The sequence below is a fragment of the Heterocephalus glaber genome, unplaced genomic scaffold, assembly GCF_053883595.1.
Source record: "Heterocephalus glaber isolate CG9 unplaced genomic scaffold, H.glaber_assembly_v1.0 deba00001461, whole genome shotgun sequence".
NCBI classification, from domain to species: Eukaryota; Metazoa; Chordata; class Mammalia; order Rodentia; family Bathyergidae; genus Heterocephalus; species Heterocephalus glaber.
The window spans coordinates 46,596,631-46,668,719 of record NW_028258308.1 but is presented as its reverse complement, the minus strand read 5'-3'; the positions used below and the strand labels follow the sequence as shown (position 1 = coordinate 46,668,719).

Below are 72,089 nucleotides of genomic sequence, written 5' to 3'. Positions count from 1 at the left end.
TTACAGTGACACAAGTTCATACATGCCCTCTCACTTCCACCTCCTACTCATGGCCGGTTAGCTTTACACAGAACATTTTAAAAACCTGGAACATAAATTCTGAGGGTGAGATGATTTTCTTGAGAATCAGGCCCTTGTCCTTTGTGACTATGAGGCTCATCACTCTCCCCTGAGGCTGCTGATGCAGTCAAAGACTAGAACCACCTCCTCTAACACAATCAGCTTGTCCCAGCTCATTTTAAATTGTGGGCTTGACTGGACTAAGAGACTTTGGGCTGGGGATGGTGGTTTATGCCTGTAATTAAAACCCTCTGAAGGCTAAAACAAGAGAATTGCTGCAAGTTCAAGGTCAACCTGAGCCACATAGCAAGACTCTGTCTCAGGGGGGAAGGGAGGGAGAGACTCTGGGGAGACATGGTTGGATAATAGGTCAGTACACTCACTGTGGATTCATCCACTGATGTTTGTAGCTCGGTGTACTTTTGGGAGATGGCCCCAGCTGGATTCGCTGGGTCCCTGGGGATGACCTTTGGAGGGAATTTTTCTCATTGGTGCGTCACTCCCTTGAAGGGAGCTGCTCTGCTCTACCACACCCTCTGCCATGTTCTTGCCTTGGAGCTGCCTAACCATGGACTGAAATCCCTAAAACTGTGACCCAAAACAAACTCCTTCTTTATTTATTGCTATCAAGTATTTTGTCCCAGCAGTGAGAAAGCTGTCCATTACACATCTTCTAAAACTCTTCACTTTTATTCTGCCTCAGAAACTCTCCTTCCGTCTATTAGCCATTTCTCATGAATGAGCTTAAAATATTTACCTGGGATGAATTAAAGCTTCTAAAATTTGCCCAAGTATTTTGTTTTTCAGGTCTTGAGTTTCATCTAAATATAATGCTTGAGTTTGTCACCTGTCAAAAACTAAAATATCCTTCAGATGCTGGAGAGTTAGACAGACAGAGGAGTGGCTTGACTTCACCACGAAGATGTGGATGCTCCAGTCTATCCCAACATCCAACCATGCTGAAATCTGAGGTGAAGTCCCCCAGGAACTAATTCTACTCTGCAGAGCTGTGGGAACACACAGCTGGGTGTCCAGCACCCTAACTCACCCCTCCCGAGCCTTGGTGTGAAAAACGCTGTCCCCCTCAAGCCAATGGCCACCAGCAGAATTACTGCCCCAGCCATGTCAGAAGCCATCATTGTGGCAATTTCACCTGTCCTTTCATGCACTTCCAAAATGACTTTGTTGCTAGACCACAACCTTAGAATGTGAAGGGAACTCATTTCAGCCAAAGCCAAAGAGTCTGTTGGCCTAACTCTGGCTCCACAGCAGATTTCCAAAATGAAGAGTAAGGACAGGGTTCATTCCCATCCTTCAGTAGTTTAATCAGTTCTCAAATGAGAAGTCTCTGGAAGAGGAGACCCCAGCAGGCAGAGCACAGGATGCATAGGGAGTCCTGCCCATGAGCAAGCCTTCCTCTGGGACACTGGGCCAGGTGACTGTGTCAGCCCAGGAATCAGAGCAATCCGTGGTTGTTTCTCAAACTGCAGGTGAGAAGGCTGCACTGATGTCACAGCAGAATGGCCAGAAGCATAAGGACCCCCAGATCTGAGTCCCGAGGCTGTGGAGAGCCTCAATACTAGACAGTGAGTCAGGACCAGAACTTTCTGGAAAGTAGGGCTGCTGTTCTTGGGAAAATCATGTGTAGAATTTTAATCCTGCTGCAAGAAGAGAGCTTTCGTCAGTCCTGGTATCTCCTTCTCAGGAAAGTCCTCTAGGTCAGACCCTGGAAATGCTTGAGGGGCTGGCAGGGCAGTGTGGGACTGCATGATTCCAAAATCAATTATTCCCCTAGCCTCTATTGTACTTGTAAATTAATGGTTAAAATGTGCTTGTTAGTTCTGGGATAATAGATAGAATCTGTAACGAAACAGAGTTCCTAAGTAAAATTACTCAACCCCTTGTTTGTCCAGAGAATGAATGTTCCCGGGCCCACTACCTGTAGAACAATCCATCAATGTGTCTGCTGACCATCAGTACGTGATGGTTGTGACCATTAGTGTGTGTGTCTGCTGACCATCAGTACGTGACGATCAACCACTAGCCTTTGTTCCTTTTTTCGTAAATCTACATGTTATCCTCCCCCTCAACCCCCTGTAAAACAGCCTCGGACTCTGAGCCAGTTGCCTCTCTTAGCTATTTTGCTTTGGGAGTGCCATCTGGCCAGACTAATAAAGGTCTGTTTTATTTTTCAACTTGTCTGGTGTGTTTCTTCCTGGGTGTTCATCACTGCAGTCAGCTCCTCAGAGCATTTGGTAAGGCCCTTGGTGTTACATTTTGGAGGCCCCAGTGAGAGCCTGGGTAAGGAACCCCCGTTCAGCCAAGACTCTGTGGTGGGATCCAGCAGGAGACTCATAGGCACAGACCTCAGGAAAACCTCTGGAGGTAAGTTTTTGGCTGGTTGCAACCGTTTTTTGTTAGGGGTGACGTGGCTGATGAGCCGGTAAGCCTCCCCTAACCCCAAGGTTCCTGACGAGGAACAAGGGAAGATTTAGTTGTGGTTCTATTGTGGTGCCTGTTTGTCTTGTTCATCATATGTTAGTGTCCTGTCCATTTTGTGTTTAATTTTGCACTTCTTTTCCAAACCATCAAGGGCAGAGATGGGAGGATCCAGCTCCAAGAATACTCCATTGGATTGTTTTCTCACTAATTTTAAATTGGCTTTTTCCCCCCGAGCAGGAGGACGAATATGGGGTTAAATTTTCTCATGGAAAGCTTCTCTCCCTGTGTCAGTTGGAGTGGCCGGCCTTTGGAGTTGGATGGCCAACAGAGGGCTCCTTTCATCTGAGCCTCTGGTGGGTGGTATGGACAAAGGTCACTGGACACCCTAGCCATCCTGATCAGTTTCCATATATAAATATCTGAGTTCAGGCTTGTCAGGAGCCTCTGGCTTGGTTGCAGCGTTGTTCCCTACAAACAAGCTCTCACATTTTGGTTATGACCCCAAGTATACCCCGAGAGGCCAAAGCCCGAGCTCCCAAGCTGGTGCTCTCACAAGATCCTGACTCCTTAGATCTTGAAATAAGACCTCCACCACATGTGGAGCCATCCTCCTCCTCTGATAAAATCGGCCCCAGATCTCGAAACCCCTTCTATCCTCCTCTTCCTGAAGAAGAAAAATCTCCAGATTCTGTAACCTCCCCTTCTCACATGCAAACAGGAGCCGCTTATGGTCCCAGCAGGGCTCCCACTGAAGGGACTAATTCAGTTCCTCTTCTGCCTCTTAGGGAAATAGAACAGGGTCATTATGTCTATATCCCTTTCTTTACCAGTGATTTGTATAATTGGAAACATCAAAATCCCCCTTTTTCAGAAAAACTCCAGGCTTTGATCTCCCTCCTAGAATCTGTTTTTCATACCCATGACCCAACCTGGGATGATTGCCAGCAACTTCTCCAAGCCCTTTTTACCTCCGAAGAAAGAGAAAGAATTCAAGGACAGGCCATAAAATCAGTGTTAGGAGGATCAGAGGGCCCACTCGATGAACAACAGTGGGCCTGTATTGAGGCACAACTTCTGTCCACCCATCCCCTGTGGCAAGGTAAATCCTAGGGCGGGAGAGAAGCTCTCCACAACTACCATCAGCATCTCCTAGACAGCTTGAGGGGAGCCACTTGAAAGCCTACCAATTTGAGTAAGTTAAGCGAGGTCCTTCAAGGACCTGAGGAATCCCCTTCTGCCTTTCTGGAGCATCTGTTGGAAGCATACCGTACGTATACTCCAATTGACCCAGATGCCCCTGCTAATCAACAGGCAATTAATTTGGCTTTTGTTACTCAGTCAGCCCCAGATATTAGAAAGAATTTGCAGTGAATGGAGGGGTTTGAGGGAGAAAATAGAGAAAAACTGATGAGTGTGGCAATAAAGGTGTTTAACAGATATCCTTTTGAGGACAGGATGGCCAAAAGATAGGAAAGACAAACATTGCTGCCTTGGCAGATGGAGGTTTTGTCCAGAAGGAAGGAAAAAACAAAAAGGAAGATAAAAATAAAGCATGGCCCTTACTAGAAAAGGACCAATGTGCATATTGTAGGGAGAAGGGCCATTATAAAAAGGATTGTGAAAGTTGAAAAGAAAGAGATAGAAGGAGACCAAAAAGGAAAGAGATGGAATTCTCTTGGTGGAAGAAGAGGATTGACGGGGCCAGGGCTCATGGCTGCTTGACCCCAAGGTAACTTTAGAAATAGGGGAAACAGATGTCCAATTCCTTGTGGACACTGGTGAGCCCCATTCTGTCTTGAAGACCCCCTTTGGCACTCTTTCTTCCCTAAAGTTATCCATCACTGGGGCCACAGGGAAGTTGGTCTCTTATCCTTGGACCACTAAAAGAACTGTAAATCTAGGAAAAGGCACTGTTACTCATTCTTTTTTAGTTATCTTGGAATGCCCATACCTGCTGCTAGGGAGAGATCTGCTATGAAAATTGGGGGCTGTTATTTCCTTTGAGCCTGAGGGAGGGGCTTTCGAATTTAACCCACCCTCTGCCATTATGGTAATGATTCCCCTTGAAGATGAATTCAAATTGTTAAAAGAGGGCTCAGAACCTCCTGAACAAAAATGGGACTATCTTAAGAAAAAGTTTCCCCGAGTATGGGCTGAAACAAATCCACCCAGTCTGGCCAAACACCATGCCCCTGTGGTGGTTCAATTGCTGGCCTCTGCCACCCCAGCCCATGTACGTCAGTACCCCCTCTGACTGGAGGCCAAAGTGGCGATATCCAAACACATCAACTGACTCCAGGAAGCCGGCATCCTTGTCCTTTGCCAGTCAACATGGAATACACCCCTGCTTCCTGTGAAGAAGCCTGGCACCTCAGACTTCAGACCGGTACAGGATTTGAGGGAAGTAAACAGCTGGGTGGAGACCGTTTACCCAATGGTACCAAACCCCTATACTCTGTTGAGTCTCATCCCTCCTGATCATGTGTGGTACTCAGTATTAGACCTCAAGGATGCATTTTTCAGTCTGCCTCTAGCACCTGTGAGCCAGCCCCTCTTTGCCTTTGAATGGACTGACCCAGACACCAGAACTACTGGGCAACTGACATGGACTTGGTTGCTGCAGGGATTCAAAAACTCCCCCACTCTGTTCAGGGAAGCTCTCAGCAAAGATCTACAAGAGGTAAGAAAAATGTTTCCCCAGGCGACTATTCTTCAGTATATCGATGACCTCCTGGTGGCAACTTCAACTGATAAAGAATACATTGCAGCCACTGAGGGCCTCCTGGAAGCCCTCCAGGAACTGGGATATCGGGTGTCCTGGAAGAAAGTTCAGCTCTGCTGGACCAAGGTAACCTACTTGGGCTATATTCTTGAAAAGGGAAAGAGGAGGCTGGCAGAATCAAGAGTATCTGCAATTCTCCAGATTCCAAAGCCAGGCTCAAAGAAACAGGTGCGAGAGTTCCTAGGGGCAGTTGGGTATTGCAGGATTTGGATTCCTGGCTTTGCTGAGATTGCCAAACCCCTACATGAGGCCACGGCGGGAGGAAATACACCCCTCAAATGGACTGAGGTTTGCCAGCAGGCATTTCAAATGCTTAAGACTGCACTTGCATTGGCACCAGCCCTGGCCTTGCCAGACTTGAACAAACCCTTTACCCTGTATGTGGCAGAGAAAAATGGGGTAGCTAAGGGAGTGATTACTCAGCTTTTGGGGCCATGGAAGCAGCCTGTGGCATACCTCTCAAAAAGGCTCAACCCAGTGGCCCAAGGGTGGCCTACTTGTTTGAGGACAGTAGCAGCAGCAGCTGTTTTAACCCAAGAGGTTGACAAACTGACCTTTGGACAGGATTTAACTTTGATCACTCCCCATGCCATTGAACCCTTGTTGAATAGCTCAGCTAACAAATGGCTGTCTAATGCCAGGCTGTTACAATATCAAGGACTCTTATTAGAACGGCCACGCATTAAGTTTGCCACCACCACTAGCCTCAATCCGGCTACTCTACTCCCAGAATCAGATGAACAAATGCCCATCCATGATTGTCTCGAGACTCTTGAAAATTTGAGGGGAGGATGTCAGCAACTAACAGACCAAGCTCTCCCCCACACAGAGATAACTTTCTATACTGATGGGTGCAGTTTCGTTCGGGATGGTGTATAATATGCTGGAGTGGCACTAGTCAACCAGGACCAACAGGTAAAATGGGAACAGGGGCTACCTCAAGGGACTTCAGCTCAGAGAGCTGAACTGATTGCCTTGACCAAGGCTCTGGAATTGGGAAAAGGAAAAGGATAAATATATTCACTGATAGCTGTTATGCTTTTGCCACCACCCATGTACATGGGGAGATTTATCAAAACAGAGGGCAGCTAACCTCTGAAGGGAAGGAAATTAAAAATAAGACTGAGATATTGGCATTGCTACAAGCAATCTGGTTACCTAGAGAGGTTGCCATCATCCATTGCTGTGGGCACCAGAAGGGGCTTAGCCCCGAAACAATTGGTAATAATGCTGCTGACCAGGCAGCCAAACAAGCTGCCCAAAAATCAGTGGGGAGACAAATGGTTCTGCTTCCCATGTCAGTGCTCTCAGAGAAACCAGAATACACAGATAAAGAAATAAAAGAAATGAACAGGAAAAGTTGGACTTGAGGAGAACATGGATGGTGGATGACTAAAGATGGAAAGGTGGTGCTCCCAGCTGATGTAGCAAATAAGTTGCTGCGAGAACTACATGAGTCCACCCACCTCAGTGAGAAAAGTATGATGGCTGCCCTGCAACCTCATTTTGTCAGCGAAGGATTAGCCCAAAAGGCCCAGGACATGGTGAGATGATGTCCCACCTGCCTCAAGGTAAATGCAAATCAGTAACCGGGCCCCCTGGGGTCCGACACAGAGGACTAACTCCAGGAGAACATTGGGAATTGGACTTTACTGAAATGAAGCCTGACATGTATGGGTACAAATACCTGCTAGTTTTTGTGGATACATTTTCAGGATGGGTAGAAGCATACCCCACTAAGAGGGAGACAGCTGAAGTAACAGTTAAAAAGCTCCTGACAGAAATAGTTCCCCATTTTGGTTTGCCCTTAGCTCTGGGGTCCAACAATGGTCCAGCCTTTACGGCTAAGATATCTAAATTAATTAGTAATATTCTTGGAATAAAGTGGAACCTACACTGTTCCTATAGGCCTCAAAGTTCAGGACAGGTAGAAAGAACAAATAGGACTTTAAAGGAAATTCTGACTAAATTATGCTTGGAGACTGAACTAGGTTGGGTAGAACTTCTCCCTTTTGCCCTCCTCCTAATAAGGTGTACTCCCAAGCCTCCCCTCAATCTGTCCGCCTTCCAGATTATCTATGGGCAATCTCCCCCAATCATTCCATTAATAGATGTAGAATTAAAGGAAAAGTTTTCCCACCTTCACCTCCTTTAATCCTTAAAAGCAGTTCATCAGCTTCAGTCAGAGCTACATGAGACATTACAAAAGAGAATGACTAGTCCAAATGAAAAACCTTTACAACCTTTACCCTATAAGCCAGGAGATTTGGTTTTTATTCACAGGTTTGATTCCAAGACCCTGGAACCTCGCTGGAAAGGACCGGTTCCTGTTGTCCTGTCAACTCCTTTGGCAGTGAAGGTGGCTGGACATTCTGCCTGGATACATCGCAACCATCTAAAAGCAGGACCTCCCCGTGGATGTCAAAAAAGGACAAATGGAAGGTTATCAGCCAACCAGGCCACCAAAAGCTAAGATTGGAGCGGGTTGGAGATGTTTCGCCTTCATGATAATATTTTCTGGGACATTGACAGTATTGCCCTCAAGAGGACTAGATCACACAAAAAATGTATAGATTCAATTGGCAAACTCACTATCTATCTGAATTCTGTTTAAATGTTGATGTAAATTTCCATTATGTACTGGGAAGTTGTCTTATCCCGATATGCACCCCTTTAGAGTTAATACGGCCCTATACCCTGTTTAAGGATAGTCCAGGAAAGAAACTTACTTATATGGATAGTTATAATTGGGGATCTGTCACATGCCATAAGCCTAAAAATGCTGTCAAATTATACACGCCTAAAGTGATTATGTCAAATAAGACTGAATGTGCTGTATATGAAGGATGTACAACTAAATGTCTGAAAATGAAACAGTTAAAAGAAATGCCCTGCCATGTAAAACAAAAAATTGTATATAACAATTGCCATATCTCCCTGCCAATAGGATGGTTCTATACCTGTGAAGGAGTAACCTTCAACTATATCCCAGAAAACTTAACCGAGACTCATTGCTGTTTGAGTCATCTAGCTGTAGTATTGCCAGATAGAACTGATTTGATTGTGCCTAATAGAACTAGATGATGGTCACCTTACACTGCGCCAGGGTGCAATGATGATGTAGGTCTGTTAACAGATGCTGAAGTAATAACTATGATAGCATCTTTTGTTGCCTTGCCTTCTATAGGAGTCCATGCTGAAAAGGCAGTACAAAAATTAGCATGCAAGGTGGTCAAAGGATTAAATGCTACTTCATCAGCCTTGGCATTAATTAACCAAGAGCTACAAGAACAGAGACAGGTGATCTTGGATAATAGAGCAGCAATAAACTATTTATTGCTCTTCCATCACCAGGGTTGTGAGAAAATTAAAAATATGTGTTGCTTCAATCTAACCAATAATGGTCCAAAGATTAAGGAGGAGATAAAACAATTAGAAGATCTGGCTCAGAAAGTGCATGATGAGGATGGCGGAGATCTGTTTAAATGGCTAACTAAATGGCTGCCCAATTTACAATGGTTAAGACAACTATTCATTGCCATTATAATCATATGTATATGCTTATTATTATCATGCTGTTGTATACAATGGATGCCTACATTTATGCGTAAAATTACTTAGATTACAGAAAATCAGAGGGGAATGTGGGACTGCATGATTCCAAAATCAATTATTCCCCTAGCCTCTACCGTAAATTAATGGTTAAAATGTGCTTGTTAGTTCTGGGATAATAGATAGAATCTGTAACGAAACAAAGTTCCTAAGTAAAATTACTCAACCCCTTGTTTGTCCAGAGAATGAATGTTTCCAGGCCCACTACCTGTAGAACAATCCATCATTGTGTCTGCTGACCATCAGTACGTGACAGTCAACCACTAACCTTTGTTCCTTTTTTCGTAAATCTACATGTTAACCTCCCCCTCAACCCCCTATAAAACAGCCTCGGACTCTGAGCCAGTTGCCTCTCTTAGCTACTTTGCTTTGGGAGTGCCATCTGGCCAGACTAATAAAGGTCTGTTTTATTTTTCAACTTGTCCAGTGTGTTCCTTCCTGGGTGTTCGTCGCTGCAGTCAGTTCCTCGGAGGGTTTGGTAAGGCCCTCAGTCTTACAGCAGGACTGATAGGCCACCTGCTGCTACAGAAGGTGACAGAGTCAGATTCCAAGTCTGGCCAGACCAGCGTCCTCTTTCACCTGGCAGGGCAATGAGAGGGGCTTCTCAGGCCCGGTTTCTGGGCCAGTGTGAGCACCTACTTGATACTCTCAGTTGAAGAGAGGGCCAGCAGTCAGGAGACAGGAGGTAAGATGGGGACTTTAGCAGAAACTGGGGTCAAGAGAGACTGGGAGGGGAGCCGAGACTGGGCAAGACCCAGAGCAAAAGACTGCAACAGCCAGTGGGAGAGGCAGGGAGAGACAAGGCCAGGCAGACTAGGCCAAGCTTTGGGACCCAGCCAGGGATTGAAGCATAAATCAAGGCTCCAACAGCAGGCAGGGCTGAGTCAGGTCCCGGAGCAGAGAGCATGACTGAGAAGGCAGGGACAAGGACCCAGACCTGGAAACAAGGCTGTGACCGCAAAGACCACAGCCAGAGCCAGGACCACCAGGACCTCTGAAATGGAGCCACTCCTGCTCAGGCCTGGAGGTCAAGGTGCCCAGGTGCTGACAGCAAGGGTCAGCAGGTGGCTAGGTATGAGCCCAACTGGGTGACTGGCACCTGAGCTCAGGGAAACTCTGCCAAAAGACAATGACCTAAGTTCCTGAATTTGGGACTCAAATCCAGAGAAGAGCAACCACGCCCTTCCAAGTTCCCAAACTTCCCATTGTCAAGGCTCTGGACCTGTGATTCATGGCTCAGTGTGCCCAAACGCCATCTGACCTATGTTGCCCCTGCCTGACACTGTTACCCACATTTACATATGTTTATACTGCAGCTTTGAGCCCCACCCACTTGGGCTTTAGCCAGCAGGCTCCTTGAGAGTAGGACCACACAACTTCAAAGCTTCACCACTTGCCACCAGGGTGGAGTCTCACAGTTGATTAGAAGAGGCCACCCCAGTCCCAGTCTCAGACCACTCTAATTCTGGTAAAGCACACCTGCATTAACACTGGGCAGTCACCACCTGTGCCCTTGCCCCTTGGACCTTTCCCTAGCCTGCTACCCTTTCTGGTAGAGCTACTTTGCTCATTATCCAAGAAGTGCTTGCTAAATCATCTACTTCTGACTCTACTTCCCTTGCAGATTTTCTTGGGGAGGATCCAAGAGTGAGGACTATCACACAACTCAGCATCACTCACCCGAGGCTGATCTCAAACTCCAGTACCAACAGGGTGGGTCTGGTTTGTGTGAAGAGTTCATGTTGGCCAGCTTTGTTTAGGTCAGCTCAAGTGGGCAAGGGTTCTATGTTCTTTTACTGCAGAGCTGGGAATTGAGCCTAGCTCCTTCATACTGGGCTCCATCAAGAGCCCTTTCTGTTTTCTCTTTTGGGGCAGGGTCTCACAGTCTCTACATTTCCCAGGGTGGGCTTGACCTTCCAATTCTCCTGCTTCAGTCTCCCAGAGTGCTGGGATGGCAGGCACGCAGAGGCCTCATGCTGGCAAAGGCCCTTTTAAAAAGTGAAGTTAATAAAACCTGCTGATCAAAGAAGAATTTTTGAAATAACTATGATAACTTTATTGAATATTCTGGACTTCAGATTACCACAAGTTTGAATATACTGGCTTCTTACAAAATTTCAGACTCAAATTTTCTGTGATGGGGGCGTGGCCTCCCTGCAATAAGGCAGGGAATTCTGCATATGGGCATGGCCTCCACTGCAGGCGGGATGAGTGGGCGTGTCTAATGGGAGGGGCGTGGCCAAAATCCCATCCTGCAAGGGTGAAGAGCCTCAGTGGAGGCCTGGGCTCCGGTGCTGTCAAGTGATGGCGTGGCGTGGCCCTGTGGTCAGCACAGGCATGCTGGGTGGCACTGGGCGGTTTCTGTGGTGAGATGAGGAGCCCGGTTAAAGCTCTTCATGTCCTTGGTGCCCACCGCTTGGTGTCTGCCCTAGCCTGGCCTGAAGAAAGCGGCAGGCTCCAGGGCCCCAGGGTGCGGGCGCTGGGGCTGCCAGGTGAGGGCTCAGGGCTCACTGGGGCGCAACCCCCACTCGGCCCCGCCCGCCGCCTCCCCACATCCCACAGTGTCGCCTGTGGGCATCTGGGAGAGTTTTGTTTAGTTGTCAGATGCTCGAGATTGCCCGTGTATTTCCCCATTGGACGTGTGACAGTTCTCCTGTGGCACCTGTGTGTTGTTCAAGTCTCCTTAGCCTCCCTGAAACGCAGGTTCTGGCCTGCCTTGAGGGTCGCCCTGAGAAGGGCCCCTGTGCTCTGAGACGCCTGTGTGTCCGAGGTGGGGTGCGGCCCAGAAGGCCACAGAAGTGGGGTGAGGGCTGTTCTCCTGGGAGGCCCTCGCAGGTTCCTGCCTGCTTGTCCTACCGCTGTGGAGCAGGGAAGTCCCACTGCCCTCAGAGGTGTGCGCTTCTCCTCACAGCTCCCCAGGAGTCGCCTCCTCTGTCTCAGACCCTGTACTCTCCTGTATTCCTCGTAATAATACATCTGCCTTTATAAGCGGCCCCTCTGGATTAGGTGACCCTCATTTTAGCCAGAATTATTTGCTCCGGCACCTTTCTTTCACAGTGGCATTAGGGTTATCCTTTCCATCCTTTTCCTCCTTATCTCTAAGCGGAATTTGTGTATTCTGGCTATCTCTGCCTTTTCTTGGGAAACCACTTGCATTTTATGCGATTTTGCCCTTCATCTGGCTACTTATTCTTCACTTGTCCCACATGCTCCATGTTTCACTTTTCTCCCTCCCTCTGCCTCTTTTAGGGCATGATTCTGGATTTCCTCCTCCCTTGACCCTCTAGTGGTTACTTTAGAGATACAAGACACAGCTGTACCTTAGCCCAGTCCCTTGCTTTCCATTTGCAGATCCAGATTTCTCACCAGTGCCCTCTCCCTTTTGTCTGTGGACTACCTTAGCATTTCCTGCTGTTCAGGTCCACAGTAGGTTATTCGGGTTTTTTTCTTTTTCTTGTTTTTTCTTTTTTTCCTTTTTCTTCCGTGCTAGAGATCAAACCCAGGGCCTGATCAATACAGGCCAAGGGTGTAACCCTGAGCTGCACCCCACCTCTATTTAGCTTATGCATGTTAGAAAACATCTTTATTTTGGGATTATTCTCCTAAAACATATTTGTTTTGGGGGGCAGAGAATTATGAGACGATTGTTTTCCTTTTAGCTTCATATTTCACTTCCTTGTTTCTGACTCACATTGTAACTTCTGACTTGTCTCCAGTCAGCCTTAGTCCCTTTGTATTGGAGATCCTTTTTCCTCTGGCTGTTTTTAAGATTTTTCACTGATTTTCAGTGATTTAATTAGGAGACTTGGTGTTGATTTCTTATTACCAAACTTTTCATTATTTAGAATGTTTTTCCTGACCCACTTTGACCCCAGGTCTCCCAACCACACTCTGAGGAGTAGTCCTACAAGCTGCTTATGGTGTTATACACCTGAATTTGGTAGGCTGAGGCAGGATGATCATTTGAACCCACCAGTTGGAGACCAGCCAGGGCAAAGTAGTGGGACCCCATTGTCCAGTAGCACACAGATGCATTGTTTATTCTCTCTCCTCTGTTTTATTTCATATGACTTCTGTTCCTATGTCTCTGGGACCTTACATCCATGCCTTTGTCACTGATGTTTTCATTTCCTTGCCTGATGTTTTATAGGAGTGATGCATTATTTTGATGTACATGTGTGTAATTTTAAGGTTCCCTACTTGACAGGCCATGCGCCCGCCATTGTTGAATCTGTGCACTGAATCAATCTGGTTCTTGCGATCATATGACACTGGCATGACAGTGGTTATCTTGTCATTAATAATGAATGTAATGCTCAGGAGCTAAGGGGCTGGTGTGAGAGTTTGTGTTTCCTTCTCCCATACTGATACAGTTCAGATAGCTCTGCTCCAGATCTGTCTGTTCGTGGCTGGGGATGCATCAGGCTCTGGTCCTGGCCATCTGCAGGATTTCTTCTTGCTTCCTGGCTTCACCCCCGTGTTTGCCGGATGCATTTACCTTGGTTTCAGTTCATTTGGGCTGATTCTTCCTTTGGGGACACAGCACCTTCAGTGAGCCTTCACAGAGATTATAGAGTTTTTCTAAATCAATGCAAGCTTAAAAGGAGAGACCAACATAAAATTCAAGCTGTGTTACTACATTCACTGTTTCTGTGTTCCAGTGACCTTACATTGATTTGTCTCCTCTAAGTGAGTATGGACCCTACTGTCTCACAAGCACAACCTGCTCAGTTAACCACATCTATTTTGTTTCTCAGAACAAATTGCCTCACTGTTGCAAGTGGGAATTCCCGAAAGCTGACTCCTTCCTCCCTGGCACCCTAAAAAGCAGGCTTGCTTGTAGCCAGTGGTGGAATGGTCCAGATCCTTGGTTTCTTTCCTGTAGGACATGGAGTTAGGCATTCTGCCAGTGTGCTTGGGAAGAGTGCATGGTGACAGAAGAGGCGATTCAGGCGTTCACATTTTCCCAATCAGCACACCAACCTGTTCCAACTAATTTTCTTATAAAATCATAGGTTTCAGCAGCTAGTAGGATGTTCTGCTACTCTGAGTAGTGATGGTTTGGATTTAAAATTGTCCCTTAAAAGGCTCGTGTTCTGAGGGGGACATTTGGAAGGTGACTGGGTCACAAGGGCACTGACTTGATCATGGGGTCCCACCTACAGTTAGAATCTGTTTTGTAACAAGAATCCCAGGAGGGTCTGTGCATGTTATGGTCTGTGTTCTTGTCACCTTGACAATCCTCCTACTCAAAGATTTTATCAATATCCAGCTTTATCATTAGTGATTTTAAAACTTTCCTTTTTAAATGTTGTTATTGGCAGTGTTGGGAGGTGATGTGAACAGGAGGTGGATCCTAGGTGAAGGGTGTGCATTATGGGGCATGACCTTGGGGATAACATCTGGTCCCTGGGCCATGAAGATAGGTTTTCTCTCTTCCCTAGTCCCTTCCTCACTCTCTGTCTCTTTCTCTCTTTTTATGTTTCCTATCTGCTGTGAGATAAACCACTTCCCTGTGGCACATCCTTTCCACAATGAAGCTCAGCCTCACCACCACCCAGAAACAACAAAGCCTACAGCTATGGACTGAAACCTCTGAATCTGTGAGCCTCAGTACATCTTTTGTCCTTTACATTGATTTGCTCATGTATTTTATCATAGTGATCACAACCTAACCTAACAACACTATCCAAACCAGTTGAGACCTAAAAATACCTAAGCTACACAGTGACCTAGTACATACACACAGATTTCTCCTACAGCTTCACCTTCTCTTGACTTAATGTTTTTGATTCACACTGATATTTCTTTTTTATATGTAGTTTCGTTGATGCCTATTAATTTTTATATAATACAGCATTTCAATATACTATTTCCCTACATGTACATAACCTATTTTGATCATTTCTATCCTCACTATTACCCTTCTCTTTCTCCCTTTCCCTCCCGTGGTTTTCTTCATCTTGTGTAATTCTCTCCCTTCTTTTCTGCCATTTATTTGTGATTGCATATGTTAGGTAAAACAATGGAATAACTTTCTTTCTGAGGCTAGTATATGTCACTTGACATGTTGATCTACAGTTCCACCACTTTTCCTAAAATTACATAATATTTTTCCTTTATTTCCAAATAATACTACATTGCATATTTACAACACACATTATCCTTTCATCTGTCTGTGGACACCTAGTCTTGTTTTAATTTGTGGCTATTGTGAATTGTGTCACAATAACTATACTATGTATATAATATGGTTATGTTAAAAGTCAATATGCAAGAATCCCTATATCAGGGATGGCAAACCTGTTAGAGCTTTCTATGATACAAACAGCCTGCTGTGGCACGTGTGCTGTAGGTTCACCATCACTGCCCTGCATAATCCCTATGCAGGTATACAGTAGAGTGGCTGATTTAATTCCTGTGGGTCTACACCAGGGACTGGTAGAGCTGGCCCATATGGTAGCTGCATTTTTAGTTTTTTTGAGGAAGTTTTACACTGTTTTCTATAGTGGCTGCACTAACTCACATTCCCTCAGGAGTGTAAGCATTCATTACTTTATATATTATTGATGATAGCCATCCTAAGTAGAGTGCAATTGAATCTCAGTGTAAATTTGCATTTTCCCTACTGTCTAAAGGTGTTGAACATATATGTATTGGCCATTTGTAATTCTTTTGAGAAGTGTCTCTTCCATTCCTTTGCCTATTTGTTGATTGAAACACAAGAGGTTTGTGGTGTTAAGATTTTTTAAGGTTCTTTGTATATTGTGAATATTAATTCTCTGTTGAAAGAGTAGCTGACAAAACCTTTCTTGCAGTCTGTAGGCTATGTCTACATTCTCTTTTCCTTTCTTGTGCAGAAACTTTTAATTTGATGCTTTCCTGAGCTGGTGGAGTTGTATTCAGGAAATCTTTCCCTGTGTCTGTGCTTCTTCTAGTACTTTCAAAGTTCTGGGTCTTATACCTAGATATTTGGTTTATTGTCAATTTGTTTTTGTACAAGGCGAGAGATAGGGATCTAGTTTTATTTTTTTACATATGGATGTTCTGTTTTCCCAACACCTTTTCTTATATAAGCTATTTTTTCTTCAACAAATATTTTTGGCCCCATTGTGCTTCTCCATCAGTTGTGATGTTGCCCATGGCTTTTATGTACAGTGGACCCTTGACTTATGAACTCGATCAGTTCCCAAGGGCTGGTTATAACTCAAGTTGGTTACAAGTGAATACAGCTCAAATATGAATGTTTACCTGGGTACATACTATAGATAACAAGAGGCAGATGAATCTTCCATTAACCTAATTAACCCAAGTTGTTTGTATGTTAGGTTAGTCATAACTTGAGGGTCCACTGTATTTAGTCTTTTTAGTCTTTATGTGGTATGATCGTTCAATACATAGTTTCTTTGGGGCTTTTATCATGAGGCTATTTAAAATTTATAGATTTTTACTAGGTGAATGCAGAGAATCATGTGATTTTTATCCTTGATTCTATTATGTGGTGTGTAAAATTTATTGATTGGTGTAAATTGAACCATTCTTGCATCCATGGAATGAAAACAACTTGACCATAGTGTATGATGTGTTTAATATGTTGTTGAGGGCCCAGGGATTTAGCTCAGTGGTGCCACTGCCTGCCTCCCAAGTGCAAGGTTCCAAGTTCAATGCCCAGTTCCCCCCCCAAAAAAAAAATTATGTTGAATTCAGTTTGCAAGTATTTTATTAAGGAGGTTTACAGCTATGTTCATGAAGAAATTGGTGAATAGTATTCTTTTTTCTTTTGGTATCAGTGATAGTATTGATTCGGACGTTTCCTTCCCTTTCCATTTCATAGAATCATGTGAAAAGCACTGTTGTTAGTTCTTCTTTACTAGTTCAATCACTATTATCCATAAATTCCTGTGTACTTGGGGTTTTAGTTTGTAGAAAACTTTGTATTATTGCTTTAGTCTCAGTGATTGTGATGGGTTTTTTGTGTCTGTTTTGTTTAATGTTGGTATCTTGTACATGTCTAGAAGTTCCTTTTTTCTGGGTGCTACACTTTATTAGAATATAGGTTTTGAAAATGGGCACTAATGATCATCTGGCTTTCTCTGGTATATGTTTTCTCACCTCCTTTTTCTTTTCTAATTGTACTGATTTAGGAATTTTCTCTCTTATTCAGGTTTTTTTGGATAGGAGGCAATTTTTTGTTTTATCGATTCTTTGCAGTGTTCTGGTAGTCTGTATTTTATTAATTTTAGTTCTGATATTTATTATTTCTTTCTTTGTATTGGTTTTGGTTTTCAGTTGTTCTTGTTTTTCTCAGGTCTTGAGATACATCATTAGGCGACTTACTTGAGATCTCTGAGTTTTCTTTTTGTTTTAATATTTTGAGACAGAGTCTCACTAATGTAGTTCAGGGTCACCTTGAACTCAAGGTGATCCTCCTGCCACAGCCTCCCAAGTGCTGGGATTACAGGCATGCCCCACCATGCCCAGCTTCTGATTTTTTGATGTAGGAACTCCTAGCTATACATTTCTAACTTTGATTTGTCTTCGCTGTACCCCACAGGTTCTGGTGCATTCTCTTTTCATTTTCTTCTCATTGTAGGCTGGTTGCTGAACTCTTGAAGTAGGGATTGGGAGCAAGGGATTTTGAGCACACCCACAGGGAGGTCCTGAGGTGACTGTGGTGGCTTCATGTAGACGCTGAGGTCTGCATGGTCCCTGTCCCTTTAAGATGAGATAGAATGTTTGCCCTTTGTCCTGGGTCACTAGGGAACCCACAGGAGAGGAGGAGTCTGTTGGAGCCAGGCAGGGGCAGAGGTAAGAGGTGGCTCTGCTCAGGAGCTTGGGCTGTGGGGCCAGTGGTGGAAAAGAAACATTCTGGAAGTGGCTGGAAAGAGGGGTGTTGAGTGAGTGTTCAGACTAGAGCTGTTGTAGGGGGCCTGGGAGGACAAGTGTCCCTCCATACACGGAGGTGACCAGTACACCATAGGTCAGTTATCATGAACACGGGCTTTCTGAACTCATCAGATCTTCATTGAGTGATGAAATAGCCACAGTATTAAGACTTTTTAAGTCACTCTGAACATCACTTTGTCACCTGTGCTTTCTAAATGTGACCCTGTGTCCAGTGCCCATGTTGGGCTTCACTGAGCTGAGTCCCCTCACAAGCAGACTCATCACCGGGAAGAAACTGCTGCCCATTACTGATCCTTCAGGCCAGCCTATGGGAGCCACCACCTGGACCCCCAGGCTAACGAGCCTGCCGCTGGCCCTGGGCTGACCAGGTCCCCTCTCAAGTGCACCAGGCGTGTCTGCCATTGTCCCGAGTCCTGAAAAGACCCTGTGGGCCATTCCCAGACCTGGATATGTGTATCCATCACTGGAATAATGGAGAACTTGGAAAGTTTGGTGCCTCCCTTTTATTTTTCACTGTTGGTGTTGCCTAAGATCAGTAGCAGGTCTTTCTGTCCCTGCAGGAGCTCTCCACAGGAAAACCTCTGTTCTCTCGCTCATGAGTGGTGACTGACTGTGGAGAGCTGAGGCTTTGCCATTGCAGGCACCAAGTGGCTTCTTCATCTGGTTTGTGTGGTTTTCATGGTTCCAGGACCCGTTATCCATGTTCAGTGCTGGGGCAGGTAAAGTGCAGTCCTGTGAAATAGCAGCAATGTGTCAATGTGATTTATTTGTATTTCCTACCTCCAGAGTCACATTCTTTGTAAAGAAACAGACCCAAGTAGCCTTCCTGGTCATTTGAAATGTCATAAACATTACCCCAAGGTGATTACTTGAATGTCTAATCCTCTCTTCCCAATTCGATTCCCTGGTTTCCCCCACTGGCTGTATTATCAGTGTTCACACTGTATATTGTGCGTTCTCTCGCTGGTGATGGCATGGTGTAGAAGAGGATTCTTCTGCAGAAAGCCATTCCATTGGCAGCTGGTACTCAGTGAGCTTCCTGATGTCGTGGGGGTGTGGGCACTGCGCCTGCCCCGGGCCATCTTGGTGAAGTCTGGTGCGGCCCCTCTAACTGCACTCGAGAAGAAGTTCAGTGCTCTGTGCAGAACAGGACTTGAGCCTCTTCCAGCTTCTATCAGATTTGGCCCCTCTGGGGTGGGGTGTGATTTGGGTAGAACATGTGGTTAGTGTGCTCCAGGCCCTGGGTGCGATTTCCAATTTTTAAAAAGGAAAAAGTGTGCTACAAATTCATTGGTTTCCATGAGTGGAGGAAGTTCTCCTCACAAGACTTTCTGGTGAGGATGAGGTAGTAACTGTGACTGCTGTTCTGTGGGCTGTGCTCTGTATAAGTCCCCAGTCTTGGCTTTTCCCAGAGTGGACATGAACAAGCTCTCCTGGGGGATAGCAGCTCAGTGTCACTGACAGAGCCCGCTGTGCACCCTGCTGAGGGCTGCACATGGGTCCTCAGCCCCAGAGCCTGCACTATGCCTCCTTAGCTGAGCTGTGTCCTTCCAGTGGTGGAGTCCCCTGAAGTGACCCAGTGGTGGCCTCCTGATTCCCATAGCTCCTGACTGGCCCCAGTGTGGGTCGAGGTTACACAGTTTAGAGGTCGCTCTCCTGCTCCATCTCTTACTGAAGGATGGAATGCACTCGGGAGAAAAAAATGGATGCTATTAACTTTTAGCTTTATGTATTTTGCATTTTTAGGGTTTCATTTTCTACAGTCCTTCCCCTAGGATGGAGCATGGAGTAAAATCAGAAACATAATTAGCCTCAATGTGTGATTAATACCTGGGTAGCATACAAAACAATTGTCCAGGTATGTACCATTTTCTTCCAGTTTTGTCATTTTAACTAAGAAGTAAAGTTTGGCATGCACCCTTTAGTGTTGTAGAAAGGAAGTGAAACAGACCAGGAGTAGAGGCTGAAGCCATGGCCACATCTGAGTGCAGTGGACCAAAACAAGGCCCATTTTCATGTCACAGAGCATAGTCAGCATTGGCTGTCCCCTCCCTTGATGGCCTGAGGCGATGTCTACAATGGGCCACCAGTGTCTGTTGTATGGACCCTGAGAGCATGTGTCTGAGCTCGGCTCCACAGCCTGGGGGCCCTGGACAGTCTTTTCACAGCAGGCATAGAGGTGGCACAGCACTGGACACCCTGCTCCACATCAAGTGCCATCTGAAGGCAGGCTTCTAGGCAACACCTGGGCGTCAGCCAGCCTCAAGGTGGCAGTCGTGTCCTCACCCTGCTTGGCTTGCTGCTTCCTTCGTTACTTCTTCCCTTAAGTAGGCCAGGCAGGTCCTAAGCATGTAAGCCGGGACACTGTACATGGCATTGGAGGCTGCAGAGTTTTCTGCTGAACATTTGCTGTATACTGAAGTTCCCGAGTCCCCTAGAGTCATCTCAACCACAGCTTAGGAGAGGAGGTCAGAAGCCTGTAGTTTATGGACAGCTGTACCTTTGTGAGAAGGAGCCTGTTTTATTTCAGTGCCCTTCATATTTCCCTCAAGTGGGTGCCTGCTCCTGTGCTGGAGGAGGCTCTCAGGGGTCTGTGGTCACAGTATGATTGCCTTTTACACAGGGATGGAGGACCCCGGGGACCAGAGCAATGTGGATGCACCTGAGGCCCTCAGTCCCATGAGGAAAGAGTTCAGGAGGACCTGGGGCATCCGAAGGACCATGATCACACAGTGGGAGGGCTCTGGGGACACCGAGGTGGACCTTGACTGGCAGCAGCCACTCAACCCCTCCCTGCAACTTCACAGGAGGTGGCCAAAGCACCCCCAGCAGGTCAGAGAGCCCCAGAGCACAGGCTGGTGGCATGGAGGGAACCATGTGGCTGTGTCCCTGGAGGGTTCCCGAGAGCCAGCATCCTGCCCAGGGTCTCCTGTGCACAGCGCCCTGGAAGGGCACAGTGAGAGCAGCTCTGAGAGGAAGAGTGGACCAGCACCTGGCTCTGAGTGTGTGAAACCTAGAGGCCGGGATGAGCAGGGTGACACTGCCGACAGTGACAGTGATAGCTTCACTGTGGAGGGACTTCAGAATCTCCTCCCAAGGAAGCCAGAGCAAGAACCAGCAGAAAGGGCCCCAAAGGGTGGCTGCAGTAACCCGCGGAAACCAACTTGGGAGGAGGAGCCCACCAAAGGCATGGAACTCCAGGCAGGCAGTGCCAGCTTCAAGGAGCCACCATGCAGGCAGGACCCCGAGGCTGCTCAAGGATCTGACTGAGTGTGTGAATTGGAGGCAGCAATGGTTCAGGGACCTGGAGACAAAGACCCCTGGGCCCTGGGCAAGCCTTGGCCTGAGTGTGAGGTTTCCAACCCTCTTCCGTATCTGCCACCAGCCTCATAGCAACAGGTGGGTCAAAGTCATGAGCGGGGGTTCTGCTCATGTTCACAAAAGCCCAAGCCTGCTAATGGGCAGGCAAGAGGATTTTCCCTTTGTTTGGAGGCTAACTGACTCCCCAGCTGGCCGGACTGGTAAGTAGTTGATTGGGAAAAGCTGCTCAGTCCCTGCATGAAGGGAAGACGCCGGAGTTCAGATGGCTGCCTGCCACCACCCTCTCCACACTGCTGCCACCAACCACATACCCTGCTGGCAGTGCCGGTCGGGTAGCAGACCACAGGGTCAGCTCATCATGCATGCGGGGCTGTGGTGTGGGCAGCAGGAGCGCGTCTGCTGTCCCAGGTCCCTAGGATGGGTGCTGTGGGCCCAGAGGCTCCAGTGTGCAGACCTGACTGCCCTTGGCCCTGCTAGGACTGGGGGCCTGGGCCAGGCTGGGTACCCTGGGGCCTGGTCGGAGATGCTGCTGTTGGTGCTGTTATGTTCAGATGCACATGGAAGCCACTGATCACTGTTAGAATTCTCTGGTGGAGAAAATGATGGCACACATGTGGTTGGGTGTGAATGCACAGGCAGAGGAAAGTGTGGGTCTGTCAGTCCTGTGCGCTCCACTCTGCCTCAGAACAGAGCATTAAAGGCAGCATGGCCTCTGAGCATGTTGGGAAGTGGTGGCCGCTGCTCCCCCATCCCGACTCCATCACTTTGTCCTCTCAGGTTGATGATCTGCCCTGACGGCTGTGAGGAGTGGTTCCATGTTGACTGTGTGGGGATTTTTGAGGCTCGGGGATGGCTCTTGGAGAGGAATGGGGCTGATCATGTTGACCTGAACTGCACCAACCTGCAAGCACAGGAGGAGAGGATGTCAGAAGCCACTGATGACCAGGAGCCTGGATGCAAATCCAGAGGTGCTGGCAACACACAGGACAAGAGCAGAGGGCCAGTGAGCTGAAGTACAGTGCCAACCAGGGGAGCAGGAGTGAAAGTGAGGAAACCTCAAGCCCCAGGGGCAAGGAGGCCATGAAGATGTCCACGCCTGTGAATATTTGTCTGCCCAGTTAGCATGCAGGGTGACCTTGCTGGCTGTGGACAGAAACACCAGACCCTGAGCTGTGCCCCCTTTGTGTAAGACTGGCTTTTGCTGGGTTGGACACTGTGCATGGCACAAGGTGGCCCACAAGGGAAGCAGCCTTCACTCAAATCTGTCTGAGCCTCTCAAGATCCCCACAAGAGTGTGAACTTAGGCAGAGACAGGGCAGCAAACCAACTCAGTGAGATCCTGTCTCAAAACAGAAAAGAGGAGGGGCTGGGGTTGAGGCTGGGGCTCAGTGCGAAGGTCCTGCACCCATATCTGAGCACTGCAGAAAATGAAGCAAATTCAGTCAGATATAGGAGGTTATTCTAACCATGGTGGCCATGCCTTTTACCAGGCTGGCTCAGAGTCTCCCGATGGGAAAGGTCCAGTCCCTCCTTAAGAACTTTCACCCTAAAAAAATAAATAAATAAATAAATAAATAAATAAATAAATAAAATAAAATAAAAAGAACTTTCACCTGATTCGGTCTGAACATTTTTGACTCCGCGTTATCTCACCAGAACCTGCCCGTGTGGTCCCAGGGACCCAGCTGTTGGCCCCTGGATGTCCTCAGCAGTGCTCAAGCTGAAGGGGAGGGAATATGAGAGTGTGTGCACTAGGGGCCACCTTAGGATCCTGCTTGGCACAAGCTGTCAGGGGTGGTTACACGGTGGGAACTCCTACAGCCAGCAGGGATTTGTGCAGTTTGCATGAACAAATTCACATCTAAAATACCATTAGAGTCTCTCAAAGACAGTGACTGTGATACTGTCCACAGCGCCTGGACAAGGTGTGTTTCCTGCAGGCATTAGCGCATCCATCGTGTGATGTCTCCTGTTGGCTTCTGCAGGTCACAGTGGCTCCTGGAACCATGCCCTGTGTGGGCCCTGGGTGCTTCAATGTGGCACAGCCTGACACAGTCTACTGCTGCAATGACTGCATTCTCAAGCACAGAGCAGCTGCTATGAGATTGCTCAGTGCACATAAAGAACACAAACCAAAGCTGAAGAAGAAGGTCAGGATGAAGCCAGAAAAGCTCCATCTCCCAAAACCTAGTGTTTAGGTGAGCTGACCCAGGTGACCCTGGGAACCTTTGCCACAAAAGTGTGTGTGACACTGTGTGTCTGATGTCCCTATGCTTATTTACTGAAGGAGTATAACACGGGCACAGCAGGTGTCCATGCTTTGCAGCTTGTATCTCCTTTACTTCTGTCTTCTGCCCTTGGCTCAGGCCTCAGCCTGAAAGCTGTGCTATGAGTCAGTGCAGGAAACTGGCCACCCCACAGGAACTAAGACACCAGGACACACAGATCCACCAGGGTGATCATAGCCACCCTTGTTTACTGTGTGCAAATTCAAATCCCAGGCATCCAGGGAGGGTAGGTTCTAGTCAGGACTCTGCTTCAAGACAGCTCTCAAAATTGTGTCATTTTTCAACTGTGTGTGATTTGGAAGAATCGGGGATGTTTAGCAATGAGAAGCTCTTGGGTTAGTCATGCATTATCCTGAGGCTCATCTGGAAATGACCATCAGTGGCTCGGTGCATGTGAACCATGCAGATCGTACCTCCCACTGCTCCCATGATCTCTAGTTCATTGTCTGTTGCTTGCTTCCCTTCAGACACCTTGACTTCAACGCTGCTCATTTTGACTCCCACAGCTGCTAAAGAACAGGTCTGGTAGACACAGTAAGGAGACAGCAGAGCTGAGAGTTCAAAGACCTTTCCTTAGCATCCAAAACTCCAGAGTTTCTGTTCAGAAGTAGAAATGGCGTTTGTCTCCTCCTTGCAAGTCCCATGCCTTCCCATTTGGGGCCAAGCACCTCCTGACACCTGCACTCAGTCCTTGCACTATGCCTTGATACTCTGCCTCACTTGTGTGGCTCACACTGTTCTGCTGTCCGCAGACTTGTGTCACTGCAGGTCAAACCTGGTTCCATCTCGGGACCTTCATGAGACCCAGAAACCTGAGGTCCTCCCATGAGGGAGGATGTGTGGGTCCATGAGGATGTGAGGGTCCCCTTAGTGTGCAGACTTAGCCACATGAGCAGCTGTGTACCAGTCAGGGATGGGTAGGAGTCTCAAGGTGACCTGAGGAGAAGAGTCATGACAGTAACTGTGTGCTAGGAGCAGAGGTGACATTTCTGACCTTAATCATTGGGCTCTCACTGACTCTCCAGACCGGGATGAAAATGTCCTCTGTGCACAAGAGGCCAGCTTCAGAGGAAGCTGAACCCCCAGCAAAGAAGGTGACTGTGACTCCTCCTTGGAGTGACTCCATGGGGAAGGCAGTGGCCGAAGAGAGCAGCATACACTCCTGGGCGCGAGACCACAAGTCCAGTGCAGTGATGCCAGAGAAGCCTGGGGCTCTCTTCACACCACACTGGGGCTAATGTAGGTGTCCCTCTGATGTGAGCCTCTGGCACCACCCACACTCTCTGGATAGCCACCAGGGTGACCGGGATGGGCAGTCGAGGCTCTTTCAGTGCAGTGGGCACTGATCACCATCAGCCCAGAGAAGATGCCTGTGCCTGGGGTCCTCCCGAGCCTGGCTGTCCTTCCCTAGGCTGTGGCCCTTCCTCCCAGTGTTTTCCAATGAGCTGCACAAGACTTGCTGCTAACAGCTCCCAGTGGTGCTGTTCTTTAGTGTCCAGCTGCATGCAGGGCTGGACTCTGGTGAGTGTCCAGAAAACTCGGGTTCTCCAGCGCCATAGCCAGACCCAGACTCACCACTGTTCAAACATCATTTTATCATGGCCCTGCATAGAACCTGAGCTTTTCCACGTTACTGCTTTGCCCAAATAATTGTCACTCCTGTGCCATGCTGCAGGCATCTCTGTGCAAATCAGTCTTGCCTCAGATAGCCTCAGTACCTTTTAGAAGTGCACAGAATTTGTGACCTGACACCAGATTCACACACTACACACCGCTTATGTAGACAGGAATATCTTGTAACCCTTGCTGCTACCCCCAGGCACCAGAGTGAGTGACGTGGCACCCTTGACAAGAGCAGTGTCCTCGCCGAGGGGAGAGGTGTGGGCTGGTGTCAGGGCCACTGGGCTGCCGGCTCCTCTGCAGTGTTGAGCCTATGACCCTGCCCAGGTTTCCATTGAGTGAAATGAGGACACTGCAGGTTGGTGTGTGAATCCCCTGCTGAGATCATGCACCTTGGATCTGTCCTTGTTTCTCTCTCAGGGTCCAAAGTCAAATCCTATATATTTGTATTAGGATGCACAGGGCACTTCTTATTCTCTTGTGAATCTGTTTTCAGATCAGGTTTTAATGCTTGCTCCCTCTCTCTAGTGCCATGGTGGCAAACTTAAGTGGGTTGTTTGTATCACGGACAGCTCTAAAAGGTTCGCCATCACTGCTGTAGTATATTTTGTCCCCTTTAAAAAGTGCCAGCAAGTAGTTCAATCCCAGGTACCAAAAAAAAAAAGTGCCAGCAGGTTGAGTAGTCCTGAATTCCAGCACCACATGCCATGTTACATTTGCCTTTTTCTCAGCCTGTTGCACGTTGCCTGGGGGCAGGGACTGATGCAGGTAGGTGCCAGATGTCACATGGTTAACAACTTAAAATCCCCAAAAGCTCAGGACTGGAAATGGAGTCACAAGGACTATAAATTGAATGAGCCAGCTTTGATGGATGTTAATATACCTTAGGTGGGTTACCCAGTGAATCTCATGCTAACAGATGTCATGTCACAAAGGTTCATCAGGATGGAGAAGCTCTCTGATAGCACTTCTGTGCAGGGATGAATACTGAGGAGTGAGTGCTGCTGTGTGAGAGTGCATAGAGGGCAGCTGCTTGCTAATCCAGGGCCAAAAGTTTTCAAGGTGGTGATCAGTGCATAACACTACAAGAAACACCAGGGGTTTTACCACAGCCAAAATACCCAAGTGATGGGCTTCAGGTGGGTTCACCCCCATCGCTGCCTGAGTGTGCAAAACCATAGCTGAAACTTCAGGGGTCCTTTAGGAGACCCTGCATGTGGGAGAGAGAGAAGGTTGGTGAGGAAGGTAGGAATGATGCATTCTACAATCACTGTGTCACTTCAAGGGGAACCATGGGATAAAAGGAGCTCACAGCAGCATAGAGAAAGCCTACCACTCTGCACCCAGGTGGGAGGTTTTTAGCTCTTGTGCACAGTGGTTCCTCATTGGTGCTCACAGTCTCCATTCCAGGAGGCTGGGACTAATGTACATGTGAACAGTTTTCCCAGCACACACACACATCTCTAAATTAAAATTTACAGGCATCCAGAGGACAGCATGAGTAAGGGACATACTTGGAGCAGTTGGCTTCTGGAGCTTTTCTGTTGTCCCAGAAGTTTCATCTTCCCAAATAATGATTGGGGGGATGGTAGGGAGATTGGTGAAGTGATACAAAGGGCAGAAGTACCGTGTCTCTGCCTCTCTGCTCCCCCCACACAGTTCCTCACTTTTGGGGTAGCAGGGCATGTTCCCCAGGACCTCGATGGGCAGCATGGCTCAGGCAGCACCCACAGCCCTGTCCCTGCCTCCCAGCTGCCCAAAGGCTCTCTTTACTGGGCAGGGCGGGGTGGTGAGGGTTAGCGGAAGCTAACTGCATCCAGTTCACTTGGGAGTTGATCCAGCTTCTGCTCCACATGTCTGCATGAGAAGACCTATGCAGCAGAGCAGCTACCATAACTGCTCATGGAGGGGCCTCATCTGTGTCTTGCACCAAAGTCCCTGGGGCCATGTGGATGCAGGTGAGCACATAGACCTCACTGCACAGGAAGCTCTGCTGCTCCTTCCCACTCACAGGTGTGGGACTCATGCACAGTGGTGCCTTGAGTCCCTTCTCTAACCCTGTCTACTAGGGTTTCTGTACAGGTTTATACTCATGGAAGCATTCAGCATTTGATTTCTCCTGAAGCTCACAATACCCATTTTTTTGGCTCTTACATCCTGATTCCTCCAAGATTTTTATGTCTACTGTGGTTCCCTTCCCTCAATTGGGAAAGCATGAAATGGGTCAAACATGGTTTTTGGAAAAAATTCCTGGTTTATTAGAATTTTCCAGTGAAATTCCATTACAGACTCATCCCCCAAGTGGGGATGTGATACATTAAAACTGGGAAGCGTTTGGTGTCACTATGGTGGTAAAAAGGGAAACTGGTACAGACTTTCAGGGCCAGGTCCTGGCAGTTTGCTGTGCCTCTTGCTCAGGGTGCAGCATTTGCTCGCAGTGCTCACAGGCCACACAGAGGGTCCACTGGTGTGGGGAACTGCAGTGCAGAGAGCACAGGTGTCCATGGGGAGCCCAGGTCATTGAAATCTTATGAGGAGCAAGCTCCCTGTAGTACAGTACTTTCACAGGGAAACTACAACCTGGGAATGTGAATACTGTAACCTAGAAATCTGAATCAAGATTGGAGGTCGTGTTTTACCAACTGGTAGAGCCATTTTTCTGTCTCTTCAGGAGTTACCTAAGCAAATATAGTCAGAGTGAGGAGAAACTAAATTTTTACATCCAAAATGATTTCCAATTAGAGGGAAAGAAAATTTGTACTGAAGGGATCAGGTTGGCAGGTGTTTCTATGTTACTTGTATTGCTGGATTTCCCTTGGGTGTCTACAGTGTCATTTTGTTATTTTTGAGGGTTGCCATACATTTAAAGAAAATAGCTTGCTATTCAGAAAACTAGGTCACATATCTGTGAACTTGAACGGGCCTGGTAAGCCCCTCTGTCACATGCTCAGTCTGTCCTGCAGCATCGCCTGTCTCCTGGGAGCAGGTGAGAGGGTGCTCTCACTGACTTTCTTGTACACTTTTGGAGCTGTGGGTCTGCTCTGTTATTCCCTGAAGATCAGTTCTCCAGGAAAACTGGATGCTATTGCCAATGTCACCTAGTGCATAGGTCCCCTCTGGAGATGCCGGCTGTAATTCCTCAGTGTCATAACCAAGCTTCAGGTATATTTGTATAAAGTTGTAGGATACTGAGGACTTGTTTTTGTTTTCTTTGTTACTTACACACAGGTAGTTATAGTTTTAGCTTCCAAAAGTTAGAGAAGCAAACATAAAAGAGAGATAAGAATGTTTGCTACTTTGTTTGTTTCAAGGTCATGCAAATTTCTCTTGCCATTGTGAAGGAAGAGTTTGGCTACACTGCTTTTCACCAGTTTGACTGAGTGTGAGGTGTCCTGGAGGAGGGAAGATGCTAGGCATGGGGTGGGGGACAGACAAGTCTGTCACTGGGTCCCATCCCCATTTGCATCCTCCAGTTAACATCGCAGTGATTGCATGGGTTCTACCTGACTGCCAGGGGAGGGCAGATTTTCTGCACTTTTTGTCCCTGTGGATACCACCTAATGACAAGTGATGGCATAGTAGTCTACACCCTCAACCTTCCATTGTGAGGAGGCCTCTGACTACTTGAGATGCTGATTCTGTGCTCAGCAGCCAGCTGTATTGGGCTCTACTCCAGATGATGGGATATCCTGGCAGATGGCCAGACCTGGCAGCATGAGTTTCCTCTGGGGCCATGGCCCAGGCTACTTGTGAGGCTTCCATTGTAGCTACTAAGTTTCAGGGCAGCGCTTTTCCTTCCCACAATCACCAAGGCAATGGGAGTGGAATGAGGCTGTGCTGGCACTGTGGCTCCTCTGCAAGTTCATGGCTCATGGTTGTGGGAACTGGAAAGTGTCCTTCTGTCTACAGTGCAGGCTGGTACACTGTGCCACTCAGACAGGGCAGGGACCAGCCACCCAGCAGATAGCTTGGCAGCAGGCCCTGAGGCTCAGACTGTTTTTCTTGAAACTTTTTTGGTGGTTACAGATTTTCCCTGTGTTTCTTTAAGTTTAGGCCTGAATATACAGTTAATAGTGAAACTGATATGGGGCTGAAGGTTAAGGCTCAGTCGGAGAGACCTTCCCTACCATGCACAAGTCACTGGGTTCAGTCCCCCACAACACAGAGCAATGAGGGAAAAACGAATCTGGAAGAGCACTATGCAAATTCATTTGAAGCTCCACTCAGAACTGGAAAGGTGTTTCTCACTGTCATTGAGGCCTCACACCAGCACTGTGGCTCTCACTCAAATAGGGGCAGAGGTGTGTGAAGACCCCTGTGTGGTTGCTGTGTAGAAGAATAAGTCTTGGTGTGTTTTAAACTCCTCCCTTCGAATAGAAGAGCGTTGGTTGTGTCTCATAGAGCAGATGAGTTGGGGGGAGCTATCTCTTGACACCCCCAGGTTTGACTCTTTTTACAAATAATTTGTGTATTCTCCTAATTATACCTGTTACTATTTGAAGCCCAAGCAAGAGATCACCAAGGTTGTGTTCAAAAGAGCAGAAACCAGTGGTTTGTGAACCCAGAGCCTGGTGGTTAGTGAGCCACACCCCACTGCTCAGCTACACATTCCCTCTGGAGTAATTGATGACCTTCATCATGTGTATGGACGTGCCATAGAAATACATTATTGACTTGAATTTGTCTGAATGAGAAGGGAATATAGTTAGACCAATAGAGGCTTCATGACAATTTGAGCATGTGATTATAAAGCTTCCCATTTCAGAGGTGAACATTATGGATTTCAAGCCTACATGTATTTGTGACCAGAAATGGAGTAAATGTTAACTGTTGCTCAAGATTTGCTTCAGGTCATATTGCACATGTGTATAGGGGTTTGCTTGAGACTTTCTGGAATAGTCTCAGGCCAGAGCTTCAGAGTTTAACAGCACGATATCAAAAATACTTAGTATAGAACCTCAGTGGATGTCCTGTTCCTGGGCACCCCCTTGATCTCTGATCCTGGACTCTTGCCAGGTTCAGCCTGCAGGACAAGCACTGTCCACCTGCAGGACCAGATTGTGGCCGGCCAGCCTGGTGCTCCCATACCACACTGTGATGAAATTGATTGTCCCGACATGGATGGAATTTGTTCCAACTGGGAGTTTTACCTGTTTTCTGTTGAGATTAAGACCACTCTTGTTGGTTGAAAGCACCGGGTGGTCAGCTCCTCAGGCTGAGAGAATTGCAGCTCCAGAGTTGTGTGCAGGTGACTGTAGAGCAGCCTCACTGTGCTCTCAGCATCTGCTTCTTGGTGTGAAAATGTTGCCTCCCAAGAGATTTATCCAGGGCAGAGAGGTGCACCCATGCTGATGGGGCATGCCCTCCAGGGCCCTCAGGGCTGGTGTGGACAGGAGCAGGACTTGACCATTTCCTTCTCTGAACCAATTTTTAACATTTACATTTTACCAGAAATCAACTTTGAGTTCCTCAAGAAAGTGCTATGCCAAAGCTACTTGTTTCTGAAATTTTTCCTTCAGTATTACAGCTTAGTGAAGAAATTCAACCCTAGATAATTAGCTTTCTGGTTGAGGTAAAAGGTTTAAAGGAAGTAGATGATGCAGCTCTTTCCTGTGTGGAGAGAGTGTAGTCACTATCATAAATGCTGCTGGCAGCCCTGGCTTACACTTCTTTTCTGAATTTTAAGAGTTTTGAATTCTTTTATCTGAGTGCATCTCAGTGATGCTCAGGAAGTGCTTTTGAGGTTTCTGGTGAGTGTGTTGTGACATCAGCTTGCATCACACATGTGTCCACCCTCGTTTCACTCAGCATCCCTGTGCTCTGTGTGCAGCCCCCAAGGACCAGAGGAGAGTGGAGAACAGAGTGGTGGGAGCAGCCTCAGGCCCAAAGGAAACAGCCCTTCCAGGATCCTCAGTGGGCAGACCACCTTTGTGCAGAAATCTCATCCCAAAGAAGCCTCATCCTTTTGTTAACATGGCAGCAGCCAAACCAGCCATTCAGAAGGCACCCTCAGGCTTCAGGGGCCGCATCCCCAAGGGGCCCTGGCTTGGGGAGGCCCCAGCAGGCACCTCGGCTTCCAGGAGGGCAGGACCAATGCCAGTTCCTCTGGCAAGCAATTCCAAAAAATCACCGTGCTCTGCAGCTTCTATGGGAGCCATGAGGAAACCTGTGGTGACTTCGGTCCCCACAGCTTCTCTGGCCCCTGGAAGCCTCAGGCCTGTGGGACCTGCCCTGTCACAGCCAGAGTCACAAATTCAGCAAATTATAAGATGCTCCTTGAAGGAGATTCTATGGAAAAGGTGGGCTGTTCTCCTGTATCTCATAATGTGTGGAGGGGAAGGTCTTCCAGTCACAGTGTCATCTCAGGATTGTCCTGCTCTTTACAAACTGCAAATATAAGTGATTTATCTGGCCCCTTTTTCCAATCTGTTCAGAGTTTGTGAAAGTGGCGATTTAATCAGGACTGAAAATGAGGTAGGAAAAACTGCCATCTGCCTTGAGAAGATGTTTAACTTGTTCCAAATTACATATCATCGCTACAGGAGTAAATACTGCAGCATCATGCTCTGCCTCGAGGATCCTGAAAGTCAGGTGTGTGCATCAGGTGGGAGCATTCTGGTGCAGAAGTAATGAGCTGCCTGGTTTCTGCTAGCTGAGATTCACACGATACACCAGACACCTCAGGGTGAGACGTGTGTGTGCATCGCTGTCCTGCCTGTCTGGGTTTCCTGTGTGGATCTCATCACCACCTGCTCCTCTCCACTGGATGAGGCTCTCAACATAGCTGTAACCCATGAACACCACTCACTGGCTTTTCCGTGAAGTTGGAGCTCTGATCCCAGTGTACACAAGTGTCCCCTTTTCTAGCTCCAGACCATCTTTGCGCCCCCTTTTTGCACCATCCTTCAGCTGAGGGCTTCTTTCCTCATGCTTCGGACCGTGCCCTGCAGTTCTCAGCTTCGGCCTGTGGGGGGGGGGGGAGGATGAGCCCCTGGCCTGGCCTGGCCTGGCCTGGCCCTCACACCTCCTGCCATATGGCTGTTTTCTAGGGCTCTCTCCTTCAGCTCTCAACCCTTCCATGTTTTATTTATATGTTTTTAAAATCCATAGACTAACTAAAATGAAACCTGTGGAGATTTAATCTCATAATATTCTACTTAGTACATTTAAACACGATCCAAACACATTAAGGCATACATTCAAGTCTGGACCTGTTCTCAAAGTAGATTTTTAAAAAATCCATTGCCACACAACACATGAATGTTGGAATACTGAACCAGCATGGCTGCGATTTCTCTCATGCCCTGTGCTAGTGATGGCAAACACTTTAGAGCCTTCAGTGGTAAACAGCCCACTGCGGCACGTATGCCACAGGTTAGGCACCTCTGCCCTATGCTTCCTAATTACCCATTAGTCTTGGAATCAAACAGGTGTGAACAGAACCCCCATCACGTGAATCTGTGTCCTAATGTTCCTTATGACGAACATCAGAATGCATACCAAACACTGTCATCTGGCTTGTAATGATGTATTTTTTGAAACTATCTGTAAGCCTTTGCCTATAATTTTTTTTAAGGCTGAAAGTGCTACTTGTTGTGTTTAGAACCAGGATCCAGGGCTCTGGCTACACCTTCGTGGTTAGCAAGGCCTGGTGGAAGGGATGGAGCTCTTCTTGCTTTCTCCCTAAGTCCCTTTGACTTGGCTTTCACCTTGCATCTGGAATTTGTTTCCTGAGATGGCACTGGATGCTTAGCAAACTTGGTGCATTGCAGCATCGAAGTCAACTCTCAGTGGGGCTTGGCTGGCTCTTCCTTCTGAGGCTCCTGGGGAGCTGTGGGACCCCCGCAGGGTTGACCCAGTGCTGCCCTCTGAGCAGGGCTTGGGTCTGTGCCTGTGGCCCTTGCCCTCTGACAGAACTTGTGCTGCTTCACTTACCCACACCATTGCAAATTAGCACATAATTATCTGCTTTTCAACAGTGATGGAATGGTGATTGTTTACAGGGACTCTTCCAGCAAGTAGTTCATGAAGAAATCTCTCTGGAGGAACTTGTGAGAATGAAGCCAGAGGAACTGTTGTCTAAAGAGCTCTCCATGTGGAAAGACAGGCTGACAAAATCTGTGAGTACAGAGGGCAAATGATCCCTTGAGTACCTGGAGACTCAATTGTTCAGAACTACCTGCTCCTTACAGGGGGATGTGTGTTGTGCTTAGAACTCAGGGTTTAAGGCTTTGGTTTTGTGTTTATCATTTTAGGGGATCAGATATCAGCATAAAGGGCTGAATGACAGCAAGAATGGCATCATGTGGGGCCAGGAATTTAGCTCAGTGGTTCTACTGCCTGGCTCACAAGTTAAAGGTCCCAAGTTTGATCACTGGTATCAAAAAAAAAAAAAAAAGGATGGCATTGTGAAGCCAGAAACCATTCCTGATGTGGACTATCCTTCACCACTGCAAGATTGGGATGTGAGCATTGGAGATTTTAGTGATTGTAGGGAGAGTAAGATCAACCCTTTCCAAATGCTTCCAGGGTCTGCAGTTGTGAGGCAAAACACTGAACTGAAAACAGTTGTATGTGGACATCTACCTGCGATGTTTGCCAGTGCCTGCGATCAGTGTGCCTTCTTTAGCAGTGTTCTTAATTTCATGAGACTGTGTCCTATGTGCTGTCATTTGGAAATGATTTGGAAAGAAAATGACCGGTCATTTTTTCTTTCCCTTTGAGGCGCAGCAGAAGTCAATATCTACTGTCCAAGTGAAGAAAACAGTGCCTTTCCCTGATGCCCTTAGCAACATGTTGGAGGATTCGACAAGTCAGCACTGGGCCCACCTTTTTGATCTAAACTGTAAAATATGTACAGGTGAGCACAGTCTGGGATGAACTCTGGGAATCAAAGAATATTTGACTGTGTTTGAAATCACTGATCTCCTAAAGATGATTGTATACAGGCCAAGATGAAACAGTGAAACAAAGAGGCAGGTGTGGTTTTCTGGAGTTTGCCCTCCCTTCTTCCTGTGCTTCTGATCCCTGTAAGAAGTCACTACCTGCTCACCACAAGCTGTGAGGGTGCTGGGTTTCTCATTGAGTCTGTCTTTGCATTTCTCAGGTCAGAGAAATTAGACTTAGCATCCAAGCCCAGAAGCTCTGCATCTGATCCAGTTCCTCACTTGTCTGAGGAAGGCTCTGCAGTGACTCTGCCCAAAGATGCCTCTGAGCCACACCTGGAAAGGGCCTCTGGTCCAACACCAGAGAGAAAGTATGTCCCTGAGCCTCTAGACACAGTTGTGCAGGGCTCTCCCCACCAGAAGGCCCCTCCAACTGCCCAGTCTCCTGTGGGGTTGGAGTGGTCACCACGGTCACAGTGTCAAACCGAGACCCCAGGACTGCTGTGGGTGGATCCTATACCCACCTGGACAGCACCTACATGCCTGAAGCCAAGCCAGACCTACTAAAGCCTGCACTTCCCTCTGTGACACTGCCCAAGTCCATAATTGCTAAGCCATCCCTGTCCCCCGACCCAAAACATTTGTCAGTTGTGCCATCCCCAAATGTCAGGTGGGTACGTGAGATGGGTTTGGAGCTGGCTGGGATCCTGTTGTTTCTTTGAGATGAACAAGGGGAAGGAGGTGATGAAGTACTTCAAGTCTGAAATTTACACCAGAATCCAGCTTCACACCCTTGGGATCCAAATGCCCAGTTTTTAGGATACCTAATTATTATATTGAAGGCACAGACTTTGAAAACTGAAATTTGAAGTAATGTGACTGTCATGATTTGCTGATTTGCTTATTTTCTTTGTCCAAGTATCTAAATTATTAAGACTCAAATAGTTTCTTGGCCAAGATAAGTTAGCAAAAGCACAGGGATTCACTTCTGCTTGTAAATATGTTGTCTCCACTCCTTTATGATTCCCATTGCACAGAAAGGTTGACAGTGCTTTCCTGTGGATTTCTTTCATAGCATTTCAGAGTCATGGTGCCCCTGGATAGGAGGCATGGCCCTGCCTTTGTCTCACCTCAGCAGCGTTTAGAAAGGCCTCATTAACATGCAGAGTGTAGGCAAATTTGTCACCAAGGCATGTCCTGTCTCTGGGAGCTGTTTATCTCAGTGAGGTGAGAACCATGGATGTGTTTGTGTGTGCATGCGTCTCCCAGGAGACCCCATGGGTGAGTGAAACATGGACACTGTGCACACCCATATCTGCCGTGATGACACTAGCCATGGTGAGTTCTGCCAAGTAACTGGTCAGTCCTCCTGGCTAAGGCGAATCTTCATTCTGTGCTCACAAAGCAGGATACACACATGGCATGGTGGCCCTGAGGGTGTCCCTGGTGGCCACAGGGGACATCACAGCCCCCCAGGCATGGCAACTCCTAACCCTTGGAGGTGTTTAGCCATCTGCATCACATACAGGTGTTGCCACTTTCCTGGAAATAGTTGTGGTTTTCTTGAGTTGGGAGGGTTTGTGCCTTTAAATTTCCCTGTTATTCCCTCTGTAAATATCACAGCTTCCCTGTTCATTTACTGAGTGCTTCCTGTTTAGGACTTGCCATATACAATTCACATCAGTGGAAAGATTTCTCCAAAGACAGTGTGGGATTATGTCAGCAAGCTCAAGTCTTCCATGTCCAAGGTATCTGCAGCCCTAGCATGGCCTCATCCTTGATGGGCTAACACTTGAATTGTCAGCCTAGAACCCACTACACATAGAAAACACTGTGATTAAGTTGATGGAGACACTGGAACTCGGGGTGTTTGAATCTTATGCTGCTAGGAGTTTGCTTCTGATCTCATATAATAATGTGTGTGTGTGGCTTTAGTAAAAGCACATGCATCACATCTCCTTTCTCATGATGGCAGGAGAGGGGACACTGAGGTGCTTGAGCTCAGCTGCTGCCCTCAGCCCTTCAGCTGGCCTTGTTTCCTGGGACCCCTGTGACTGAGCTGGGCTGGGGCTGGGGTTTGTGTCAGGCTCACAGAAGGGGACGATCCCCAGGTCTCCTGCCTAATTCCCCCTCCAGGAGGGGCACGGGTGCCCTTACAGGTCTGAGGCATGTTTGTTGTGATCCCTGCATGTGGAGTAGCAGCTTTCTCTGTGAGGGTTGTTGGCAGCCCCAGTGAGGGCTCTGCCCCATGCTGTGTCTTGCAGGAGCTCTGTCTGATTTGCTTCCACCCTGCAACCTGGGAGGAAGAGGGTGCCTATACATTTCTTTACTCCTACTTTCACAGCTGCGGCCACTTTGGGGTTGTAGTGAACACTAACAGGTGGGTCAAGGAACTCCTACTTTATCCCACTGAGTGGTGGGGACCCTGTGCCACACAGTCTCTTGCCCTTGGTGGGACCAGGTAAGTGCCCATCTCTGGGAGCTTGTTAGGCAGCTCTGGTCCCCAGTGCCCTCCCCACAGAGGCAAGATCCTTCTGGGATGTCACAGGTAGACCTGCTGCACCCACCAAAGCATGGGGAGTGAGCATTACAGGGCTTGCTGTCCTCTGTGATGTGGGGACATAGCCCCCAGAGTACATTGATAGTGGGAAAACTGTCTCAGAAGCTTTAGGAGAAGGATAGGGCACACTCCTCTCACTGAGTCTCAGATCTACCCAGAAGGTGAGGAGCAGCCACAGGGAAGGTAAAGGTGCATTCACCTGGTGTCTGGGCCACCCTACTCTCCAGGTGGACAGTGCAGGATGAGCCTGGGTCATTGTGCTCCTGGGTCATTCCTGCTCCTCTCCTGGGGATCCTCTCACAGGGGTCGATTCTTGGGGACAGGTAACACGGTGGTGGCATCAAATAGCATCTCTCAAAGGGTTGCCTCAAACTTGCTGCTCGGTGTGCATAACATCTTGCATTTTTGGCCAGCTACCTTGTGCATGGTCATTCCTGCAGAAAGTACAGTTTAAAGCATTATTTATGAATTATCCTAAAGCACATTCCAACCTTGTCCTGGGTTGGGGTGATTCTGAGGTAGTTCCAATCCCTTGGAGTGGAGCTGTTCTTACCCCGGAGAAGTGACTCCAACTTAGGGCCTGAATTGAAGTGACTCCTTGGCCATGACATCCCCAGAGGACTGGTTTTACCTCAAAACCAATGTTTTCACACGATGAATGACCTTTAAAGTGGTCTCTGCTAGAGGTGGAGGCTAACAGGAGCACTTGTGTACAGCCTGGATCAGTGATGGCAAACCTTTTAGAGCTTTCAATGATACAAACAGCCTGCTGCGGCACACGTGCAATAGGTTTGCCACCACTAACCTAGACCCTGCACCTCAGTGCTTTGGTCCCTGTCACCAGGTCCCAGAAGAGCTCCTGCTGCAGTTGGGCAGACTTCTCAGAACTCCACATGCCACTAACACTGCCCCACTCTGGCCTGGAGCCTTTCCTGATAGTGTGCAGAGGGGCAGGTGGTGGGACACTCCCTCGTGCTTCCTAGGAGGCATGAGCTCCACTCAGAGGGCCAGAACCAGGGTACTTCCTTGAGGGAACAAGCGTGCTCTTTGGTCCTTGGATCTGTTTGTCCTGCCCCAGAAGGAAGCGTCTTCAGAGCATCATGCAGCCACCTACTCCTGAGAAGATGGGTGCACAGGGGGTACTCTTGGTGAGGGCCTCCCTGCTCAGGGCTGAGTGTGCAGCACACAGTTGTTTTGCTAGGGCTCTGTGCCACATTTCTTCTCTTTGTCCGAGCTGTGACCAAACTCCTGAGGGACTCTGTGGTCTTGCTGCTGCCCTAGCCCTCACCCGAACCCACTGTGTTAGCTGGAAACACAGGATTCACAGGTTTGTTTTTCTGTCCCCAAAGCTTGGAATTGTTTTGCAGCTACTTCTGCTTGAGAAAAAGCCTGGAGGTGCTCAGACTCCCAGTCCAGTGTGCTATTCTTTTTATTAAATGATGGAGTGGGCTCAGTATTTCTGCTAATTGTGGCCTAAATGGGCACCAGTGTCCCCACCATGCCAAGAGTCTGCAGTTGTTTTGGTGGAGTTGGGTGGGAAAGCCTGACCAATCTGTACCAGCAGAGGGAGTCTCTTTTGCATTGCTTGACCAGATAACCCCAAGCCCCTGACAAACAGCCCAGGTCCCTGCAACTTGGAGGTATTGGTGTCTCATCCTTTTCTTCAGAGTTGCATTACTATCATGGCTGATGCCTCCTCTAGGTCTGGAAAACACTCAGAGGTTCACATTACATCATGAACATAGTGAAGTTTCAACACTGGGTTTGGTGTCCATGGCACCATGTCCACCAGCACCATCCCGGGGCATAGAGTAGGTCTGTGCAGACACCTGGAGAACATGGAGAGTCTATTATCCTTCCCCAGGAAAGCAAATGGCTCCTGACTTCCTTCAGCAACAGAGATACTGAAGAAAAAAAAACCCATTCATTAAATCTACTGCAACATGATGAGTACCAGGCTCTCCAGTTTGATTCAAGATATACACTGTGTCAGGCACAGCACAAATGATGCTAGTGTCATTTATTTAATTCCCAATAATCATATGCATACGCCAACTTCCTGCAGGCTTCCACTCCAGCCAGATCAGGCTATTAAAGGACCATGGGTGGACTTAAGTGTTTACCTCAGCCCATTTCTAAAGGGGAGCTTTTATCTCCCAGTCACACCTTGGCACATCATGCATAAGGGACAGGGCCACTTCATAGGTATGCACTTAGCCTTTACTCCCTTTGCATCCTTCATGGTTCATACTCAGTCACACTTCAGCTGTATTATACAAGGTCAAGCTCATTACTGTTTTCATTTTGAATATATATTGGAGGCTTTGTAGCTGTATGTGACAGGTATTTCTTTGGGGTAAGGTGACCTATCTACACAGGAAGAGATGTGTGCAGCCCTCTTTCTTATTTCCTCCATCTCCATCCCTCTATGCCATCTGTCTGTCCACTACAGGCATTACTGTGAACACCAGTGCACCTAGCAACTGTGTCTCCTCATGCCTACAAAGGGTGCTTATTTCCTACTGTGCAGGACATTATTTTTGCATGTAGCCTCAATTCTCCTGCTACAGCCTGTATGGAGAAAGTTGGGCCAGGCTGTTCAGGAGACCTTGCCTTGCTCTGGTCCAGGGGTCTGGCACGTTCCCACACAGGAGCAGAGGGCAGGTTTGCAGGGTCCCTGCTTTTGAAATGCCCAGAAAAGCACTGCTTACATTTCAGGTTTAGTCTTTCTTTTGGTATCCTTGATTTATTATGAATATAGGGGTACAGGGACCATTCATGCAATACACATGTTCCTGGTCTATGTTACATCAACTTAGAATATTTGCAATGATCCTATTTGAAGCAATAACTATCTTTAAATACCTTTAGCTAAACTTCCTTCTCTGTCTCCTCCTGTGATATGCTCTTTTCCACCAGTTTCTGATGTCTCCATGCTTTGGGTAAGCACTGTAATTCTAAAGACTGGAATATCAAGTAGAGCTCTTCATAAGTTAGAGGTATCTGAACTTTTTCCTAACCATAAAGTATTCCACCATTCAGACAGCTCTGTTTTCTCCAGTTATTGTAATTCTGACACCAGGTACTAGTGAATTTTCTACATGGCTTGTGTTTCTTCGGTCACTATAATGACTTGGAATTGCCCTTCCTTAAACATTTACTTTAATATGTTCAGCCTAACTCATATGCTGCAGTTCCTACACAAAAAGCCACAGTGGCTGTTCCTTCTTGCCACATGGAAAGAAGAAAATGAAGAACCCAATTAAGCTTTTTCCCCCCACAATGCCCTAGTATAGGGCTGGGGATGTGGCATGAAGGATGAGCATTTGCATGGCCTCTGTGAGGTCCTGGATTTAATCCCCTGTACAGAAAAAAGGGGGTCCTTTATTCACATCCCTATGACCTCCCCAACAATGACAGATGTCTCCACATGGCCTCAGCCCATCGCCTCTGCACTACTGCTGGAGCTTTATCCAGAGCTTTTAAAACATAGAGCATTCTTACTAATGTTGAGGTGAGCTAGGCTGAGAATCGAGTCCTTGTGGCTTTGACTAGGGAGTACATGTCACCCATCCTTTCAGGCCGCTGCTGTCAGGCACAGGGGCTGTGCTGGTGGGTTCTGGGACTGAACTACCTGGTCTTTTGCAATCAGCTGCTCAACTGTTCATTTGCTTTTGCCCCAGAATCTCTTCCTCTCCCTATTAAAAGTTCCCCACCCCACTCTTTAGTAACAATTTTGGGGGGGGGTACCGGAGATCCAACTCTGGTCCTTGCCCTTGCACAGCAGGTGGTGTAACCATTGAGCTAAATCCTCAGCCCCTGTAACATTAATTTTTGAAGGCTGAAACCTAGACTTTGATTTAAAACTTTCACTAACCCTTGCTTTTCAGGCCTTGAGTCCCCACGTCCAAATTTCTTCCTTGGGTTGGTCATCAGTGAGAAACAGAAACTTTGGCCAGACGCTGGGGAGCTGGACAAGATGTGGGAGAAGCAGACCCCCCTGGATGTGCCAGGCTGTCACAGCCTCCCTGCACCCCCACAGCTGAAGAGGAATCCCCTCAAGAACCAGCTGTGCTCTGCATCTGAGGGCTCCCCACTGCCTCAGTCCCCACCACCTCTGCTGCCTCTTCCTGAGGCCGCTGTGTTGAAAACACTGTAGTCCCTCCTCCCAGCTGCCACTTGCAGTGTTACCACTCCTGCTACAGCAGAAGCAGCCCCCCAACCCGACAGCCTCATCTGTCACTTTGAGGCCTTCAGACCCAGCCTCACCACTATACTTCATCCTGCAGACTCTCTTTAAAGGGACTTCATTCCAGGGCCCTCCCCAGGACCCCACAGGCCTAATTCCAACTCCCCAGTGGGACCAAAAATCCCAGGCCCAGGAAGGGGCATCAGGAGCACTGCTCCTTGATCCCATTGTTCAGCAATTTGGCCACTTCACAGACAGTGACCCCCAGGAGGAGGATGATGACAGGCCTTATGACCTAGAGGAAGGGTATAACATGCAGCCAGCCTTTGACCCCTGGCTCACCAAGAGGGGGAAGTAGCATGACTGGGGAAAGGCCCCGGACGCTTTGGAAGAGGCAGCAGTGGCCTATGACCCGGAAGTTGAGACCTTTCTGGAGGCGGCCAGTGTGATGGTCACTGAGCTGCCCAAAATGATGTGCGCAGATCTCACGGAGAGGCCCAGAGACCACACCGGATACTGGCCCCCTCCCGCTTGGGGGCATCAGAGAATTCAGGATGACTTAGTCATTACTGGCCAAAGGGGAGCTGTTCCCCCAGGAGCAGAGGGCCCTAGACCAGAGTCGAGAAGCCCTTGGCACAAACCATACCTCATACTCAGGGCACAGTAGAGACCCCCAGAAGGCCAGGCACCTAGGTGACAGCAGCTGGTATGAGGCCCTCGCCAGAGCACCACGGTAGTAGGAACATCTCGTGAGGGGTGGGGGCTCTGAGGGAGGCCCTGCCGGCAGGGAAGACAAAGCCACATCCAGAATTCATGCCCTCCAACACCCTGTGTCTGGCTGCCCTGCCGAGTGATGCCACATGGGCTCAGGGGCAAGCTGCTGCTCAGTGAGGGCACAGCAGGTCAGCCAGTATGGGCGTCCCCTCCAGCAGCGCCTGGACCGCACGTGCTGACCTCCTGAGGGCCAAACAAGAGCCTGCTTGCTCTGTGGCTGGACGTTTGGGCCTCACATTCACTCTGCAGCCAGGTCCTGGAGGTGACTGGTCCTGTGGATTTGGTCCCCATGTGTGGGTTCAGTGCCAATCAGATAGACAGGGTAGTCTGGTCCCCTCTAGCCTCAGGCTGGGGCTCAGGAAGCCCCTGCCTATGAAGAAGGGGCCTCACTGGATGCCAGGCCTCCCGGGGCTACACTCCAGAACACATAGCAATAAATTTGTTGTTTGTAAGTTATGCAGTGTAATGTATTTTGTCATAGCAGCCTATGGCACTGCTGAATTTTATTGGAATTGATATATCAGTTTGGGACTAAGCAACTTCTTAATCCTATAGCTCTTACCCCTCCATAAACTTGGCATATCTGCCCATCTGGATGTCTTTTTATATTCTTCTCCACGTGGCTTGTGGCTTTTTATTGCTCTCGTCTTTTACGTCTTCTGCTAACCTAGCACAGTCATGTGCTGCTGATGTCATTTCTGTCTCAGATGGACAGTGTGTGCAACGGTAGTTGTGTGGGTTATAACAAAGCTGAAAACATCCCACTTACAGATGGTCTGTTACTGGTTTGTAAAAATACAGTTGAAGTTTTCAATTTTTACTGTGGAATAATAATAGAGTTAGAGGAATCTCTAAGTCGTGTGTAGTGATGCAGGCTGTAATCCCAGCACTGTGGGAGCCTGAGGCAGGAGGATCACAAGTCAGAGCCCAGCCTGGGCAACTTAAAAAAAACCTGTCACAAATTTTTTTTAAAGTGCTGAGGATGTAGTTTACTGCAAAGATCCCGGTTCAATCCCTTATACTGTACAAAAGAAAAGAAGGAAAAAGAAACAAGTGAAAACAGTGAGCAGGCTCCCGCGGCCCCTGAGCCAGTCCCCCAGTGCTGTATTTTCCATAACTGCAGTGAATCTGAGAACCCAGAACTTGGCCACTTATGTGTGTTCAGCCTGTGCCATCTGTCACATATGTGGAATCAGGCAGCCACCGCCACCCTCAGGCACAGCTGCCTGCCTGCCACCCCTGACAGCCTTGTCCCTGTCCCTATGAGGCTGTCACTTCTGTACAGCTTTCACGTGGATCTGGGAGAGGAGCATCCTCCAGCCCCGGAGATACTGAGCATCAGGATCAGAGGGTGGATAGCAGGAGGGGCCTGACAAGAAGAAGACAGGTCACGGAGGGGACAGAGGGGCAGCTGATAAGAGGGGGTGGGCCTGGGCTGCCCCGGGCACCACTGGCATTCCATGGGTGCCCAGGACTTTGTGGCCGTGGCCATGCAGGTATGGTCAGCAGGAGGAGCAGGGCCTTATCACAGCTGCTGAGGCACCAAAGACTCAGAGCAGCCCTTCCTAGGTGGTGGTCACACAGCTGGGCTGGAGTCCACCTGGGAGGGGTAACAGGCATGGGGATTTGATTTCCCTCAGAGGGAAGGTGGCCCTCACCTGCCCCTGGGCAACCCTGGTGTTGGGTGTGACAGGGCTTGTGGGCGTGGCCCTGTGGGCCTGACCAGTGACAGGGGTGTGGCCCTAGGGCAGGACCTTTGAGGGTGTGTTTCACACCGCAGAGCCAATGGCTGGGCACGCTGGGTGGGACGTTGGGGGTGCAGGCACAGTGCGTGGCTCTTAGACATTTCCACCCTAAATCTGCTGCAGGCAGTGTCAGCTCCATTTCCTCCAAACGTCTGCCTCCTCACCAGGATCCACTCCTGCATCCCACCAGGTTTCATCCTGCACGTCCCCACAGCGTCTGCCTGAGCCTGTGTGCACTTGTTCTCTGTTCCTGGCGGGCATGCCTGTATGAGAGCTGTGTGGAGCACTGTTAACTCAGTCCAGCTCTCCCTTCAGCAAGAAAATGCCACTAAGGCCCAGGACGTAGATGTGAATTCATTCCATTGCCTTCTCCAATAGGAGGTGCTCCCTCCACGCCAGATATTCCTGTGGCCCTGGGAGCACCAGTAGGTGAGTCAGGTGCTGCAGTGTCCTTTCAGGGCCTAAAGCTCATCCTTGCTGTCCAGGGCTCCCACCCCACACCTTAGCCAGCAGAGCCCCTTTCACCTCCTGCCTGTGGTATAAGGTTCTAGAGAGCATGGCATACAACGATGTCAATCAGAGTCTCGTGTCCTGCTGAGTCTGAAACTTTGGGGCCATGTTTCCTAGACATTTGGTCCCAAAAGTTTGTAATATCCAGTTAAATATTGACCATGTCTCAAAGTTACAAATTTAACTAAATCAGTTAGAGTATTTAGTAAGTAAATAGCTATTGGAGGGAAAAAATGTACTATTACTTAAAATACTGTGCAGTCATGTCCACAAGTAAATGAAATTGATAGTGTGATGTTCTGTGAATTTCCCCTGGAGATGTAAAACAAATTGCTGCTCATAATTGCAAAGTTGCCAATCAAAAAAAGAAGAACAGGAGGAGGAGGAAGGGGAGGGGGAGGGGGAAGGGAGGGGAGAGAGGGGAGGGGGGAAGAAGAATACTGAGTGGACAAGTCCAGCTTGGCAAATAAATGACTTCCACAACAGCAGAGACCTTACTGGTACCTGTCCTATCAAAGCCACCACCCCCACTTACCAAGCTTCTGTTCTCTAGGGTTCTAATTTACATAGCAAAAGGAAGGCCCAGAATCCTTGGTTAGAAATGTGTGTTTATGTGCAGTTGGTTCTCACCCTTATGGAGAATTCCACTCCTCTCAGCAAAGGAAGAGGCAAATAGCTCTGTTTGGCCCCACTCTGGGACAGAGCCTCAGCACCTGGAGAGGACTCACAGTTGATGAGACCCCACAGCCTACCACAAGTGGCCCTTACCTTGACTAAAGCTTGGAGACCATTGCTCCACCCCTTCCTCTGGCTCTTACATTCTTTCTGCCTCCCTCTTCCATGGTGATACCTGAGCTTTGGAGGGGGTGTTATAAAGTTATTGCTTTCATCAAGAGCTGCATGGGGGTGCTGCTGTGCCACAGCACAATACCTAGCACATTGGCAGCCACTTAGTTTTAGAATGGCACAAACATCAAGAGCACATGGCTTCAGTTACCAGGAAAGAGCCTAGCTGATATGCATAAACATCGCACACATCCGAAGTAGCTCCTTCATTTTGTCCTTTTTCTGGCACTGCAGTTGAACAAAGGGCATTTGCACTGAGCTAAATCCCTGACCCCTTTTTATCTTTTGTTTTTGACAGAGTCTTTGAAATCACTGTGTTGCCCAAGCTGGCTCGAACATCTAATCATCCTGCCTCCATCTGGGATTACGGGCTTGTACACCATATCTGTCACGAATACCTACTGGTACGTGCTTTGAAGTTTCTGTTATATTGTCCTCATTCTCTGGGAAAGAAACACAACCTGTGATTCCACTGTGGCTCCAGGGGCATCCACAAGCAGTAACCAGTGTGGCCATAGCCCTTCTGTTTTGCACCATTTTTCAAATGTGCTTGGGACAGGCAGCTTTACTGGCTCCCATTTGGCCCAGCTTGATTTTGCATCCTTTATTATCTATATGCTCAGATGGAATTCGCCCAGTCTGGTGTGCAGGTTATGCCCCAGCCAGCACCTGCCAAGAGTATTCTCTTCTAGGGAGCAAACATAAACATTCTGCTTCTTTGGAGGAGACAGCTCCTCACCCACTATAAACTTGGTTCTCTTCATCTGTGACCATCTTGAGATCTGGATTCTCCAGTAGCAGTTCTGTTAGATTAGGTTCATGCTGCCTGGGGACAGACTTTTGCTTCTGAGACAGTGCATTGCAATACTTATCACCAGGACCTAAACAGAAAACCCTTTCCTTTACAATCGCCCCTCTCCCCTGACTTTTTGCTAGGCCTCACAGAACTGACTGCACCTTGATTTTGACAACTTTTCTGCTTTCCTTATATTCTTCTCTTATCCTGTGAGAGCTTCTCTGAAGGGATTTGTGATTCATCATACTGTAGTTACATTTGTCTTTGTCCCTCATTTCTGGGATGTTGCAACAGCTGTTGGTCTTGTCTAGTCCATATTGAAGGGGAAGAGTTGTGTTATTAAGAGTCTGTGCTATGACCCTGTAATCACGCATGATCAACAAGGAGGCTTAGGAGTTATTCTTGGGCTAAGTTTACCTGGAGTATATCTGGTTTTTTCTTCCTCTTTTTTAATGAAAAACATCCAAAAAGTTTGACAATAGGTTAGGAAAAGTTAAATTGCTGACACTAAGCTAGTTTGCAGTTTTTTTTTTTAATTTGGTCCTTTGCTGTAAAAATGCATGTAGTTTTAAGGTCAATTAATTATTAACTGTAATAAATGTGCCAGTAGCTCAGATGTCTTTTCTCTTCTCTGTTTGAGGCAGGACCTCACTATGTAGTTCAAGCTGTTCTTGAACTCACTATGTAGTCCAGGCTGGCCTCAAACTTGTGGTGATTCTCCTGCCTCAGCCTCCCAACTGCTGGGATTACAGGCATGAGCCACCACTCCTGCCTCATATGTTGTTTTCTAATGAGAGATGTAGCAACCCTGAACCTCAGTTTTTCTCATGTTTACATAATACAGATATTCTAAAGTACTGATAAAGCTAGAATAAAGCCTCACTTTTTATCTCACAAATGGCTGATACCAATATCTGCAACTATGAGGTGTCTGTTGTAGAATGTTTTAAAAAGTGACTAACTGGTATAATAGTTCTCACCATAATTATTACATAGATAATGTTTATTCTTTAGAAATTATTATCTGATGAGAGCTAAGTTAAAAATAGTTTCCTCATACTCATTATATTTAGTAAATCAGCCTCAAGAACCTGTTCTCTGATAAGCACTGGTTTAAGGCTTTTGCATATATAAATCTGCTTTCAGGGAGTCCTTTTTAATATGAATTTTATAATGATGAGTAAGGGATGACCTCTGGCTGAAAGTTTTCCAACATGAATTACATTCACAGGGCTTCTCTGCAGTATGAATTTGTTGATGTACAAGAGTAGGAGCTCTGTCTAAATATTTTCCTGCCTGTATTATATTTGAAGGGTTTTTCTACTGTATGAATCCTCTGATGTTGAGCAAGAGCTGCACTTTGGCCAAATGACCTCAAACATTCTACACATTGGTAAGATTTCTCTCTAGTATGAATTCTTTGATGATTTCTTAGGGATGAGTTACACCTGAATTTTTCCCCATAATCTTTGCATTCATAGGGTCTTTTGCATGTATGTGTTCTTTTATGTTGACCAAAAGCTGAACTTTGTCTGAAGGCTTTCCCACATTTACATGGGTTCTCTCCAGTATGAATTCTTTCATGAATAATAAGGGTTGAATGGGAACTTAAGATCTTGCCATGTTCATTATAACTCTACAACTTCTCTCCAGTATGAATTAACCGATCTCTATTGAGTTGTGAAGTAGAAGTGAAGCCTTTTCCACATTGATTACATCTATAGGGCTTTTCTCCAGTGTGAATGCATTCGTGTTGAATGAATGAAGCACTCTGACTGAAGGCTCTCACACATTCACTGCATCTGAAATGCTTCTCTCTGGTATGAATTCTCTGATGATACTGAAGGGATGAGCTGAACTTAAATGTGTTACCACACTCACTACATAAGTAGGACTTCTTTCTGAGATGAAGCCTCTGACCTCCTGGAAGGGAAGTGGTACAAGTAGATGGCTTCCTGTGATAATTTATATATAAATTATATTTATGGGGATTTTCTCAAGCATGGATATTTTGTTTTATATAAAGGCAAGATCTTCTGCTAAAGGTTTTACCACATTCTTTACATCTATAGGATTTCTCCACAGTATGAGATCTAAGGTGCTTACAAAGGGATGCACTATGGCTTAAGGATGTCCCACATTCTTTATATATGTAGGGCTTCTCTCCAGCATGAGTTCTTTGATGTTGAATAACAGCTAAACTTTGGCTAAAGGCTTTTGAACATTCTCTACACTTAAAGGATTTCTCTCCATTATGATTTTTCTCATGCTCATGAAAGGGTGACTTTTACTGGCTATTCCCTTGGTCTTGCTGAGTTCCTCAGGGACAACTTTCTAAATTACCAGAATTTCTGTTAGAGGAAATAAAGAAGGAATCTAACCCAATTCAGAAGAGAAGCAGAAAGGAGGCCCATATGTTTCCTTAAAGCAGTGGCTCAGCTCTTTTCTACAAGGATGAGATGTGTGGTGTCCATGATGTTAGTTTAAAAATATTGGTGAACAAACATGGTGGAACCACACTGACTGACCAACATGACCAACCAAAATGGTTGGAAAACATGGCATGAATCCATGTGGCTGACCCACAGGGTGAACCAAAATGACTGATAAACATGGCAGACCCATGCTACTTACAAACATGGTGAATTAAAATGGCTACCAAACATTGTGGAAAGGTGGACTACTAGGATGAAACAAGGCCTTGAGAAAGTGACTCACTAAGGATACCTAGAGATAAAAGGCTATCTATGGGAAAAGCACAGATGAGAGTTTGAGGACAAAAAGGAGTAAACTGGGATAGACAGCTACTCAAACAGGAGGCCAAGTTACTAATGGCTACTTTTCCCAGAAGAATGAGCAAGCTGAGCCAAGTGTCATAGAGTATAGCAATATGAGGGGGAAAAAGGCATACTAAACTCTATGTCCCTTGGATCCTGAATGATCTGTTCTATAACTGAGTTAATAACAGATTTTTTGGAAATTCTTAACTGACTCATACTGTCAATGAGAAAATGGAAAAAGGAAAGCAAAGAAAGAAAAGGGGAGTCAAACATGAGGTGGACCTCTTACTGGCTGTGAAAAACATTGAGGCCATGTGCTTCCCCTCCTCCACCTCACATGTCGGACACACTAAGAAAATGTTCCCAAAGCCGTCAGAAAACTTCCTGAGTTGCCCAGCTTCCATTTACTTTTTTTTTTTACCACCTTCTAGTTTTCTTCCTTTCCCCAGTAATCAAAAAGAATTCAAGCCCTGCAGTGGATGCAATCCCATCTTGGAGAGAAGATACAAGAAGAGGATTGGTGCTTTCCTAGGGGACAGTGAGGGAAAGAAGAAAAACTAAACCAGTCCTTCTTGGCCATAGATTTAAGACCATGTGATTTCCCAAAGGGCCTTACTTGCTCCTGGCTAAGCTTCCCCAAAATATGTTTCCAGGTTCTAGGATACTGTGGACTCCTTTTAGAGATTATTTTTAGGTCCTTCATGTCCTGAACAAAGAAGTGGACAAAAGTGCAACAGCTAGTGAGGTTTTACATTTATTAAAGGTATGAAAAGAAACATGCTCTGCAGAGTGTGGGCCAATTAAAAATAGGAAAGGGATGGGCCAGGGATTTAGTTCAGTGGTTTTACCACCTACTGCATAAGCACAAGCATCCAAGTTTGATCCCTGGTACCTCCCCAAAGATAAAATAAAATTAAAGTAGGAAAAGAAGTCCACTCTGCAAGGTGAGAGCAGACCACTGTGAGAGAGAGAGCACAGTATACAAGAACTCAATGGTAGCCATCTTTTGTATTGAGGAGTGGGAGCACTCTGCAGACAGACATTAGAGCTAAACCATCTTGAGTTCATGCAAGAAAAATTGAAAAAGTACTTTCTAATTTTAACTGTTTTCTGCACATGTCCTGAATACCCACTTATTTTCCATCCCTTAAATTCCTCTCTCAATCCCAGGTACTCAGGGTGTTGAGGCATGAGGATTGCACTTACTTTGCAGGCCAGCCTGGGATACTTAGTGAGACCCTGTCTTGTAAAAGAAGACACTGTAAGAGAAATGAAGGAGGACTATGATGTGCCCTTAATAGGTATGATTCAGCTGAGAAGAGAGTCTCTGAGCTTGAGTAGAAGTTACTCAAACTCGAAAATAAAAAGAACAAAGACTGAAAGCATTGAGACCATAACTTTGACCATCAAAAGAAGATGGTTCATCAAACAACACAAGCTACCTTCCTTTGTCCCTTTTGTGTCATCCAGAGTGAGACTTTTGATCTCTGGATAGGCCAAATAAATGCCCCTCCTCAGTCTAAGCAATGATAAAGAGACAAACTCTTCTTCACCCCTTAAGAATAAGGGATCAGAATCTCAGAGGTTGAAATGAGTTAGGATAGAAAAAATAAAGATAGGTAGAAAGGAGACAAGGAAAATTAAAATGTTATATACTAGGAAGACTGCAACTCCAGGACACAGTCAACATTACCCAAGATTATCTGTATCAGTGTTCCCTAGGTTTGTTTATGCATCTTTTTGTTACAAATGGCACATGAGAGACTACCTGGACACAGGCTTTGTGGGAGCAAAGAGGCTGATTTTATTCTTTCTGGGTGCAGAAAGGCTGAGATCAAAAAAGATGTCAGCAGGGCCAGGGATTTAGCTCAGTGGTTCTGCTGCCTGCCTTGCAAGTGCAAGGTCCCAAGTTCAATCCCTGGTACAGAAAGGAAGGAAGGAAGAAAGAGAGAGAGAGAGAGAGAGAGAGAGAAAGAGAGAGAGAGATATCAGCAACGGGCTTGAGAAGAAGTTAAGTTTTGATAGGGTCTGAGGATGAGAGTTGTAATCCTAAGGAATCTGGGGATGGAATGCTTGGGGTCAAAGTCTTCAAGATGGTCAGTGCAGGTGTGTAGATAATATCGGACTTCTTGGCACTGGGGAAATAGTACATCCTGTTGTAAATTTTCTTTATGGCCATCTGTTCTGTTTACTGAGGACAGTGTGCCCCTTTAGTGGTTTCCTGGTGTTTGTGGAGCACAGCATATTTACTGAGAGGGTCCCACTTAGGTCGGTCATAACACTTTTCTTTGTAGGCCCATCACACCCAAAATCCATAAAGACACTATAAATTCATAAATTAGGTTAGCTGATAAAATAAAAGTGAGAAAGCTGATCTTAAGATAAAGGAACAGATTGAGAGAGTTAATAAAGGTTTTTTGACAAAAACTTCTTGGATCACCGATCAAAAAAATCAGAGGAGCTAATACTTGTCACCTGTAAAATGAGCCATTCTTTTTCTGTGTGGAGGTCATGGTATTTCCCAACAATCAAGACCAAGACAGAATTTCCTATAAAATAAAAATTCCACACCCAAAATATATAAATATCACTCGCATGAGCCTCTGTCTCTCTTGAGGCCCCACAGTCTATAACTTTTAGTGAATAGTTTTAAATTTCTGCCTAATAAACACTTTTATGCTTCTTAAGAGAAAGAACAAAGACTGAAAAATAAAAACAGAAGTCTCCAAAACTATGAGATAACTAAGAAAAGCATAATTGACACATAATGGGAATGCCAGGAAGAGAAGTAATATACAGGGGGACAGGAAATGAGTTTGAAACATTAATTATGAGTATTTCTCCCAGTAATGTGAGACAGTAAACTATGGACCCAACAAACTCAAAGATCATGAGGCTGGAGAAATGAAATAAAACAAAATAAAACCAGCTATTCCTAGGCTAATCACATGCAAAATATAGATAATCAAATATTTAAAATTTCTGAAACACAAAGGAAAAACACCTGTCCTCTTGAGGAACAACTAGGATTAAATCTCACTTCTCAGAAATCCTGGTAAGAAGAGGTAGCTCAGGGGAAGACGCTGAATCACCCCCTGCAGACAGACAGGTCTTCCCATGCCCTACCAAGGTCCCGAGTGGCATAGAACATGCCAAATCAGCCCACTGCAGACAGGCAGGTCTGTGCACACCCTACCGAGGTCCCGAGTCATGTGGAAGATGCCGAATCACCCTGCTGCAGACAGGCAGCCACCTGGTTCCACACTACAAAGGCACAGAGGACACCAGACCACCAGACCAAGGTACTGAGTCCCACTGTGCCCGGCCCAGAGGTAGGGACTTCTGAGCCATCGTCCCACTGCTCCTGGTCCCGAGAAAGGAGCTTCGCAGTCACCATCCCTCCTGCTGCTCCGAGCTGAGAGGAAAGGGCTTTTGGGCCACCTTCTGTCCCACTGCTCCTGGCCAAGAGGAAGGGGCTTCCGGGCTACCATCCCTCCCACCACTCCTGGCCCAGAGGGAGGGGCTTCTGAGCCACAATCCCAATGCTCCTGGTCCAGAGGAAGGGGTTTCCCAGCCACCGTCCCTCCAGCAGCTCCCAGCCCACAGGAAAGGGCTTTTGGGTCACCATCCCTACCGCTGCTCCTGGCCCTTGTCCCACCTTTCCCAGCTCAGAGGAGGTAATGCATGCAGGTGCTAACAGCCCCCCACCCCAGTCAAAATGAGAAAACATGTAAATAAGTCTCAAAACAAGACTTCCAGATCACTTACAGCAACCCCCAAGGGAAATGAGATGGAACACTCTGATACTCAAACACCTGGACCCACTGAACTGGCAACAAAAGGAGATCTCGAAAAAATGAAATCAGAAATAATTTCTCAGATAACAGGAGAAATTGTGCCCCTAGAGCAAGACATGATTAATAAATCTAGAGAGGAGCTCAGGAACATGATGGAATCCCAACATAAGAAACAAATGGAATCCATAAAACAGATGCAAATAGATTTCCAGGACAGGAAAACCTCCATTGAAAGTCTACACAGCAGAATGTGCCAATGTGAGGACAGAATTTCAGATATAGAAGATAAGATTGCAATTAGTGACCAGGAAAAGAAAAATTGCTTCAAAATTATAAGGGAACATGAGAAATCAATCTAGCAGCTGCTAGATGATGCAAAGAAGAATAACATAAGACTGATTGGGCTCAATGAAGAAACAGGAGATAGTGCAGATGACATAAAAAATCTCTTCACAGAAATAATGGCAGAAAACTTCCCAAGCATGGGAAAAGAGCTTGACATACAGATAAGTGAGGCATATAGGACTCCAAATAGCCTTGATCAAAAAAAATCTACACATAGGCATATAATTGTTAAGATTCCAGAAACACAACAGAAGAACAAAGTTCTCCAAGCAGTCAGAGAAAAGAAACAAATCACATACAAAGGAAAGCCCATCAGAATCACAGCAGACTTTTCAACACAAACCCTCAAGCCAAGAAGAGCTTGGAGTGACATATTCCAAGTCCTAAAAGAAAACAGTATCCAACCCAGATTGATGTACCCTGCAAAACTATCTTTCAAAATGGATGGACAAATAAGATACTTTCATGACAAAGAGCACCTTAGGAATGTCGTGAATACCAAACTAGCACTCCAAAGAATTGTACACAGTATCCTAGGAACAGACATTGAGGATCATAACCCCAGGAAGCAAAGCAAAATGAACCCATCTGGCATGATAAGAAATTAAATGTAAATGGGGAGAACCCAACAAAAAGAAAAAGTCATGGCAATGACAAGTCAATACGTTTCAGTTATAACCATCAATATTAATGGTCTCAATTCACCAATCAAAAGAAATAGACTGGCAGAATGGGTCAAGAAGCAAAATCCAACAATATGCTGCATACAAGAAACATACTTAATTCAAGAGGAAACTCATATACTGAAAGTTAAAGGGTGGAAAACAATACTCCATGTGGCAGGAACCCGAAAAACAGCAGTAGTAGCTATCCTCTTTGCAGATCAAGTAGATTTCAAACCAACACTGATTAAGAGAGATGAAGAAGCACACTACATCCTTGTAAAGGGAAGAATCCAAGTGGAAGAGATGACAATCATAAATACCTATGCACCAAACACTAGTGCACCCAACTATATAACACAACTACTAACTGACATGAAAAGTCATATATTCACTAATACAATTGTGGTGTGCACCTCAAGACCCCACTGTCACAAATAGATCGATCAACTAGACTAAAAATAAGTAATGAAATACTAGAACTCAATCGAACTCTTGAACAAATGAACTTAACAAATGTTTACAGAGTCTTCCACCCCACAAAATCAGAATACATATTCTTCTCAGCTGCACATGGGTCATTCTCCAAAATAGACCACATACTCACACATAGAACATGTTTAAGTAAGTGCAAAGGAATTGAAGTTATGCCCTGTATATTATCAGACCATAGTGTGATGAAATTGGAGACCCATAGCAAAAGAAACTCAAAAAATTTCATAAACATGTGGAAATTGAACAACACATTTCTGAATAACCAAAGGGTCACAGAGGAAATTAAAGAAGAAATCAGACAGTTCCTTCAATTAAATGACAATCACAATACAACATATTAGAATCTATGGGACACAATGAAAGCAGTCTTATGAGGGAAATTCGTAGCAGTGAATACACATATTAAGAAAACAGAACGATCTCAATTAAACAACCTGATGCTGAACCTCAAGCTTCTAGAAAAAGAAGAGCAGGACAACCCCAAAGCTCATACAAGGGAAGAAATTATAAAGATCAGAGGAGAAATCAATGTAATGGAGACTAAGAGAATGATACAAAAAAAATCAATGAAGCCAAGAGTTGGTTCTTCGAAAGAATCAATAAAATTGACAAACCTGTAGCCAACCTTGTCAGAAAGGGGAAAGAAAAGGCTCAAATCCATGCAATTAGGAATGAAAAGGGTGAAAGTACAACAGACCTAGCAGAAATCCAGAGGATCATCAATACCTACTTCCAGAACCTATACACCAATAAGATGGACAACACAGAAGAAATGGACAGGTTCCTAGATATATATGAATTACCAAAGTTGAACGAAGAAGACCTAAAATTTTTGAACAACCCAATATCAACCAATGAAATCGAAAACATAATTAAAAACTTACCAACTAGGAAAAACCCAGGCCCTGATGGCTTCACTGCTGAATTCTATAAGACATTTAAAGAGGAACTGCTGCCACTGCTGTTTAAACTCTTCAATGAAATTGAAAGGGAAGCAATACTCCCAAATTCATTCCTGGAAGCAAGCATCACCTTGATCCCCAAAGCAGAGAAAGACCCAACTGAAAAAGAGAACTATAGGCCAATCTCACTAATGAGCATAGATGCAAAAATCCTTAATAAGATACTAACAAACAGAATGCAGAAGATCATCAAGAAGATCATACACCCTGATCAAGTGGGATTCATCCCAGGGATGCAGGGATGGTTCAATATGCACAAATCAATCAATGTAATACACTATATCAATAGAGCCAAGGACAAAAACCATATGATTATCTCGATAGATGCAGAAAAAGCATTTGACAAAACCCAACATGAATTTATGATAAAAACCCTACAAAAAATTTGAATAGATGGTCTCTACCTCAAACTAATAGAAGCCATCTATGAAATACCAACAACCAATATCATACTAAATGGTCAAAAACTGAAATCCTTCACACTCAAATCAGGAACAAAACAAGGATGTCCACTATCACCACTCTTGTTCAATATAATTCTGGAAACATCAGCCACGGCAGTTAGACAAGAGAAAGAAATAAAAGGAATAAAGATAGGAAATGAAGAAGTCAAATTGTCATTATTTGCAGATGACATGATACTTTATATAGAAGACCCCAAGAACTCCATCAAAAGTCTTCTAGACTTAATAACCAAATTCAGTGAAGTAACTGGTTACAAGGTCAACACACAAAAATCAATAGCTTTCTTCTACACCAATGAAAGACTCACTGAGAGAGAAATAGGGCAAATAATTCCTTTCACAATAGCATCCAAAAAACTGAAATACCTAGGAATCATCCTAATGAAAGAAATCAAAAACCTCTTCTCTGAAAACTATGGCACTCTGAAAAGAGAGATTGAAGATGATATCAGAAAATGGACAGACATCCCCTGCTCCTGGGCAGGAAGGATTAATAGAGTGAAAATGGCCATACTTCCAAAACTGCTATATAGATTTAATGCAATTCCAATTGAGATCCCAGCACCATACTTCATAGACCTCGATAGAACAATCCAAAAATTCATTTGGAACAAGAAGAGACCCAGAATAGCAAAAGCAATTCTAGGTAACAGAGACATGGCAGGGGGTATCACAATCCCCAACCTGCAGCTATGCTACAAAGCTACTGTGATAAAAACAGCATGGTACTGGGAAAGAAATAGACCTGAGGACCAGTGGAACAGATTAGAAGATTCAGAAACAACACCAGACACACTCAGCCATCTCATCTTCGATAAAGGAGCCAAACACCCTCACTGGAGGAAAGATAACCTCTTTAATAAATGGTGCTGGAAAAATTGGGGTTCAACTTGCCAAAGATTAAAACTAGATCTGTATCTCTCACCATGCATTAAACTAAAATCAAAGTGTATTAAAGATCTGTATATTAAAATAGAAACTCTGAACCAGTTGGAACAGAGGTTAGGTAGAACCCTTGAAGACATCAGTGTCTGTAAAGATTTTATGAACAAAACCTCAGTTGCCTGTGAACTAGCACAAACAATCAATGAGTGGGATCTCTTCTTATTAAAAGGCTTCTGCACAGCAAGAGAAACCACCGGCAGTGTGAAGAGACAACCCACAATGTGGGAAAAAATCTTCACCTGCTCTTCCTCAGACAAAAGTCTACTGTCTCGAATCTATAAAGAACTTAAAAAGATCAGACCTCCCTAATTTAAAGACCTAATCCAAAAATGGGCATCTGAAATGAACAGACATTTCTCAGACAAAGAAGTAGAAATAGCAAATAAATACATGAAAAACTGTTCAACATCACTGGTCATTCGAGAGATGCAAATGAAAACAACAGTGAGATTCCACTTCATTCCAGAAAGAATGGCTGCTATCATGAAATCAACCAATAACAAATGCTGGCAGGGCTGTGAGGAAAGAGGAACCCTGCTCCACTGCTGCTGGGAGTGTGGACTGGTGCAAGCACTGTGGAAATCAGTATGGAGATACCTCAAAGAACTAGGACTGGAAGTCCCATTTGACCCCACTCTGCCACTGCTGGTTATCTTCTCCAAAGAATTAAAAGAATCATACCACAGTGATATATGTGCGCCCATGTTCATAGCAGCTCAGTTTGTGATAGCTAAAACTTGGAAACAGCCCAAATGCCCATCAACTGGAGACTGGATAAAGAAAATGTGGGGTTTTTTTATAAAATGGAGGGAGTACTACTCAGCCATACAAAATGAGAAATTAGAGACATTTATAGCTAAATGGATGCACATTGAGGTGATACTCTGAAGTGAAATAAATAGGACACACATGTGTAAATATCGAATAGTGTCTCTGGTGTGAGAAACTGAAAGTGTGAATAAGGACTAAATGTCTAATAGGTAATGTGAAATAGGAAGAAAAGGGGCAAAGGGGAAGGAAGTGGGAGGGCTAGGGGAAAGGATAGAAGGGAATGGGATTAATATAAGAAAATGGAAAAATAGGAACAAAATCTTTGTAAATAGGGAGGACTGGAGGGGTTGAAGGGAGGGCTGTGCATGGGTGAAAAATAAGAACCAAGAGAGACTATGTAAAGGTGCAAATTTCCAATGATCAATGTCATTATATTGTATACCTAAAATGTACCAATGATTAGAATGAATAATTGATAATGTAAAATAGGAAGAAAAGGTCCAAAGGGGTAGGGGTAGTAGGAGGGACAGAAGAAAAGAAAGAAGGGAAAGGAAAAATGAGGAGAAATGGAAAAAATGGAAATAAAGTCTTTGTAAATAGGGAAGGGTGGAGGGCATGAAGGGAGGGCTAGGAATGGGGAAAAAATAAGAACCAAGATGCATTATGTAAAGGTACAATTCCCAATGAGAAATGTAATTGTGTTGTATACCTACAATGTATCAATAAAAGAATTTAATAAAGAAAAAAAGAAGAGGTAGCTCACAATCATCATGGCCTGGAAGTATACATATCCTTCCTTCTCTCTTGATTCCTTGCTGCTTCCTGCCTGCTGTGGCATGAACTGTTTCTTCTCTGTCATGCGGCACTGCCTTGGAACCAGCTGACTTTAGACTAAAACCTCTATAAACTGTGAGCCTCTTGTAAATTGTGGTTGTCGGATATTTTTCCCCAGCAACAAAAAGTAACTAAGATAGATTTTGGTACTAGAAGTGGGGTAATTTCTGTGACACTACCTGACCCCGTGGTTCAGAAGTCTTTGGAATTGGCTTGTGGGAGGAGTTTGGGCAGGTTTCCAGATGCTGGCCAAAGAAGCAGCCCTGGAATGCTTTAAGCTGTCTTGATAGGAGATTCTAGTCAAGAGCTCAGAAGACCAGAATGCTGATAGAGATGCAGCTGGTAAAGACCAGGATCAAGAAATTTCACTTGGGAACAAGGACTGCTTTAGCAGTTGGACTCCAGGCTATATGTGTTATGCTCTGGCAGAAAAATTGTCTACATTTTCCTCCTGTCCTGAGACATCATAGGAGCCTGAGATTTAGGGCAGTGGACTAATTAACCTGGCAGAAGTAATTTTAAGGCAGTCTAATGTTGAGATGGTGGCATGACTACTGTTGTTGACTTTTACCTAGTTCTACCTTAAGAACCAAGAGCAAATGTGCCAGCACAATGGTTTAAAACATTTTGAGTTTGGCCAGAAAGGAAGCTCTGGTAAAATTGGAGTTTGCAAAGATGGATCAGAGGAGAATTTGGTTGGTGAAAAGATTGAAGTTAAAAAGCCAAGTACTTTGTAATAGGAAAACAGAAAAGATGGTTGAGGGTATCACAAGAATCAGCAGGACTTCACCTGGGCTCAAAATTGTAAAGGTGAAAGACTTTGCTTTGAGAAATGAGACCCAGGGCACCATGTTCCAGAGTGGCAGCAGCCATAGGAACTGAAATTTATTCCCCAGAATTTAGTTCACCATTATCAGCCATCCAGACAAGCAGAGGACTTTGCGGCCACCAGCAAGGTGCAAAAGGCTTCAGGTACTGCTCAAGCTGGTGGCAGGCCTTGGTGTCATCCACGTAGTGCTGGTTTTATGCACATGCAGAATGTAAGCATTGTGGGGTACAGGAAGCTTGCACCTGGATTTCAGAAAAAGATCTTGGAGGTCAGGTAGTGTGCCTCTGGGAGGGCAGTGTGTGAAGCTGTGAGGGTGAAATGCTGCAGTGGAGGCCCCAGGATGTTGGAAAAATCAGGAACATGAGATGTCTGAGGAAAGCCTTGAGGAGTGAGAAAAGCTAGGCCAAGACAGAGACCATGAGGACTACAACCACCAGCAGTGCTGTAGGGGCAGAACTACTCAAGCTCTTTGGAGTTCACATCTTGCCACAGATTACCTCAGGTGCTGGACATGAATCTACCAGGACTTAATTTTTGCCCTCCTGGATTTTGGATTTGCTTTGGTCCCCTTTCTTTCTATACCCTTATTTTTCCCTTTTGGAGTAGCAATACCTATCCTATGCCATTGTACGTTGGAAATGTTTAACTTTCTTTTCATTTGTGTACGGGTTCATAGCTAGGAGTATGCCATAAATCTCAGAGGAGAATTTAGACTTGGATTTTCAGTAATGCTGAAATAGTTAGGACTTTGGCAACTCTTAGAGTTGGACTAAATGAATTTTGTAGAAACTCATTTTGCATGATTATTTTGGACATCAGGAGCAGAATTTTATGATTCATATCTAGATATCTCCGCATAGCCTCCTTATGGGTGGGGCTTTGGGGAGGTCATTATAACATGGAATCCTGATACTCATCAGTGGATTAGTCCATTGATCAGTTAATACCTGGGAATGATGTTGGGAGGTGAAACCTGGTGGGAAGAGGTGAATCACTGTGGATCCTTTGCTGCTTCCTGCCTGCTATGCCAACAATTGTTTCTCCTCTGCCATGCTTCTCTTCCACAACACTCTGTCTTGGAACCAGGCTACTATGGACTGGAACCTCTACAAACTGTGAGCCAAAATAAACCTCTCCTCCTTTAATTTGTGGGTGGTGGGTATTTTGTCCCAGCAATGAGAAAGTAACTAAGACAACACATTTCCTGAAGCTTTCATTTCTTGAAATGGTATCCCAGCTACTGAGATCTTCTTTTAACTTAGTTTGTGCATGTGTTAGTTTGATGTTGTGTTTTCCGTTTCTTTCGTATACCTCCTATTGAGCAGTGGCTTACGTCCTCTCTCAGGCCATGAGCTCCAGCCTGGTTCAGTCAAGTCACCCACCTGTGGACCCCTCAGCAACCTGATAGAAGCTCTGAATGCTAAAAAAATGCCCTGTTGTGAGGAAGCCAGGCCAGATGGGAGGTCTCCTCTTAGCCTCCACCTCATCCAAACCCAATGTGAATGGCAGATGAGTGAGCAGAGTCCCCTCCACATAATCCCAGCCCCAGGTCATGCAGTCAATCCAGCCAGGAAGGGTTCTCTGCTAAGGCCACATCCCACACAGCAGAAGTCACTGTCCCCACTGTGCCCTGTCCTAATTCCTAACACTATGACCACTATCAAAATAAAGTGGATTTTTATGCTACTAGTCATGGAGATAGTTTCTATTTGTTTTTGTGTAGCAACAGACAAAAGAACAGTGTTCTTTGTGGAAAACTCTGCAGAACTCTTCTTGTGTAGGGAACTCTGAGGTTGCTTCCTGCCCTGTTCCACAACCTTCCAGCTCCTTCCTCTGGAGGTAACAGCTGCTCAGTTTCTGCATGTCCTGCCAGATTTACTCAGAAGCTGACACGAGAATGCCTAATGAGGAAGGGCTTTTCCTACATTTACACTTTTATTTTTTATTTGCCCCTCATTCCTGTGAAGCAGGAAGGAATGTTCTCTGCTTCTTTATGGTGCTTTCCCCAAAATGAGAGGTTGTACTTTGATCCCAAAATTCTGTTTGTTCCATGTGCTGGGGGCTGGTACCTTTCTTCCTATTGCAGAGACCACAGGAAATCATGTGACTGGGTATGAGTCTATGAACCAGGACATACCGAGTCCTATAGATTGTGAGATATCTAAAGCACCCCATTTAGAAAAATATTAATTATACATTTTTTCATGTAACATATTCACATTAACAGAAATGCACTGGTAAAAATATTGTGACATTTCTTTCCTAGTTTCTCATTGAAAAGTCAGCCTTCCAAACAAATTGTTGAAATTGTTCAGTGAATTCATAGAGATGAGGAAACTAAGTACATGGAATCAATGACAAGCAGAAAAAGTACAAGTATATACACATAAGGTGAGGGAGATTTGTATAATTTGATAATTATATTACAGAAATATGACTTTTAAAAATTGAATTTCTGATACTGCTTTTTAATTCATCCAGAACAGATTTTCAAATTGTTCTAGAAACATCGAGTGACCTGATAGAAATGGTGAGTATATTTCAAATCAAGAATGGTAAGTAGTTTCTCTCAACATGTCAGCTTTTTCCTCTTCAACCTAAAATTCTCACTGTTCGCTATAGTTGGAGCAAGTTGTTTGCTTTCAGATAACTTCTTTTCAAAATAGCAAAGCAGAGATTCCATCATGGCCAACTCAGGGCGAGATGCATAGGGAAGCTCAGAGAAAGTCCAGCAGGAGCACAGGTGCTTGAGGAGGCAAACAAGCCAGGTACAGAGAATCAGCCTAAAGGAGAAACCCACCAGGTCAATGCTAGTACCCGGGGCTTTGAACAGGCAGCAGGAACCCCTCTAGCCTGCTGCATTGCTTGTGCCCCAGTGCCAGCGAATGCACCATATTGAGAGTGGATCTAGCACCCTGAGGGAAGGAATCAGTACTTCAGTGGCAGCCAAACCCCTGCGGTGGGCTTCTAGTCCCTCCTCTTTCCCTGCTGGGAGAAGGGAACCCAGCCAGCAAGACAGTTGCAGACTAGGGTCCCAGAGAAAGTGAAAGCCAGAGAATCGCCCTGATGCCGGAGACTGAGCTAGTACCTTCACTGATTAGTTTACCTAGGGCTAGGTTCCGGGAAAGCTGTGCCTCAGAGAGCTGCAGATCATGGCCACCCAGTCCCAGCGGAGCAAAGTGGTTCCAGTGGGGCCACAGTGAGCACTCCCCCTTCTTCTCCCAAGGAGTGTTGTGTCTACTTGATATGCTGCCCACTGCCCATTGTTTGGCACCCACAGGGAGCCCCGCCCCCACCCAGCACCATCCAAAGAGTGTTAAGTGCCCCAAGACCTGGGCATCACAGGCCATATAGTGACAGTTTGTGGAGTGTGGAGAGGAAGATGTGGGGATAGAGCTGGAGAGATGTATCTTAGCCAGAGGGTGTGATGCCATGTGCTAAATGGAGCCTCCTTGAAGGGGATATATGGGGATGATGGAGGAGAGAAGGGAGAGAAGATCAATAAGGTCCTTTCAGAAATCAGTGGAAAATTGGGAACTGGTCCAACCACATTGCACCTTCCCCTCTCTAACTCATTTGAAAGTGTCAGATCATAAGACAAAGGCAAAAGCTGTGCCCACAGGAATGGAACTGAAGCACAGCACTGCTCAAGAGTGGAGGGGCATTCAGAGGTCCATTCATCTGAACCTCAGTCCTCTTCACTCACCGACAGGCAAGCAGACAAATCACAGGTTGGGACTAGCTCAGTCACTGGCAGGAGTGGGCTGTGGCCTGGGAAAGGGGAGGAGCAAAGGTACTTTGTGGACACAGTGACACTCTGTGGAGTTCAGGAAGTACAGGAAGGAGCCAGACCCAGGAGTCTGTCCAGTCTTCCCTCTAGTCAAAGCTTTTCCTCTTGTTAACATAGTGGAAGGAGTCTGGTTGAATTCAGATTGTAGTTTTAATAGGACTGAGAGGCTGTTTTAATTTGTGTTTTTGTAACTGTGTGAATTTTTTCTTACTCCTTTCTTTTCCTTTTCTCCTTTCATCGTGTGTGTGTGTGTGTGTGTGTTTGTGTGTGTGTATTAGGGATGTTTCTATGAAAAGCAGAATAAGAATTAACCAGTACTTTAATTTCAAAAGTTCCTTTCATGGGCAAGTCAGGGAAACCCTCACCAAAACTGGATACAGAAGATTCAAATACAAGTTTGTGATCAGCATATTAACAGGTTCTGATCTTCTCAGTTTCCTTCAATCTGCACTTACTCTTCCTTCCCTCTGTGTCCCTTCTCCTGCTCCCAAAAATATTCTCTAAAACATCCTCTCCATCAGCTCTCTGTGGTATTCATAAAAATAGTATCAACAAAGTTTAGTTTTTAATCTTTCTTTTACTTTTTATCTCCTTTTTCTTTTTCTCTCCTTTCTGATCTACCCCATCCTTTTTCTCTTCCTTTTTCCTTCCCCCACCCACCACATCCCAGCTTACCTGTCAGTGCCATATATATTGGTCTTTATGGGTCACTTAAAATAGGGTGAAATTGTTGAAACAAGTATTTTTTTTTTGTTTTTTTTTTTTTGTACCAGGGATTGAACTTGGATCCTTGTGCTTGCAAGGCAGGCGACAGAACCACTGAGCTAAATCTCCGGGCCCAGAAACAAGTTTTAATGTACATGACTGATATATGATTATCAGCTCTGTTAGATATTTATATAACTGGTAGGGATTCTCTTCTTGCTACACTGGGACTGACCCTGTTATGACTGAGTAGGTTGAAGAGTGGTATAAATACACAACCAAAGCCAGGATCATGTTATTGGGAAACAGATACTAACTAAAATGATCTCCAAACAAGCAACAGATCCTTCCACTCTAACAGATCCTCAACCTTCAGCACACACGCACACACACACACAAACATACACACACACACACACACACACACAAGAAACAAGAGAAAAGGCAACAAGATGTCTCCAAATATTCTTAATGCCCTCCAAGTTGACACAATGAGCACTGATGCAAAGGAAGTAAAAAACCAAATGGCTAAAATGCATGAAGGGGTAAAAACACCACCGCAAACAACAATAACAACAAAGAGATTAATAAGTGTTCAGTGACCTCAAAGATGATCTAACAGCAGATAAGAGATTTAATTTATAAAAAGATCAGGCAGCTTAAAGAAAACAATGAATAAAAAGCTGAGTGAATTAGATAAGAGATGAATGACCTTTTTGTTAAGGAATTAGAGATGATAAATGTTATCAAATAAAAATCCAGGATATTACAGAGTCAGGGATTTAGCTCAGTGGTTTTGCCACCTGCCTTCTAAGTGCAAGGACCTGAGTTCAATCACCAGTACCCCCCCAAAAAAATCCAGGATATTACCAATTCTACTTAAAGTAGGGGCAGTAGAAATGACCAGTGTGAAAGAGAGAGTTTCAGAAATAAAAGATAAGATTGATGCAAAAAACCACATACTTATAGATACCTTATAAAGAACATGAGACCATAGAAATTGGATCTGACAGCTGATATATGAATCAAAGAAAACTAACCTAAAATTAGAGGAGCTAAAGAAAAATCAGAAGATTGCACAAAAGGTACAAAAATTTATTTACAGGAATCATAGCAATTTTTGAATTTTAGGGAAAGAATTGAACTTCCAAGTTAATAAGACACATAGAACCCCAAATAGCCATGATCAGAAAATAATTTCTCCATTACACATCATTGCTGAAACCCCAGAAATCTAACACAAGGGCAGAATTGTAAATGTTGTTAGAGAAAATCAATAAATAGCTGATAAATGCAAACCTATCAGAATCAGAGCATATTTCTCAACAGAAACCTTAAAAGCCAGGAGAGCTTGGAGTTGGTTTTCAAGCCCTAAAAGAAAACAACTTTCAACCCAGATTAATATATCCTACAAAACTATCTTCAACACTGGTGAAGAAATACAGACTTTTCATGACAAAGAACAGCTTAAGAAATTCATAACCACCAGGCCAGCACTATAGAAAGCCCTCAAATAAATCTTAGACAGAGACAATGTAGCCAGCATTGCCAAAGAGCCCAAAGGAATGAGTACATCAAGCAAAGTGAATAGTTAAGCAAAATGGAGAAATAAAAGAATCAGCAGTAAAAAAAATAATGCAATGATAAGTATCAGTCAATACCTTTCAGTAATAACTCTCAATGTAAATGGACTTAAGTTCTCAATGAAAAGATACAGCTTGGCACATTGGACTTAAAAAAAAAAAACAACTGGATGTTGCATACCAGAGACACACCTAATCCATAAAAAAACTCATAGACTGACAATCAAAGTGTTGCACATAGGAAAGTTAATTAGATTATTGGTAGACATTTAGACATGGCTGCCCTCCGGTAGCCAATACATTGGGAGGAGCCAACATGGAGAACAATTAAGGCACAGTCACTGGTTAGCATTATAAAAAAGGAAAAGAGGTACTACTTCCCTTAGAGATAGATAGCAGTGATTGATAGTCTAAATGGGAAAATCCTTGTATGTAACTTGTTTTCCCCTTTGATCCCCATTTAATCAATATTATCTGGGTGACTGTACTTGTAATTTTATTGGTTGGTCAAGACTTTGTCCCACCTCATGCCCACCTTGTAAATTTCCATTGGGTCTTATAGTTTTGTCCCACTTTATACCTGCATCACCATATGGCTTTGCTTTATAAAACATCTTTGAAAAGTGGGGTGGGCAGGCAACCCACTTTCTGGTCCCCCTTCTGTCTTTCTTAGACAGAAGCTATCTTTCTCTCAATAAATTGTCCTACTCTTAACCTCCATTATTCCTAGGATTCATTCTTCAATTTTAGAGAACATGAATTCGCATTTTGGATAACTAGCAGGTTTGAGAGTAACATATTTTCTCCCTATATCAAAAGGATGGAAAATTATACTCCATGCAACAGGAGCCCCAAAGCTAGGAGTAGCTATCTTATTTTCAGGCAATGATGAAATCAAGTTAAAACTGAACAGAAGAGACAAATAAGGTCACTACATGCTCATAAAGGGAACAATTCAACAGGAACAATTCAATTGTTAATGTATATGTTCCAAATGCTCGTGCACACAACATCATAAAAAAATACAACTAGACATAAAAATCAGATAAATATCAACTTAGTTACATCAGGGGGCTTCAATACCCCACTATCACAAATAAACAGATCAACTAGATAGAAAAAAATCAACAAAGAAACAGCAGAGTTGAACCACACCAAATGGACTTAATAGATATCTACAGAGTGTTTCACAGCCAAACAACAGAGTACACATTTTTCTCAGCAGCACATGGAACTTTCTCCAAAACATATTACTTATTACATAAAAGAGGCTTAAATACAAAAACTTGAAATAATCTGATGCATTTTGTTAGAACATAGTGCAATGAAATTAGAAATAAATGGCAAAATATCAGAGTAATTATACAAAAATATAGAGATTAAATAATTCACTTTTCAATAATCAGTGTGTCACAGAAGAAAACAAGGAAGAAATGAAACTGCAGGGGGAGGGATCTGTAAACAGCAAAGAGAATATAATAAGGGCCTCATTAGGGCTTCTGGCTAATCCTGACCAGGAGTTAAAGTTTTACTCCTGGGAAGCAGGTAAAGCACAGGGGTAGACAAAGAGAAAAACCAGATGGAGAAGGGCACCAGGTGGCCTTGGGATGTACACCAAGAGACCAGAAAGAGAAAGAGCTGACAGGCAGAGTACAGAGAGAGCCAAGGGCACAAATGATAAACCATCCCCACCTCTACCAGAATACAGGGAAAGCAAAGGTGGGGGGCTGAGTAACTATAAAGAAAGTTCTTATACAAACATGTACTCACACCTGTGGACTAACATACACATATGCATATATACATGTGTATTCACTCCAGGGTCACTGTATTCATTGTATTATTATAAACTACAAAAGATACCAACAAACCCCCTTACTAACTCTAAGCTAATCATGAATAAGTTACCCCCTTGCAAACCTACCGCTCACCACAAAGATAAAGCCCTGAAACATAGGTCAAGAAAAAGTAAATAGGCAAGACAAAAAGAAGCTGCAAGTAGACCAATGGAAGAGATGACATAGGCAGAGGTGCTCAAAAGCCCATCAAGTTAGGGCATATTCTGGGTAGGGGGATGGTCCCCCAAACCCCTATAAAAATAGCCAGGAAGAAAGGGCCCATGGGTCTTCCATCTTTCTGGAGTCCCCTCCCCTGAATCTTTCATATCAGGGTAGCAATCTGTCTTTTACTTCCCCCCTTCCTTTTCCTCTTTACAAGTAAGGTGTCTACCTTTTGTTAAATTTTGTCCTTCGAATTTTTTATTGGGACTGAGTTTATGATCCCAGTGAGCTGCCCACCTGCAGCAGAGCAGTGGTGCTTGTCCCCCAGATGTGACAAAGCAGTTCCTAGAGTCAAATGACAATAGCAGTACAATACACTAGACCCTATGAGACAGAATGAAAATAGTCCTAAGAAGGATGTTTATAGCTGTGAATGCCTACATTAGAAAAAGAAAGTGATCCCAAATAACCTAATGACATACCCTAAGGTCTTAGAATACAAGATCAATCCACATCCAAACCTGGTACAAGGAAGGACATTATAAAGATCAGAGCAGAATTAATGAAATTGAGTCTAAAATAAAAATAGAAAGAATCAATGTATCAAAATTGGTTCTTTGAAAAAATAAATGGACAAGCACCTAGCCCTCCTTATTAAAAGAAGAAAAGACCCCAAATCCTTGCAATTAGAAATGAAAAAAGTAAAATCACAATGGACATCACCAAAATCCAGAGAATTATAAGTAACTACTTTGAAAATATATATTCAAATATATTAGGAGATCCGGAAGAAATGTATATAGATTCCTAGAATCATATGAATTGCCAAAATGGAACCAAGAAGATATTAAAACCATAAACAGTCCAATAACAGGCAATGAAATTGAGGCAGTAATAAAAATTGTACTAAGAAAAGCTCAGGACACAATAGATTCACTGTTGAATTGTATGAGAACTTCATGGAAGAATTAATGCCAATACTCCTCAAACTCTTTAATAAAATTGAAAGGGAAAAAGCATGCCAAACTCATTCTTTGAATTCTAGTACTGTCACAGAAAATATGAAATACAAAATATTATATCTCCCAACTTGTTAACTATATAATACACTGAGTTCTTGTTCTCTAGAAATTGAAAAATGAGTCCTAGGAATGATGAAGGTTAAAAGTAGGAAGATATTTATTGATAGGAAAGCTCCTGAGGGGCAGCAGGAGTCCTCAGTGGGAAGCCCAAGGACTCCACTCTACAGAGAAGTTTTATAGAGTGAAACCCATGTGGGTACAATGGGGCCACAGCCATGAACATTAAGTAAGGTTATAAGTATAGTCACTTAGGTAATGGTGGTCCAATTGGGAAGCAATTCATGTACCAAGCATGAATGGAAGGAACAAGGATTTTCCTAGAAGGCTGTGGGTCCAGAGGTCTCTGTTCACTCCCAGGGTGGTCAGTGCCTATTTATACTTTACTAAGCCCAGTTCTTTGAAGAAGTATGTGGATCTGGTCATCTTGTCTCAATCTTGAGGCCTGATTTTCAGCTGATGTGCAGCTGTGGTGTGTTTCACCTTTGTCCTGGCCCTCTTGGGGACTTAGCCCTATCTGACTGCCTATAGTATCTTTACCTAGCTCATCTAACTATAATAGGACTACCCTTATACCAAAATTGGAGAAAGACTTAACAAAAAAGAAAACTAAAGACCAATTTCTTTAATGAACATAGATGCAAAAATCCTCAACACAATACTTGCATACAGAGTACTACTAATTATTTAAAAGATCATACATCATGACAAGGTTGGCTTCATCCCAGGAATGCATGGATGGTTCAACATACCTAAATTGAGAAATGTAGGGCTGGGGATTTAGCTCAGTGGCACTGGGCCTGCCTCCAAAGCACAAGGTCCTGAGTTTGATCCCTGGTACCAAAAAACAAACAAAAAAGAAATATGATACATCACATAAACAGAAGGATAAAAACCATGTGATCACCTCAGCAGATGGAGAAAACACCTTTGACAAAATCCAACATCCTTTCATGGTGAAAAAAAAATTCTTAACAAATTTGGCATAGAAGGTCCTTACCTTAAAATGATAAAGGTATTTATGACAAACCCACTTCCAGCATCATACTAAATGGGGAAAAACTGGAAGCATTCCCACTAAAATCAGGAACAAGACAAGAGTGCCTACACTCACTGCTCCTATTCATAGAGTACTTGAAAATTTAGCCAGAGCTATTAAGCAAGAGAAAGAAATAAAAGGGATTTGAACAGGAAAGGAAGAAATCAAAATATCCTTAATTACAGATGACATGATCTTCTACACAGAGGATCAATAAAACTCCATTAAAACTCCATCACTCCCAGGCCCAGGGAAGTCTACAGGTGCCTGGCCTCTGTCTGAATATTGCTGAGGTGGCAACACTGCCACCCTGCTTGTGCAGGCCTCTGTGGGGTATGTCCGCAAAAGGCAGTGCCATAGCCCAGGGCGGCAGCATATAAGTTGGGAAGCCAGTTTCCAGATGAGTCTGAATGTACTGCGGTTTCTTTCCTCTTTCCTGAACAGTTCATTTATTTAATAGATCAAAGTCAGATCACATTTTATAATGCCTTTAGTCAAATAAGAGCTTTCATCCCTTCATTCTGTGCTCCTCGTTTTTGAAAGTTGTCATGTCGCAGCCTGTCTAGTGCAATAGGAGGGGGCAGGGCTTCAGTACCTGCTCAGGTGTCTGAGCATCAGCATGGTTCACTCAGCCCACCATCACGTTCTTTATCCAGTCTGGATGAAAGGTAATTACCCTTGGAAGGACTGGTTAGTTCCTAGCTCATAGGCAAAGGCCATCATGTATTGCGGGAGACATAGATGGGGGCTGGGCACTTGCTGGGTCTCATTGCTGCTCCTGCTCTTGGTGTGCAGATTCTGTTTGCTAACAAAGCCACAGGATGGCTGATGGAAACAACCTTCTTGGGGCAGGGATCAAGGCAGGGCTTGGACTATTTCCTTTTAGGCAGATGCTGGTTGGACTGGGAGCCCTTGGGGCACTGTGGTCTGACCTGGCCTCCAGATCTGTCTTGCCCTGTGAGTGATGAGTGTGTTCCAGATGAGAGAAGTGGTTTATGTGGTTTTGCTCTCCACTTCTCCAGACTGCCTCTTTCTCTTGGACATGTTGGCATTTGCTGATACACATGAGGCATGAGGTAGGAGTTGGTGGGAATGATTTTCAGAACTTTTACCTTTCTGGTCATGTTCAGAGAGGGTCCATGACCAGCTTTTTCTTTGATTGTAAAATACATTTTTACTTTCAGCCTTCTAACTGTATAAGTAGCCATATGAAAATAGAGAAATAAAGTCCTCTAAGGGAAAGTTAAAAAAAGAGTAAATAAAGTGGCAGGATACAAAATAAACACAAAAATCATTAATGGTCCTATACATAAAGAATGAACCCCACTGAGGAAGAAATCAGGAAAATAACACCTTTCACAGTAGCTTCAAAATAAGTATCTAGGAATTAACACAACAAAGAAAGTGAAAGACCTCTACAACAAAAACTACATTGTTCTGAAAAAAGGGATTGAAATTGACCCTGGAAAATAAAAGATATCCCTGTTCTTGGATAGAAAAGTTAATAGATTCAAAATTTCAATATTACAAAAAATGATATATGACATATAAATGTTTTGGTAATCACCACCAAAACACTGTCAGCTTTTTTCATAGAGCTAGAAAGAGTAATTATAAAATTTATATGGAAATGCAGGAGTCTCAGAATAGTGAAAGCAATCCTGGGCAACAAGAGCAAGCCAGGAAGCATTACAAAGGCAGACTTGAAGTTATATATTAAAGCTACAATAGTAAAGATAGCAAGATACTGGCATGATAACATATTGATTAATGGCATAAAACAGAGGATACAGAAACTACTCAAATCAATGCCAGTATGAATTTTGACAAAGGAGTATAATAACATACACTACAGAAAAGATAGCCTCTTTAACAATGGTGCTGGAAAAACTGGCTATCCACATGCAGAAAAGTGGATCTAGACCCATGTCTCTCAACCTGTACTGAAATAAAATTAACATGGACCAAAGACCTAGATATTAAAACAGAAACACTCTGTTGGAAGATAAAATATATAAAGCTCTTGAAGAAATTGGCATAGGCATGGAGTTTCTGAATTGAATGCCAATTATTCAAGAAATAGCACCAGTAATCAAAAAATGGAATTGTATCAAATTAAAAAGCTTCTGCATACCAAAGGAAACAACAAACAGAGTGAAGAGATGTCCTACAGAATGGGAACAAAATTTTACCCATTACTCCAGACAGAGGCCTAGTATCCAGAATATATAATGAGCCCTCAAAAATTAGACCCTCCAAATAAAAGACCCAATAGAATGGGAAATTGAAATGAATTAGACACTTCTCAGAAGAAGAAATATATATGGCCAATATGTACATAGCATCTTGGGCTCATTGGAGAAATGCAAATCAAAGCAACACTTAAATTCTGCCTTCCTCCTGTAAGAATGCTCATATCATAAAAGACTTAAAAACCAACAAAAACTGATGAGGATTTTGGGAGAAAGGAACCCTTCTACTTTGCGGGTGGGAATGGACACTAGTACAACAACTATGGTATGCAATATGGAGATTCCTCAAAGCTAAATGTAGGAATTCCATTTGACCTAGGTGTGCCTCTTCTGATCACTTCCCCAAAGAGCTAAATTCATCATAATACATTGATAAAAGCATATACAAATTTATAGCACCACAGCTCACAATAGCTAAATCACAAAAGCAGCCTGTGTGTGCATCAACAGATGAATGGATAAAGAAAATGTGGTATCTGTGCACCATGAAATACTATTCAGCCAGGAAGAAGGGTACGCTAGGATCGTTTATAGGAAAATGGCTGGATTTTGGGGTCATAATGCTAAGTAAAATAAGTCAGTCATAAAAGGTTAAAGATCACATTGTTTCTATATGAGAGAACCAAAATTTGAATAATTTAAAGAGCAAAATAAAAGACCCTTGTTTAGAAACAGGAGGTAGACTCTGTAGTAATGGGAAAGGGATTGGGGAAGGAGGGAAAGGAGAGGGTGGAGTGGTCAAGTGCAACATGTATGTGTCTCAAACCACTAAGCTGAATCTAATAACTATGTATTGCAAATATATACTAAAAAAAACAGCCAAGTAATTGTGACACTGGATTCCTCATAGATATTGTGGGCCGGGGATTTAGCTCAGTGGTTCTGCCACCTGCCTCACAAGTCCAAGGTCCCAAGTTCAATCCCTGGTACCAAAAAAAAAATCACCCTAACATTCTATAGGTATTGTATTAGTCAGCTTTACACTGCTGGGACAAAATACCTGACCTACACAACTGAAAAGAGAAGACATTTCTTTTGGCTCATGGGTTCACTCCATAATTAGCTGCTTCCAAGCAGGACCACTATGGTAGAAATGTATGGCAGAAGAAACCTGCTCATCTCTTGGCAGTGAGGGAGAGAGTCCCAGAGGAGACATGTCCTGCAGACATGCCCCTGAGACCTACTTCCTCCTCCTGGACCCTCCATCCTCATAGCCCTTTCAGCTACAGACTCATCAGGAGTTAATCCGTTGACGAGGTTAGCACCTCATGGTTCAGTGACCTCTCCACACATCTCTTACTGCAGCCAAGTTTACAGTTAAGGTCACCAGTCACAGATGCATTTCTGCATATTTCATTTTGGGAGTTGCTGATGAAAATGGATTTTTATTTTTAATTTCCAATTCCATTTGTCCATTGTG

General features: G+C 45.0%; 2 pseudogenes; one reads left to right on the top strand and one right to left on the bottom strand.

Annotated features, from left to right (window-relative positions):
* Positions 1 to 19,676: 19,676 nt before the first annotated feature.
* On the top strand, positions 19,677 to 41,851 carry LOC101707661 (death-inducer obliterator 1-like; annotated as a pseudogene).
* A 4,599-nt stretch (positions 41,852 to 46,450) lies between these two features.
* LOC106008325 (uncharacterized) lies at positions 46,451 to 47,871 on the bottom strand (annotated as a pseudogene).
* Positions 47,872 to 72,089: the final 24,218 nt, after the last annotated feature.